Source organism: Sturnira hondurensis, unplaced genomic scaffold (genome assembly GCF_014824575.4).
Source record: "Sturnira hondurensis isolate 20B ecotype Veracruz unplaced genomic scaffold, ASM1482457v3 Scaffold0021778, whole genome shotgun sequence".
In the NCBI taxonomy this organism is placed as follows: Eukaryota; Metazoa; Chordata; class Mammalia; order Chiroptera; family Phyllostomidae; genus Sturnira; species Sturnira hondurensis.
In genome coordinates this window covers 79,572-151,660 of record NW_028094409.1, presented here as the reverse complement: position 1 = coordinate 151,660, position 72,089 = coordinate 79,572, and the positions used below count along the sequence as shown (strand labels likewise).

Here is a 72,089-nt window from a genome sequence, read left to right as displayed (position 1 = left end):
CTTTTTTCCTTTCTTTCTTTTATTCTGTTTTTTTATTCTGTTTGTTCAAATTCTTAGCAATATTTAGCAAATTCTTAGTCAAAGATCTTCCATTTTTATTTATTTATTTCTAATTATATTTTATTGATATGCTATCATGTATTATTATGATTATTCCCCTTTTGCCCCCTGCCACCCAGCATCTCCCAGTCCCTCATGCAATCCCCACACCTTGTTCATATCCATAGGTCATGCGTATGGGTTTCCTATAGTGCACTTTACATGCCCATGGCTATTCTATAACTACCTGTTTGTAACTTCTTGATCCCTTCACCTCTTCACCCATTTCCTCCCATTCCCCTTCTGTCTAGCAACCATCAAAACACTCTCTGTATCCATGATTCTGTCTCTTCTTCTTGTTTGCTTAGTTTGTATTTTAGATTCAATTGTTGATAGATTTGTATTTTTTACCATTTTACTGTTCATTGATTTGATCTTATTTTCTTAAATAAGTCCCTTTAACATTTTATATAATAATGGTTTGGTCATGATGAACTCCTTTATTTTTTTCTTGTCTGGGAAGCTCTTTATCAGCCCTTTGATTCTAAATGATATCTTTGCTGGGTAGAGCAATCTTGGCTGTAGGTCCCTGATTTTCATGACTTGAACATTTCTTGCCAATTCTATCCTGCAAAGTTTGTTTTGAGAAATCAAATGACAGACAGTCTTATGGGAATTCCCTTCCAGGCGACTTTTTTTTTCTTGCTGCTTTTAAGATTCTATTTATTTTTAACCTTTAGCATTGTAGTTCTGGTGTGTCTTGGAGTGGGACTCTTTGCATTCATGTTGTTTGGGGCTCTCTGTGCTTCCTGGACTTGATTGTCTATTTCCTTCACCAAATTGGGGAAGTTTGCTTTCATTACTTTTTCAAATAGATTTCCAATTTCTTACTCTTTCTCTTCTTCTGGTGCCCTCTGTTGAATTGCTTAACATTGTCCCACAGGCTGCATATACTATCCTCATTTTTTGGATTTTCCTTTCTTGTTGTTCTGGTTGGTTGTTTTTTGCTTCCTTATGTTCCAAATCATTGATTTGATTCCTGGCTTTACTGACTCTCCTGTTGTTTCCCCGTAAATTGTTCTTCATTTTAATTAGTGTATCCTTTGTTTCTGACTGGATCTTTTTATGCTGTTAGGGTCCTCACTAAGTTTCTTGAGCATCCTTAATAGCTAGTGTTTTGAACTCTGCATCTGATAGATTGCTTTTCTTCATTTAGTTTAGCTCTATTTTAGGAGTTTTTTCACAGTGTATTTTGATTATGCCATTACAGCTGTCCCCTTCCCCCCTTCATTCCCCTCCACCCTGCACACCCCTTCTCACCCACCTTCCTCCACTTTAGTTCATGTCCATGTCTCATAAGTTCTTTAGCTTCTACATTTTCCACACTACTCTTGCCCTCCCCCTGTCTTTTTTCTCCCCACTGTCTATGCTACTTATTCTCTGTACCTTCTCCCCCCTTCTCCTCCTCCCACTCCCCTGTTGCTAACCTTCCATGTGATCTCCATTTCTGTGGCTCCACTCCTGTTTTAGCTGTCCGCTTACTTTGCTTTTGTTTTAGGTGTGGTTGTTAATAACTGTGAGTTTGCTGTCCTTTCACTGTGCATATTTTTATCTTTTTTTTTTCTTAGGTAAGTCCCTTTAACATTTCATATAGTAAGGGCTTGGTGATGATGAACTCCTTCAACTTGACCTTATCTGAGAAGCACTTTATCTGTCCTTCCATTCTAAATGAAAGTTTTGCTGGATAGAGCAATCTTGGCTGTAGGTCTTTGGATTTCATGACTGGAATACTTCTTTCCAGCCCCTTTTTGCCTGTAAGGTCTCTTTTGAGAAATCAGCTGACACTCTGATGGGCACTCCTTTATAGGTGACTATCCCCTTATCTCTTGCTGCTTCTAGAATTCTCTCCTTCATTTTAACCTTGGGTAATGTAATTATGATGTGCCTTGGTGTGTTCCTCCTTGGGTCCAACTTCTTTGGGACGCTCTGAGCTTCCTGGACTTCCTGGAAGCCTATTTCCTTTGCCAGCTTGGAGAAGTTCTCCTTTATTATTTGTTCAAGTAACTTTTCCACTTGTTGCTCTTCCTCTTCCCCTTCTGGTATCCCTATAATTCAGATGTTGGAACGTTTAAAGATGTCCTGGAGGTTCCTAAGCCTCTCCTCATTGTTTTGAATTCTTGTTTCTTCATTTTTCTCTGTTTGGTTGTTTCTTTCTTCCTTCTGGTCCACTCCACTGTTTTGAGTCCCAGTTTTATTTTCATCACTACTGGATTCCTGTGCATTTTCCTTCATTTCACTTAGTGTAGTGTTCATTTTTTTCATCTAATTTTTAACCAAAATCAACCAGTTCTGTGAGCATCCTGATCACCAGTATTTTGAACTGTGCATCTGATAGGTTGGCTATCTCTTGATCACTTAAAAGTATTGGCTCTGGGGATTTGAGCTGTTCTTCCGCTTGAGCCATTTTTAGTCAGGTTGTGCCTGTTATGTATGAGGGGTGGAGCCTAGGTGTTCACCAGGGTGGGGCAACCTACATTGCTGGGTTATGATGCTATATGTAGGGGCGGGGTCAGAGAAGAGCAGTGGCACTTGTTCCTCTCTCTCTCAGATTTCAGTCCTCTCTGCCGCTTTCCAAAAGAAAATTGGGCCCTTCTGGTGCTGGTCCCTGGGTGTGTGTGATTGTGTACATTTTAGACCCTGTGGGTCTCCCCAATGAACTCTCCTGTGAGGCTGGGAGCCTCTTCCGGCACCTCAACCACTGCAAGTTTTTTCAATCTGTGCTTTTAGGCTTTAGTTCCCATCTCTGGGGCCCTGGATTGCTCAGTTCATCTCACTACTCATTTTTTGCCTGGTTTATCTGCACATGAATGTGTGTCCATGGTCAGCCAACTGCCCTGTGCACCTTACTGGGTTTGCTGGTTTCCTCCCTGCGCCCGGGCTGCCAATCATAGCCTTTTCCTGCCAGGACCCCTCTCTGCCAGCTACCTACTCCACCCCTCTTACTGGACTGGATGAATAGTTTCTTGTTGTCAGACTTCAATACAGTTCAGTTTTCTATCCTGGTTGTGTTTTTGTTTCTACATCTTTGCTGTCCTTAAATTTGGTTGTGTGAGGAGGCACAGTGTTTCCACCTGCGCCTCCATCTTGGCCAGCCAACTTTGTTTGTTTTTTTCTTAAGATTGCTTTGGCTACTTGGGGTTGTTTGTGGTTCCATATAAAGTTTTGGAAGATTTGTTCTAGTTCCGTGAAATACACCATTGGTATCTTGATAGGAATTATGTTGAATCTATAGATTGCTTTGGGTAGTATAGGCATTTTAATGATGGTAATTCTTCCTACCCATGAACACAATATATGCTTCAATTTGTTTGTATCTTCAATTTCTTTCTTCAGGGGCTTATGATATTCTCAGTATAGGTAGGAATGTAGCTTTTTATAGTGTATCTTTGAGTAAGTAACTTAATCTTTCAGGAATTCAGTCTCCCCATGAGTAAGACAAGAATCACAAAACATCTTTCAGGGGTCACTGTGAAAATAGTAATTAGAAATAATGTATGCAAATCATTTTACGAATGGGATACAGTAGGTACTCAATAAGTGATCTCTAATTCCATAATATTTCAACCTCAGAGTTAAGGAATACTGTACTCAGAGGCACAAGAACTTCCCTGATGAGGCGGAAGAAGCAAGGAGCCCACAGGATGACAGTTAACACAAAAAGCCTAGAAGGAGAAGTTGGAGGGATGGTAGGTCTACTGGCTTCAGGGCCTCAGAATTGCTGTCTCCATTGGAAAAATGGCAAGGCCTTCACACCAGAAAGATATGGTCAGCAGATCATTTGCAGAGATACTCCCTGGCCTACATCCACAAGGACTGTTTCAGTTCACAGTTAACTCTTTAGAGCATCTTTTTTAAAAAATATATTTTATTGATTATAGCATTACAGTTGTTCTATTCCCCCCCTTCATTCCCCTCCACCCGCACACTCCCTCCCCCACCATTCTCCCCCCCTTAGTTTATAACCACATGTCTCAAGTTCTTTAGATTCTATATTTCCCCCACTATTNAACGTTCCAACATCCGGATTATAGGGGTACCAGAAGGGGGAAAGAAACAGCCATGAGTGGAAAACTTATTTGAACAAATAATAAAGGAGAACTTCCCCAGTCTGGCAAAGGAAATAGACTTCCAGGAAATCCAGGAAGCTCAGACAGTCCCAAAGAAGTTGGACCCAAGAAGGAACACACCAAGGCACATCATAATTACATTAGCCAAGACTAAAATGAAGGAGAGAATCCTAGAAGCAGCAAAGAATAAGGGGACAGTCACCTACAAAGGAGTACCCATCAAACTGTCAGCAGATTTCTCAAAAGAGACCTTACAGGCAAGAAGGGGCTGGAAAGAAGTATTCCAAGTCATGAAATCCAAAGACCTACAACCAAGATGACTTTATCCAGCAAAACTTTCATTTAGAATGGAAGGACAGATAAAGTGCTTCTCAGATAAGGTCAAGTTCAAGGAGTTCATCATCACCAAGCCCTTATTATATGAAATGCTAAAGGGACTTATCTAAGAAAAAGAAGATGAAAAATAGTAACAGTGAAAGGACAGCAAACACACAGTTATTAACAACTACACCTAAAACAAAAGCAAACCAAGAGGACAGCTAGATCAGGAGTGGAACCATAGAAATGAGGAACACATGGAGGGTTAGAAACAGGGGGGTGGGAGGAGGGGAAGGGGGGATAAAGCACAGAAAATAGCATAGATGGTAGGCAGAAAATGGATAGGGGGGAGGGCGAGAATAGTGGGGGAAATATAGAATCTAAAGAACTTGAGACATGTGGTTATAAACTAAGGGGGGGAGAATGGTGGGGGAGGGAGTGTGCGGGTGGAGGGGAATGAAGGGGGGGAATAGAACAACTGTAATGCTATAATCAATAAAATATATTTTTTAAAAAAGATGCTCTAAAGAGTTAACTGTGAACTGAAACAGTCCTTGTGGATGTAGGCCAGGGAGTATCTCTGCAAATGATCTGCTGACCATATCTTTCTGGTGTGAAGGCCTTGCCATTTTTCCAATGGAGACAGCAATTCTGAGGCCCTGAAGCCAGTAGACCTACCATCCCTCCAACTTCTCCTTCTAGGCTTTTTGTGTTAACTGTCATCCTGTGGGCTCCTTGCTTCTTCCGCCTCATCAGGGAAGTTCTTGTGCCTCTGAGTACAGTATTCCTTAACTCTGAGGTTGAAATATTATGGAATTAGAGATCACTTATTGAGTACCTACTGTATCCCATTCGTAAAATGATTTGCATACATTATTTCTAATTACTATTTTCACAGTGACCCCTGAAAGATGTTTTGTGATTCTTGTCTTACTCATGGGGAGACTGAATTCCTGAAAGATTAAGTTACTTACTCAAAGATACACTATAAAAAGCTACATTCCTACCTATACTGAGAATATCATAAGCCCCTGAAGAAAGAAATTGAAGATACAAACAAATTGAAGCATATATTGTGTTCATGGGTAGGAAGAATTACCATCATTAAAATGCCTATACTACCCAAAGCAATCTATAGATTCAACATAATTCCTATCAAGATACCAATGGTGTATTTCACGGAACTAGAACAAATCTTCCAAAACTTTATATGGAACCACAAACAACCCCAAGTAGCCAAAGCAATCTTAAGAAAAAAACAAACAAAGTTGGCTGGCCAAGATGGAGGCGCAGGTGGAAACACTGTGCCTCCTCACACAACCAAATTTAAGGACAGCAAAGATGTAGAAACAAAAACACAACCAGGATAGAAAACTGAACTGTATTGAAGTCTGACAACAAGAAACTATTCATCCAGTCCAGTAAGAGGGGTGGAGTAGGTAGCTGGCAGAGAGGGGTCCTGGCAGGAAAAGGCTATGATTGGCAGCCCGGGCGCAGGGAGGAAACCAGCAAACCCAGTAAGGTGCACAGGGCAGTTGGCTGACCATGGACACACATTCATGTGCAGATAAACCAGGCAAAAAATGAGTAGTGAGATGAACTGAGCAATCCAGGGCCCCAGAGATGGGAACTAAAGCCTAAAAGCACAGATTGAAAAAACTTGCAGTGGTTGAGGTGCCGGAAGAGGCTCCCAGCCTCACAGGAGAGTTCATTGGGGAGACCCACAGGGTCTAAAATGTACACAATCACACACACCCAGGGACCAGCACCAGAAGGGCCCAATTTTCTTTTGGAAAGCGGCAGAGAGGACTGAAATCTGAGAGAGAGAGGAACAAGTGCCACTGCTCTTCTCTGACCCCGCCCCTACATATAGCATCATAACCCAGCAATGTAGGTTGCCCCACCCTGGTGAACACCTAGGCTCCACCCCTCATACATAACAGGCACAACCTGACTAAAAATGGCTCAAGCGGAAGAACAGCTCAAATCCCCAGAGCCAATACTTTTAAGTGATCAAGAGATAGCCAACCTATCAGATGCACAGTTCAAAATACTGGTGATCAGGATGCTCACAGAATTGGTTGATTTTGGTTAAAAATTAGATGAAAAAAATGAACACTACACTAAGTGAAATGAAGGAAAATGCACAGGAATCCAGTAGTGATGAAAATAAAACTGGGACTCAAAACAGTGGAGTGGACCAGAAGGAAGAAAGAAACAACCAAACAGAGAAAAATGAAGAAACAAGAATTCAAAACAATGAGGAGAGGCTTAGGAACCTCCAGGACATCTTTAAACGTTCCAACATCTGAATTATAGGGATACCAGAAGGGGAAGAGGAAGAGCAACAAGTGGAAAAGTTACTTGAACAAATAATAAAGGAGAACTTCTCCAAGCTGGCAAAGGAAATAGGCTTCCAGGAAGTCCAGGAAGCTCAGAGCGTCCCAAAGAAGTTGGACCCAAGGAGGAACACACCAAGGCACATCATAATTACATTACCCAAGGTTAAAATGAAGGAGAGAATTCTAGAAGCAGCAAGAGATAAGGGGATAGTCACCTATAAAGGAGTGCCCATCAGAGTGTCAGCTGATTTCTCAAAAGAGACCTTACAGGCAAAAAGGGGCTGGAAAGAAGTATTCCAGTCATGAAATCCAAAGACCTACAGCCAAGATTGCTCTATCCAGCAAAACTTTCATTTAGAATGGAAGGACAGATAAAGTGCTTCTCAGATAAGGTCAAGTTGAAGGAGTTCATCATCACCAAGCCCTTACTATATGAAATGTTAAAGGGACTTACCTAAGAAAAAAAAAAGATAAAAATATGCACAGTGAAAGGACAGCAAACTCACAGTTATTAACAACCACACCTAAAACAAAAGCAAAGTAAGCGGACAGCTAAAACAGGAGTGGAGCCACAGAAATGGAGATCACATGGAAGGTTAGCAACAGGGGAGTGGGAGGAGGAGAAGGGGGGAGAAGGTACAGAGAATAAGTAGCATAGACAGTGGGGAGAAAAAAGACAGGGGGAGGGCAAGAGTAGTGTGGAAAATGTAGAAGCTAAAGAACTTATGAGACATGGACATGAACTAAAGTGGAGGAAGGTGGGTGAGAAGGGGTGTGCAGGGTGGAGGGGAATGAAGGGGGGAAATGGGACAACTATAATGGCATAATCAATAAAATATATTAAAAAATAAATAATATTTATTTATTAGTTTACTGTCTGTAAAAAAAAATAGCAATGTTGGAGGAATCATGCTATTTCATAGTGAACTTGTACTATATCTCATACTACAAGGCCACAGTAATAAAAACAATGGTACTGGTGTACAAACGGACATACAGATCAGTGGAACAGAATAGAGAGTCCAGAAATAAACCCATGCTGTTATGATAAATTAGTAATTGACATAGGAGGCAAGAACAGTTGGTGAAGATGGTCTATTCAATAAATGGTTTTGTGAAAATTTGACAGATGTATGCAAAAAAAAAGAAACTAGACCATCTTCTCACACCATACTTGAAGAAAATTCAAAATGGATTAGAGACTCATATGTAAGTCTTGAAACCACAAAAATCCTAGAAGATAACACAGCACAATGTGTCTCAGTTGGCTGGGCATTGCGCCACAAACTAAAAGGTTGCTGGTTCAGTGTCCTGGTCAGGGCACATAGCTAGGTTGTGGGCTTGGCCCCAGTCAGACGCATATGAAAGGCAACCAATCAATGTTTCTTACATTGATGTTTCTCTCCCTCTCTTTCTCCCTCCCTGCCTCCCGTCTCCAAAATCAATAAGCATGTCCTTGGGTGAGGATTAAAAAAAAAGAAGCTAAATTCCTTCCATAATACCACATGTACTCCAAGATGATAAAAATAATAACAGCACTTCAGCAGCTAGCGCATTTTTAAAGCACCCCTCCAACCCCAAATCTCAGAGGAAAAAGCATACTATATCAAGCAACTTGGGGTTGAGCCAAAATAATAATTGCTAATATTTATTGAGCATTTAGTACAGGTTAGGAACTTGGCTAAACTCTCATTACATTACCACATGTAAAACATCCAGTAACCCAGAGTGGTATGTGTAAGAGTGTCCACTTGTCATTGCCTGGCACACTAGTAAAGGCTCAGCATGCCAGTACTACAAGATGGAGGATTGATTTTTTTTGTTTTTTTTTTTTTGTTATCTTAATGCAGGTTTGGCTGCCTGCCAAGCAAACCAAACTCAGGAGATAGGTGTTCCTTCAAAAGGAAATAGGTTTATTCAGGTGCAGGCAACTTGGGTGACTAGTGGGTTCCCTTTTCAAAGACCTTCCCTCTTCCTGCTCAAGTCAGCTGCTTTGCTCTTTCTAGCAATGGCAAGCTACTCCTCTGAAAGGATGGCCTCTCATTGATTCCACCGTGTTATTTTCTGGTTTTATGGATAGATAGGAGAAAGTTTGTCTACATGAGTCAGTTTGAGGGTACTAAGAATCCCCCATTCTGTCCCCTCTCTAATTGTTGGGAGGGAAAACTCCCTAACTAGGTTAAATGGCGTATTAACCTCAAACAGCACCGGGATGAGATTGGGAAGAAAGCGCCCAGCTGTGGACTGTACCTCTCTGCCTTCAAGGCTGAGCGGGAAAGCTCAACCCCAAAGTGCAGTGGGGGTGGGTTTCGCCAAGGGGCACACAACCTCCACGATCAGACCCCGCCAGGGGCGGGGCTGCCATCTTATACTTCTCACCACCAACTCCTTCTAGACAGATACCTGTTAGCTCCGCAGCAGCCATCTTTTATAAGAAGCATACGCTGCCATTGGGCTTAAATCAGGGCGTTTTTCAGAAACGAAAAAGCATCTCTGCGTTCCTTATCACCACAGAGGAACAGCTACCTGCTACACCAAACTCCTCCACTTTCGGGTGGGCTTGTGACAGTAAAGGAGAGGTGCAAGTCAACATATGCTACTTTCTTGCCCTCTGGTGGCAGGGCGTGGGTAGTGATCGTAGTTTACACCTGTTAGAGCAGGGTTGTCAAACTCATTTTTGTAGTTGTATTTGTATAGTCCTAAAATTATTTTGACCCTTTGAAGGCAACCGGGAGGCTGATGTGGCCCCCAGTGAAAATGAGTTTGACACCTCTGTTCTGCTTCCAAGTCTTGTTGGGCCAGCACTTAAAAGTCGTCTTGGTCTGCTGGGGAACATCTAGCTGGGGTAAGGCTAGAGTGGAATCTGAGTATGGACGCTGAGCAAAAGTGATGATGCACGGTGGGTCATGGGGATGTGTTTCTTAAAAGATAGTGTGGTCTGTTAAACCTCTTCACACAGTGAAGCATGTATTAATGGCTTACCCTCCTTGCTTACTCTGCTAAAGCCTGGCACAGATGGGATTACAAGAACTCCTCTCCCACTATTTTCTGTAAAATCTAGTAGATTGTTGCAAGCATTGAGTTTTTAGTGCCTGGTTTTTTCTCTCCAAAGAAGTCAGACCTCCCAGCCTTGTGCCTGACCTGTGGCTGATGATGAGTTGTTATGGAGCTGGTGTTCTGGTTCCACCTGCCTGTCAGGAACTTGCCTGAGGTTGGGCAGTCCCTGGAAGGCAGTTCTGGCTCTTCCTCAGGGGTCTGGCAGTTTGGCCTTTCATGGGGGGTTCCTACTTGTCACGGTCTTACTTCCTAAGGAGAAGGACTAAATAATCTTTTGTATTCACATTTTCAAGTTCCATTGCACCAATTTCTTAAAAAAGAAGTTGCAAACAAATAGTGATTTGAAGAATCCAGAAAACATTACCTGCTTTAACTGTTTCAAACCATCAGTCAGGCCACCTTCAATTCCATCAGTGTTGTTTCCTGTTTCTGGGAATTGAATGCATTCCAGATCTTCAGGAGTGCAAAAATACCTTCACATATGTTTTCAGGTCCCATACTGCTTATTAGCACCTTAGCAGTGATATGTTTAACACTTTGTGAAGGGTGCATATCAGTTTTTATTATTATCATCACAGTCTTGTGTGACAATCCAGTTTCTAAGGAAGATGCTGTTTTTGTCCTTGGGAAATATACAAGGTTTATTAAACCAGGTGTTCAAATGGGCAAATATTATCTCATTGTTATGGAAGAAATGAAGTAGAAAATGTATTTTTCTAACAGATTAAAATTCTACAACATCTTTCTTAAAATTATGAGTGACGTGTTAGACCAGAGAAACCAAAACAAACGAACATTATGCCTTTGTACTTTTATCCACATAAAACATTCAAGGTGAGACTCTCCAAAAAACCAAGAATTTATTTATAAAACATTGTATATTTATTCTTACATGTTTAAACTTCAGTCACCTTCAAAATACTCCCCATTTGATGCAATACACCCATTGAGATGTTTTAACCACTGCTCAAAACAATTTTTGAACTTGTCAATTTTGTTGCCTTTTAGTATTTCTGCCATTTTTTGTATCACCTCTTCTATGTTGGCAAAATGTTTCCCTCTTGCATATCTCGTAGTGCAGATCTGCTAGTAACAAATTCAGTTTTTTGTTTATGTGGGAAAGTCTTAATTTCTCTTTTATTTTTGTTCTATTGTTATAGTATATTACATTAATTGATTTTGGATGTTAATCAACCTCACATTTTTGGGGGAAAAGCCCACTTGACCATTGTGTAGCATTATTTTTATATGTTGCTGAATTCTGTTTGCCAGTATGTTGTTGGAAATATCCGCAAACATATTTATAACAGATATTAGTCTATAGTTTTCTTCTCTTGTTATGCCTTTCTCTGGTTTTGGTATCATGATAATACTGGACTCACAAAATGAGTTGGGAAGTGTTTCTTCCTCTTCTATTTATGGTAAGAGTTTGTGAAAAATTGGTACTAATTCTTCTTTAATGTTTGGTAGAATATACCAGTAAATCCAAATGCCCCTGGGCTTTTCACTGTGGGTACTTTTATAAATTACAAATTCAATATCTTTTTTTTAAAAGAGATTTATTTATTTGTTAGGTGGAATAGATAGTAAACCAAGGTAAGGATGAGGAGGGAAATGTGTTTCATCAAGTAACTCAGCAGTCCTGAGCCTGGTCTCATAATATTGCCAGGTGTTCCAAGAAATACATCACAAGAAATACTATGTTAGCATGGGAGGCGGGAAGCCCTTGAAATTCTATGTATCATTTCCACTACATGGGAAAGAAAGCCTTGAAACTGTGTATTCATCCCAAGGCCTGGAAGAGGAGGGGGTCCACACTGCCCAAAGAAGAAGCCCATAAAACAACTTTGGTTGATTGCCTACCTCTGGTCAGTATTCCTTATGAGAGAGTCCTTAATGCTTACAGAAAGAACCCATAAATAACTTTGGGTAACTGCTTCAACTTTAATTAACTACCTCCTCTCATGTATCTGTTTTACAACAAGATGACCAAACTTAGTCTGGAGCAAGATAAGGATTTGGGCTAACAGACCCCCACACATGCCTAAGTTTGGGTAGGCATGTCCCCCTGGAAAGCTGGCACCACCTTAGTCCATCAATCAATATGAAACTTCTTCACACCCATCCCGCCAATTATAAAAGTCCTCAGAACAAAGAGCCTGAGGCTCTTGTCACCCCTGCTCTTGCCACCTTGCCCTTACCTCTTGCCACCCTTACTTTGGCATGCCTTGAACCTGAGCCCTTCACCGCCACCTTGCTAAGACCCATTCTCTTCCATGATAACATATCACTAATAAACCCTGCTTGCACGCTAATAGACTTGCCGATCCTTAATTCTTTACTGTGTTTCTCTTTCTTCTTGAACCAGTTTCTCCTGCAACATATTTATTTTCAGAGAGAGGAGGAGGAAGAAAGAGAGGGAAGGAAACATCAATGTGAGGGAGAAACATCTATTGGTTGCCACTCACATGCCTGCCCCCCAGGACCTGGCCTGCAATGTAGGCAAGTGCCCTGACCAGAGATCGAATTATTTGTGGCATGATGTCCAACCTACTGAGCCAACACCAGCCAGGGCACTAATTCAGTATCTTCACTTATTATAGCTCTATTCAGATTGTCTATTTTGTCTACCTGGCCAGGTAGCTGAGCTGGTTAGATTATCACCCAACATGCCAAAGTTGTGGGGTCAGGGCACATACAAGACCAATTAATGTAACCAATTAATGTATAAATAAGTGAAGCAACAAATTGATGTTTCTCTCCCCACTCCTCTCTAAAATCAATAAATAAGCTAAAACAATGTTTTTTTTAAAGTTTTTTTTCTTCTTGAGTTAGTTTTGGTTGTTTGTATTTTCCTAGGGATTTGTCCACTTCATTTGGTTAGCATACAAATGGCCACAACATTCCTTCATAATCTTAATTATTTCTTTAAGATCAGTAGCAAAGCCCTGTCTTTTATTTCTACTTCTATTAGTTTGCATCTTCTATTGTTTTCCTTGTTTAGTTGAGCTCCAGATTTGTCAGTTTTGTTGTTTTTTCCCAAAGAACAAGCTTTTGGTTTAACTGATTTTCTCTATGTATTTCTATATCATTAATTTATGCTGTAATTGAAAGGTTTTCTTAGGCTCTGCCGAGGAAGAAATGTCAATCAGCCACAAAGTGGGGCATATAGAGCTTTATTGGGGTTTGCGCACCTGGGCGAGGTTCTCTGGTCCGCAGAGTGGGGCTGGGGAAGTTGCGCCCAAGCAGGGAATGTGGCGGGGTTTTATCTTGGTTGGCTCTCTTCATGGGAGCTGGGGATTGGCTCCCTTTGAACAAAGTGGCAATATATCATTGGTGGTTCTCCTCGGGCTCAGGTTGCTATGTGAATATCTATTTTGGCAAAGCCCACCATTTTGGCTCCCTGGTTTGACGTCAGCCGTCTTTTCCGGGTTGTAGTTCAGCCTCCATTTTGTCCTACCCCACCCATCCTGACAGTAATCTTTGGTATTTTCTTCCCTCTGTTTGCTCTTGGTTTAATTTTCTCTTTTAATAATGTCTTGTGTTTTTAAAAAGAGATTATTTATTTACTTTTAGAGATAGGAGAAGGGAGAGAGAGAGAGGGAGAGAGACATCGATGGGTGAGAGAAACACTGATTGGTTGCCTCTCTCATATGCCCCAAACAGGGACTGGGCCTGCAACCCAGGAATGTGCCCTGACTGGGAATCAAACCGGTGACCTTTCACTTTGTGGGACCATGCTCAACCAAGTGAGCCATACTGGTCAGGGCACTAGTGTCTTATGTTTATTGATTTGAGAACTTTCTTCTTTCTTAATACAGATATTTACAGTTATAAATTTCCATCTAAGTACTGCTATAGTTGCAGCCAATGAATACAGATGTCTTTGTTTTCATTTGTTTGAAAGTATTTTCTAATTCCTCAAGAATGTTTGCAAGTTTTTTATTTGACCACTTTGAATATGTTATCTCATTGCTCTCTCTCCTCCATTGTGTTTGTTAAGAAGTTAGTTGCTAATCTTATTCAAATTACCTTGTAAGGAATCGTTTTCTCTTAATGCTTTCAATATTTTTCTCCTTAACTTTCAGCATTTTTATATAATGTATCTGTTTGTAGACCTTTACACTTTTCCTACTTAGATTTTGTTGAATTTCCTAGATGTGTAGGTTATTGGTTTTTAATAAATTTGAGAAGTGTTCAGCTATTATTTCTTGGAGGAAAAAAAATATTTTGCTCATGTCTCTCTCCCCTCTTCTAGTGCTGTGCCCATTATACATTTGGTGATGTGTTTAATGGTGACCTACATTTCTCTGAGGCTTTTTTCATTTATTTTATTCCTCTTACCTCTCCGTTCTTTGGGCTGCACCTTTACTGATCTACCATAAGTTTACTTATTCTTTTTTTACAATTTTTATTTACTGACTTTTAGAGAGAGAGAGATGGGGAAGGAAAAAACATCAATTTGTTGTTGAACTTATGCATTCACTGATTACTTCTTGTATGTGCCCTGTTGGGAAATAAAACCCTCAACCTTGAATTATTGGGATGATGCTCTAACCAACTGAGCTACCATCTAGGGCCTGCTTATTCTTTATTCTGTCAGTTCAGATCTACATTTGAGTCCCTCTAGTGAATTTTTAATTTCAACACTTTTGATACAGTATAGTAATATTGTACTATTTAACTTCAGAATTTCCATTCAGTTCTTTTTAATAGTTTTTAACTCTTTATTGATATCTCTGTTGTGAAATTGTCATTCATTCTTTTACTTGTTATTCTTGGTTGCATTTAATTCTGTGAACATGTTAATAATGGCTATTTGTAACTTTTTTCTAATAAATCGAACATCTGGTCACTCTGGCTTATCTCCCCTGGGATTGTTTCTTGCCTGGTTACTGCTTCTTGACCCTGTCCTTCTGCATGTTCACACTGACATAATATAGCTACAGGCCAAACATAGGTTTGTGCAACCTGGACCTGTGCTGCCTTTCTGCAGGCTGTACATGGCCCAGGATGGCTATGAATGTGGCTCAACATGAAACTGTAAATTTATTTAAAACTGTTTTTTGCTCATTAGTGTATTTAACATGTGGCACAAGACAACTTTTCTTCTTCCAGTGTGTCCCAGAGTTGTCAAAAGGTTGGACACCCCTGCCTTATAATGAGCCTCAGACTGGAGGAGGTCATCTCTAATGATCTGCCACCATCCCTGCATTCCTCTGTGGTGTGAGTAAGAAGTGGCAAGTCCACGTCTGCTGGTATTCCAGGTGGGTTTTTCAGAATATCATGAACACTTAAGCAACTCCCTGTTTTTGAGCTCCTGTGTTACAGTCTCACAGGCAGTTTTGATTGGCTGCTTTGTTTTTCTTCTGGTTCAACATTCACACTTTGTTTCTTTGTATGCCTCATAATGTTAGTTGGAATCTGGACATTTTACATAATATATTGTAGGGACTCAGGGGACTTGATTCCTTCCCCCACCTTTATGGCTTATTTGTTTTTTGACTGGCTGAATTCTTTTAGGGAAGTGTATTTTCTCTCTTACAATTTTAAAGCCTTTGGTGTTGCAGGAAGGTACAGCTTTGGTTACTATGGGATGACAGTGATTTTGGCAAGGGAAAGATTTCATCTTTTTCCATGACTATAGCATAGATCACGTTGTTAAACTTTACTAATTGCAGATAATTGTTCAATTGTTTTCAACAATGCCTTGGGGCATAAATTGCTATACAAACTAACCCAATCAAATGTGGCTCCTTTGAAGGAATAGTTTGTGAAGCTATTTATTCGGCATTTGTTCCAGTTCTAGGGAGAGCTCCTCCTAGCTGTCTTATTCCCTATTCTCTCCTGAAAATCGCTAGTCTGCACTTTTGCCTTTCATCTCTACCTCTATTGTTCTTGGGAGTGCCCCTTAGGCTTGTACTTCTCCAACCTCTGATGCAAATACAATTATAGTCAGATAGCAGTTCTCTCATCTCAAATAATTTGGTTCTTGAACAGCCTTCCAGAACAATTAAGTTCGAGAACTGAGGTTCCACTGTATTTCCTTTGAAAGGAGATTATGAACTATCTGTTTTACTGCTTGCTTTTCCACCCAGCCAAAGTCTCTGAGTCAGGGCTCTGGAGCCAGAGAAAGGGACAAAGAAAACTTCTCTCTGAATGACACTGTCCCTGTAAAAGTTGAAGAGTCAATGGAGGAGGGGGACGGGAATAACCCAAATTCTTCTTGACTTGTCTGTCCTGGAATGGAATCAATATCTCATGAACTAGGGCAAGGGTGATCAGAGCCCCAGTCTTCTGAGGAAGAAGGAGGGAGGGATGGAGAGAGAGAGAGAGAGATGTTGGGAGAGTGTAAACTCAGGCAGAAGTTGTCCAGGAGAAACTGAAGTCCTGAAACTCAGGGATATATTTGCTGTATAACTGTCACTTGGTGGAAAAAATCAAATCGGTTCATTCCTTTGGTCTAGTGGATCTCCCTAGATTTGCAACTGACCACTGTGAAAACAGCTTCCCTGTATTGTATTTTAATAATTGTTGATGGGAGAGACCTGGTTCTTCTTGCTGACCCATATAAAGAATTACAGATCCGCAAATCTATTAGCATGTAAACAGTTTATTAGTGACCCATTCCCATGGAAGAGAATGGGCCTGGGTAGAGTGAGGGTGTGGGTGGTGGTGAAAGGCAAAGTTTCAGAGCCAAGCAGGGTGGCAAAAGCTAGAGCGGCCGAAGACCAGGGTGGCAAGCCCCTGGGCAGCCTGCAGCTAGGTGGCCAGAGGCCCAGTGGCCCAAGAGCCAGGAGCATCCTGAGCCCCCAAGAGAGACAGAGAGCAAATCCTTTGTTCTGAGGACTTATATAGTTGGTGGGATAGGAGAAAAAAGTTATATATTAATGGATAAATGTGGTGCCAGCTTTCCTGGGGGAATGTAACTACCCAAACTTAGGTATGTGTGGGGGTCTGTTAGTCCAAATCCTTACTTTGCTCCAGACTCCATTTGTTCATCTTGCAAAACAAATACGTGACAGGACGCAGTCAAAATTGGGGCACTTTCCAAAGTTATTTATGGGCTCTTTCTGTAAGCATCAGGGACTCCCTTGTAAAACAGATAGTGACCAGAGGTAGGCAATTAACAAAAGTTGTTTTATGGGCTCTTTCTTTGGGCACCGGGGACCCTCTCCCATATTCAGGCCTTGGGATGAAAGCATAGTTTCAAGACTTTCTTTCCCAGATAGTGGAAATGCTACATAGAATTTCAAGGACTTCCCTTCTTTCTCGCTAACATAGTGTTTCTTTCTTTCTTTTTTTTAACACCTACATTTTTTTTTAATTTTAAAGCTTTTATTTATTTATCTTTAGAAGGAAGGAAAGGAGAGAAGGAGAGAAATATCAATGTATGGTTGCCTCTCGTAAGTCCCCTGCCGGGAACTGGCCTGCAACCCAGACATGTTCCCTGACTGGGAATCGAACTGCGATCGTGTGGTTCGCAGGCCCATGCTCAAGCCACTGAGCTACACCAGTCAGGGTCTACATAGTGTTTCTTGTGGTGTTGGAACACCTGGCAACATTATCAGACCAGGCTCAGGACTGCTGAGTTAGCAAGTGAGGTTTGTCTCCTTCCTCCTCCCTGCCCAGTTTACTATTTAATCTACCCAATTGGAGAAAGGTGTTTTCTAACAAGCAGGGTGTTAGATACTGGCCAGTAACAGTATTGCAGTCTGAGTTCTTCCTGTGCTGTCTCCTGCCTCTGCTATAGATGTCACTATGTCTTTTTTTTTTTAACACTTTATTTATCTTTAGAGGGGAAGGGGAGGAGAGAGGGAGAGAAATATCAATGTATGGTTGCCTTTAGTGTATCCCCTGCTGGGAACTGGCCTGCAACCCAGACATGGGCCTTGACTGGGAATCAAACCACCCTTGTTTGGTTCCCAGGCCCCCAGACCAGCAACTCAATCCACTGAGCTACACCAGCCAGGGCTACAAGTCACTATGTCTTATAATTGGCAATGTTAACCTCCATCATTTGGTTAATGGAGTGCCTGCCAGGATACTTCAGTGTAAACTTCTTATTTTCCCCTTTTTATTGCTACATATTTTAGGGGAAACCCTTGAGACTATGCAGCTATCCTCTTTCTGCTTAAACTTTTGCCTAGGCTTTTACTTTTTTTTGTTTCAGCTACATTTTACTGTTTCAGGGGGCAGAAGGGCCATTTAATTGAAGGGGAAGAATGGTGAGAGACAGCAGACTGGCAGAGGTTAATTCCTTTAGAGTTAGATAAACGAACCCCTGGCCCTATAGCTCAGTTGGTTAGAGCAACCCTGATAGCCCAAGGTCGAAGGCTTGAGTCACTGTCAGAACATTTACAAGTATAAATCAATAAATGCATGAATAAGTGGAACAACAAACCCATGTCTCTCCTCTCTGTCACTCTCTCTTTCCCTCCCTCTCCCCCTCTCTCCCTGCTCCCACTTCTGTCAGTCTTCCTGCCCCACTTCCTATTTTTAAAAAAATCAATAAAAGTAAAATTAGATACCGTAAATGAGAGGCCTTGCAATCAGGCGCGAAGGCCCGCCCGTTGCCCTGGAGACCGGGTCCTTTCGCCAGAGTGCCGCCAAAGTGTGGCGCCAGCCTGGGTCTAATGAGCGGCTGCGCGCAGGCGGGGCTTATCTCGTCTTGTGGCTCAGCTCTTATCCGGTCATGGAGGAGTCTTTCTCGTGGCTGCTTCTGTTCCTGTTGATCGGGGCCTGGGCCCCGGCGCCAGGCATCACCTTTCCGGATGCACCGCTGTTGGTCAACGAGGACGTGAAGCGCACGGTGGATCTGAGCAGCCACCTGGCCAAGGTGACCGTTGAGGTGGTCCTGGCTCACACCGGCGGCAGCTCCACGTACCGCGCCCCCTCATTCCTCTTGGCCTTGGAGCCGGAGCTCGAGGCCCGGCTGGCACATCTTCGCGTGCAGGTGAATGGGTGGGCCTCTTTCGCTTTCAGAGCCTGCCCTTCGACCCCGCTCCCCTCTCAGCCTCCAAGGAAACGTGGAGCCCAGGGTCTCAGCCCTCGGCTTGGACACGTCACCGTAAGCCTGCTCCCGGCGCGGGCCGTACCTCTCCTTTGAGCTAGCTACTCCTGGGCTGCTATTGGGACCGGCTCTGGTGATCTTGGGCGGAGCGAACCTATTCGCCCCAGAAAAACTAAGATAATAGCCCCAGCGAAGGGCATACTAGGCTGCTAATGTGCTCTAAATTTTCGTTTCTCATGACAATGTAGTAGCCCGACTGGAGGACTAATAAGTGAGTTAAAATTTAGTATCTTTAACGTCTGACCCTTTGTAGGTGTCATAGTGGTAGATTCCGTGTTTAAGTTTGCAATAATTTGAAACAGTTGTTAATATAACCCGTTTCTTAAGGTTGCTAATGAACGCTTTTTAAAAATTTTATCCTTTAAGTTATTTTTAAAAATCATGCAAGTCATACTAGCCTGATTAAGCTGTACAGAAAGGTAAAGTCCAGATCTCTGCCTTCCTCTTTCTGGTTCTCATTCACGTTTCAGCTAACAAGTTTGCTTGTGTGCTTCTGGGTATTTTACTGAACACTTTTATAATTCAGGGAAAGAAAATGTTGTTGTCTTTGGGAATAGAGCGAATATACAGAGCTTTGCTTTTTTTCATAATTATTTGAAACCGTTAGTATAACACACTTAAGGTGTGTTGCCGTTTTCATTATACAACATCCATTAAGTGATTACCCAATTATTAAGAGAATACTCATTACAGTATCATTTCTTCTAAGCACACTTCGCTTTCTGACTGAATCTGGAGCTATAAAGCAGAGTTTATAGAGATTATACTTTCGAAATGACTTCTATTCACATGTTGTCCATCATGAGCATTTGCTCAGTTACACTGAATGGTTTTTGGAAAGATGGATTAACGCTTCATTTAAATTTGTGCTGCTGCCAACTTTGAATGTTTTGAATATTAAATCCCATTCTTTTATAAAGGCTAGTCCTGATATGAGGTTGTCACAGTATAACAGCACCAAATTAGGAGGTAACTAATCCTGCCATCATGCTGGAGAATGCTTACAAGCTGGGTTACTATAGTGATTTTTTTCCCCCTTTCCCTTCCCCCTGTACTGATTTTTTTTTTTAATTGAGAATCTGCTGGTCAGGTATTGTGATAGGTGTTTTAAGTCCATCCTCATTTAATCCTCATAACCTTTTGAGGTGTAGGTTTTTACTACAGGTGAGGAGTCTAGTCTGGGACACTAAATTGTTTAATGCCCTGTGTGAGACTTTAGAGTGAGTGGTCAGTGATTCAAGGCTTAAGCTAAGTTAAGTTCAAACATTTTATGTGTTCTTAAGTACCCACATCACCTCCTCTGGCCTAGATGGCTGTGAGATAGGGTTGTGTTAGAGTATAAGAGCTGTATTTGCATCACCAGATATATTCAAAATTATTTGTTAATTTTGTAGTCTGAGAGACAGAACAGTTAATGAATGTGTGTGCTTCTTTGTATCCCTATCCCAATGGGAAACATAACTGGATGATACACTTAACATGGAGGGTGTGTTTTCCCACAGTTGACTTGGAGGTTTTGCTGAGGTCACTAGAAGTTTTTTCATAGCTACACTACTGGAGAAAAAAAGGAACCTATTCTGGTTGCAGACTCTTCTGAATTTGGATTTTAACCCCAACTGAAACAGAGTTCAGAGGTACCTCAAGAGTTTTTAAAGACAAGTTCAGCATCCTTTGTTTAGTTCTCATTCCCCAAAAGAAGTTTTTTCAGTGGATTACCTTCAACCCTACATGTAGAATTTTAGGAACTGGTAAAAGGGGCTCTGGTGATTATTGACAGGGAGCCAGTGGTTTCTCAGAATCATCTTTTATTTTAGGTTTATAAATAACAAGTTTATTTATTTTTTTCATTTTTTTGTGAAAGATGAAATGTGAAATGAAGAGTAGAGATGTAAATTAGGTGTAGTACCATAACTACCATGAGAGATGATGTAGATTAAGGTGTTAACACTGTGGCTAGAGAAGGAAAAATATGAGATATAATAGACTGAAAGCAATAGAATCTATAGTATTTGATGACATTGAATGTAAGTAGTGGTGTGTAAGTCTCCAGTTCTTTTGGCTGGGTAATATCATGTTAAAAGGATTATGAGCCTCCAAGCTGGTAAAGTACGATATGCTGATTATTTTTATATGCACACACACATAAATACACAGACACACACATAAAAATACACTAGAAGGAAATATTACAAATATTAACAGTGGTACTCAATAGAGCTAATAGATGTAATTATAGATTGTATTATTTGTTTCATTGGCATGTATAGTATTTTCCAAATTAAAAAAAAAGTGAATAACTTTTAGAACAGGAAAAAATACAAGAAATGTTCTTTTAATGATTGCAAGTGGGATAAAAAAGTTTCTATGAAGTGTTTTTGAGGCTCTGATAGTCTTATCAACTGGAAAAGCAGAACTCTATGAATGTGCTGAAATACGGATTCCATTTTGTTTTATTTATTTTTAAATATATTTTATTGATTATACTATTACAGTTGTCCCATTTTCCCCCTCAATGCCCTCCACCCTGCACACCCCCTCCCTCCCATATTCCTCCCCCAACCCTTTAGTTCGTGTCTGTCTGTCTCATACATCCAAATTCTTTGGCTTCTACTTTTCCCGTATTGTTCTTAACCCTCCCCCTGTCTATTTTCTACCTACCATTTGTGCTACTGATTCTCTGTACCTTTTCCCCCTCTTTCCCTCTCCCACTCCCCTATTGATAACCCTCCATGTGATCTCCATTTCTGTGGTTCTGTTCCTGTTCTATTGTTTGCTTAGTTTGTTTTTGTTTTTAGTGTGGTTGTTAATAATTGTGAACTTGCTGTCATTTTACTGTACATATTTTTTATCTTTTTCCTAGATAAATCCCTTTAACATTTCATAAAATAAGGGCTTGGTGATGATGAACTCCTTTAACTTGACCTTGTCTGGGTAAAGCACTTTACCTGCCCTTTCATTCTAAATGAAAGCTTTGCTCGATAGAGCAATCTTGGGTGTATGTACTTCCTTTAGTGATTTTGGATACTTCTTTCTAGCCCCTTCTTGCCTGTAAGGTCTCTTTTGAGAAATCAGCTAACAGTCTGATGGGAACTCCTTTGTAGGTAACTGCCTCCTTATCTCTTGCTGCTTCTAGAATTCTCTCCTTCATTTTAATCTTGGGTAATATACTTATGATGTGCCTTGGTGTGTTCCTTCTTGGGTCCAACTTCTTTGGAACTCTCTGAGCTTCCTGGACTTCCTGGAAGTCTATTTCCTTTGCCAGCTTGGGGAAGTTCTCCTTTATTATTTGTTCAGATAAGTTTTCCTCTTGTTGCTCTTCCTCTTCCCCTTCTGGTACCCCTATAATTGGGATGTTGGAATGTTTAAAGATGTCCTGGAGGTTCCTAAGCCTTTCCTCATTTTTTTGAATTCTTGTTTCTTCATTCTTTTCTGATTGGATGTTTCTTTTTTTCTGGTCCGTACCACTTCCTTCACTTCCTTCCCTTCCTTCCCTTCCTTCCCTTCCTTCCCTTCCTTCCCTTCCTTCCCATCACTATTGGTTCCATGTACATTTTCTTTTATTTCACTTAGCATAGCCTTCATTTTTTCCCTTTAATTTGCGACCAAATTCAACCAATTCTGTGAGCATCCTGATTACCAGTGTTTTGAACTGTACATCTGATAGGTTGGCTACCTCTTCTTTGCTTAGTTGTATTTTTTCTGGAGCTTTGATCTGTTCTTTTATTTGGGCCATTTTTTTTTTGTCTTGATGTGCCTGTTATGCAGTGAGGGGCAGAGCCTTAGGTGTTCACCAGGGCGGGGCAACCCAGTCACTGGGCTGTGACCCTGTATGTGGGGCAGGGGTCTGAGAGGGAACAATTATGCTTGCTTCACTCTTTGCTGGATTTCAGTCACCTCCCCTGCTTCCTGCAAGCAAACTGCACCCTTCTGGTGCTGATTACCATGTGGGTGGGTTTGTGTATGTTTTAGGACCCTGTGGGTCTCTCCAATGAACTCTTCTGTGAAGATGGGAGTCTCCTGGCACCTCAGCTCCCACAGGTGTTTTCAGTTGGTGTTTTGAGGCTTTATTTTCCCATGCTGGGACCCTACGTTGTGTGGTCTGTCTCACTCCCCAGTTTTGCCTGATTTATCTGCACGTGAATGTGGGACCCTCAGCCTGCCAGCCACCTTGTGTGCTGCGCCCCTCCACAATCTGCTGCCCTGCTGGGTCCCTCTGCTGCCTTGTGCACCCGGGGTCCACCTGCCCCGCTGCAGCAAGCCCTCTGCATCTCAGCTTCCTGACTATGCCCCTCCTACTGGTCTGGATGAATGTATCTACTTCAACTCCTTGTTTGTTGTACTTCCATGAGGTTCGATTTTAAATTGTTGTCCTTATTTTGGTTGTGTGAGGAGGCACAGTGTGTCTACATATGCCTCCATCTTGTCCAGAAGTCTAGTAATAATAATCTTATCTACTAACCAGCGAATTCAATTTTCCCAAAAATATCTTTTATGGGTTTTTTTTGGTTTCTCATTACCAAGGACCCATCTTATATTCTCTTTTGTGGATGCTATATTTAAAATATTTTGTCTCTCTACCTTTTTTTCCTTAAAAAAAAAAAAACCTCACCCCAAGGATATTTTTATTGAGTTTAGTGAGAGAGGAAGAGGAATAAAGAGAGAAACATTGATGTGAGAGAGAATCATTGATTGGTTGCCTCTACTGGTATCTAACTGCAACCTGACCAGAGATCAATCCTTCAACCTTTTGGTGCATGGGATTACATTCCAACCAACTGAGCCACCTGGCCAGGGCTGTGATATTTTATTAAGTAATAAATATTTCTTATTAAGACAGTGATATTCATGAGTATACTAGAATGTTCCCATTGTGATAGATTTGAACATAATGAAATTTGTTACTTTTATTAGCCTGCACAACATAATGGAGGATAAGTATATGATTACTTTTAGGCTTTTTGAAATTTAAAAATAACTTCTGGCCCTGGCTGGTGTAGCTCAGTGGATTGAGCACGGGCCTGTGAAGCAAAGGGTCACTGGTTCAATTCCCAGTCAGGGCATATGCCTGGGTTGCAGGCCAGGTTCCCGGTAGGGGACACATGAGAGGCAACCACACAATGATGTTTCTCTCCCACTCTTTCTCCTTCCCTTCTTCTCTCTCTAAAAATAAATAAATAAAAATATTTAAAAAATAGCTTCCTCATTATTGCTTAGTATATACCCTATTAGGAATCAGTGCTTCAGTGCTAAAAGGTTGTGTTAATTTTTTTTTTCTTTTGGTGGAGGTTGAGTTGGCAAAGAGATTAGTGGTGTGTATCTAAGTTTTCCCTTTGTAGTCTGTTATATAGTCTCATGGTTTGAGATGCCTGCTCTTTCCCAGAAAGACCCTCCAGCCTGCTGGAGTTAACATCCTTTTTCTGGTTGTACATCCTGCTGGAGTGAAGGATAAGAATTAGGAAGTGGCCATTGCCAAGCAGTGGCCATTGGCTCCTTCTCCTTGAGGACTTGGCCACTGTTTAACTTCTTTTGTGTAAGTAAAAACGGGTTTGGTCATGTACAAGACTTCTCCTACAGTAAATAATCATATTTATTGCTTATGTATATGTGGATATAAATGAAGAAGAAAACATCCAGAAAGAAGCCTTTAAGCCTGTGTATTGGAAGTGTGAGGTGTATTTGGAAGTATAATTATTTGTAGGTGTGTATTTGATTGATTTGATCATTCAGGAAAATATTTATTTATAGAGCTTATTATAAAGCTTTTCAGTGCAGAAGTAAGTCTTTGACAGTGTCCTTGTATTTCAGATGAAAAAAATTGTTACTGATCCCAGAATTCAATCTTTAAAATGTTCTGGTAGTTTGGCCCCAGCTGGTGTGGCTCATCGGATTGAGTGCCGGCTTATAAACCAAAAGGTCACTGGTTTGATTCCCATTTGGGGCACATGCCTGGGTTGTGGGCCAAGTCCCCAGCTGGGGGCATGTGAGAGACAACTGATTGATGTATCTCTCGCACATCAATGTTTCTCTCCTTCTCTTTCTCCCTCCCTTCCCTTCTCTCTAAAAATAAATAAATAAGAACAATTTTTATAAAAAGTTCTGGTAGCTTGAATACTTTCATGTGGATAGTCTGTGGTTGTTGGTTAATTGTTGACTCAAAATTTAGAGGCCAACAGACATGAAAAAGAATAACCTTTTTGACTTTTTTAGGTGAAGGGAGAAGATGAGGAAGAGAATAATCTGGAGGTACGAGAAACCAAAATTAAGGGTAAAAGGTAAGCTAATGAATAGTCAGAATATCTATATGTATATGTGCCTCTTGTATAGATTGTCTATCTGGGTTAGAATCATAAGGTGGGAGAATTACTTAGGAAGTGCTTGGTATATTAGAAGCTGTTTCAATTGATATACGAAGGGGGACCTCCCAAAAACGGAATTTACTTATAAAAAACTGTGTATTCTTAACATGTATAAACTTCAGTTGCCTTCAAAGTATTCTTCATTTGATGCAATATATCTATTGAGACATTTTTTTCACAGCTCACAACAGTTTAGAACTCTCCAAATTTGATGCCTTTTAGTGCTTTTGCTGTTTTTTGTTTCACTTAAAACATTTCCCTTTGAGAACTTTTTTCATCTGTGGAAACAGAAAAAAGTTGCTGGGGCAAGATTGGGTCACAGGGGTCATACCATTTTTGTTCAAAAACTGCTGCTCACTCAGCGCGAACCGGGCAGGTGTGCTCCTAAATAACCCCTCATGAAATGGGAAAACGTGTTCAGTCTTCCAAAAATTCACTGAAGTTGAATGCAGCCTCTTACAACAACACTAATACAGATGAGTTCCTAGAATACTCACCTAGTGGAGAAAGCTTGTTCTTAAGAGGTCCACCCTCCAGAAGATAATTTCAGGTTTTTGGGGGTCCCTCCTTGTAATGTGTTGTAGCAAGCAACAGGCTGTAGTATATTCTGGACCACATATGATGTCTTTTCTGTTTTAAAAAAGTATATTGTATTGATTATACTATTACAATTTTTCCATTTTTTTCTCCCATTTATTCTCCTTCACCCTATACTACCCTATAACCATATTTCCCCCTTAGTTCATGTCCTTGGTTATATATATAAGTTCTTTGGCTTCTCCATTTCCTATACTATTCTTAACCTCCCTCTGTCTATTTTTTACCTATCATTTATGCTTCTTATTCCCTGTACCTTTTCCCCCATTCTCCCTGCTCTTCCTCTCAGCCGATAATACTCCATGTGATCCCCATTTCTATGATTCTATTTCTGTACTAGTTATTGGCTTACTTTGTTCTTTTTTTTTTGTTCAGTTGTTGATCATTGTTAGTTTTTGTCATTTCACTGTTCGTATTTTTGATCATCTTTTTCTTTGATAAGCCCCTTTAACATTTCATATAATAAGGGCTTGGTGATGATGAACTCCTTCAATTTGACCTTATCGGAGAAGCACTGTATCTGCCCTTCCATTCTAAATGAAAGCTTTGCTGAATAGAGCAATCTTGGATGTAGGTCCTTGCCTTTCATGACTTGAAATACTTCTTTCCAGCCCCTTCTTGCCTGTAAGGTCTCTTGAGAAATCAGCTGACAGTCTGATGGGAACTCCTTTGTAGGTGACTATCTCCTTATCTCTTGCTGCTTCTAGAATTCTCTCCTTCATTTTAATCTTTGGTAATGCAATTATGATGTGCCTTGTTGTGTTCCTCCTTGGGTCCAACTTCTTTGGGACTCTCTGAGCTTCCTGGACTTCCTGGAAGTCTATATCCTTTGCCAGATTGAGGAAGATCTTCTTTATAATTTTTTCAAATAAGTTTTCCATTTCTTGCTTTTCCTCTTCCCCTTCTGACACCCCTATGTTTCAGATATTGGAATGTTTAAAGTTGTCCCTGAGGTTCCTAAGCCCCTCTTCATTTTTTTTTGAATTCTTGTTTCTTCATTCTGTTCTGGTTGAATCTTTTTTTTGTTTTCAAATAATTGATTTGAGTCTCAGTTTCATTCCCTTCACTGTTGGTTCCCTGTATATTTTTATTTTACTTTGTATGACCTTCACTTTTTCCTCAATTTTGTGACCACACGCAACCATTTCTGTGAGCATCCTGATGACCAGTGTTTTGAACTCTGCATCTGATAGGTTGGTTATCTTTTCATTGTTTAGTTCTGTTTTTGGAGGTTTTTTGATCTTCTCTTTCATTTGGGCCATATTTTTTTGTCTCAGTTTAGCTGTAAGGGGGAGAGCCTTAGGTATTCACCAGGGCTGGGCCACCCATGTCTTGTGTTGTGGTACTGTATAGGAGAGAGGGGTCCTAGAGGGAACAGTGCCACTTGCTGAGCTTTCTGCCGGCTTTTAGTCACTTGCCCTGCTACGCACAAGCAAATTGAGCTCTCCTGGTGCAGAGTCCCCTGGTAGGTGGGTTTGTGTTTGTTCTAGTACCCTATGGGTCTCTCCAAGGAACTGTCCTGTGAGGCTGGGAGTTTCTCTCCCTGCTGTGACTCCACAGGTTTTCACAGCCAGAGGTTTTTGAGGCTTTATTTCCCTGTGCTAGAATCCTGGGTTGCGTGATCTGTCTTGTTCCCCCATAGGTCCTTCAGGTTTATCTGCACACTCATGTTGGACCACCTTGTGCTTCACTACCTTGCCATGTGTGCTCTCTGCCCCAGCTGCCTGTCTCTGCACCTCCTACCAGTCTAGATGAATGTTTCTTCTTTAACTCCTTCGTTATTGGGCTTCCATACTGTCGATTTTCTGGCAGTTCTGGTTGGTTTTTTGTTTTTAAATTTGCTGTTTTTGGTTGTGCAAGGAAACAGATGCCTCTGTCTTGGCTGGTAGTCCCCCTATGATTTTTTTCCTGATAACTATTGCTGATATTGGAACCCCCTAACAGTGGGCAGTTAGTTTTATAACAAGAAAGTAGTTACTTTCTTTTTCCTTTTATTTATTTGTTTGTTTGTTTATTTGTTTATTTAATTGATTTTAGGGGGAGAGAGGAAAAAACATTGATTTGTTGTTCTACTTATTTGTGCATTAGTTGGCTGATTCGTGTATATGCCCTGACCAGGGATTGAACCTGCAATTCTGGTGTGTTGGCATGATGCTCTAACCAACTGAGCTACCTGTCCAGGGTTGAAAGTAGTTACTTTTCATCCCAGGTCTCTCTAATCTGTGGGGGAATAGGGATTCCTAACCAATAGATGGAGAACCAGTGAGAACTCCAAGCTGTTTGCCTCAGCAGATATTCTCTCATCAGTGGCTGGCTACTATCCTGTCTCCAAGAGGCAGATAGCTGCCCCTCCACTTTCAACTCTTCAGGGCATGGAAAATGATGCTTCTGTGCAGGATGTAGACTGAGCTCTATGAACCCTGGGGTTGGACTTGCCTTGTTCTCTGCTTTTAACTCAACACAGCCTGGATGGGGCCTGGCATTTGGCATTTTTAGGACCATAAGATGCACCTAGGTTTTAGAGGAAGAAAATAGGAAAAAAATTTTTGAAGGAAAAAATGTGGTAAAATATTTAATAATATAAATAACATAATATTTCACCCGCGTAAATGTCAACAGAACTCAACGGCATCATTAACAACCATTGTTCCTCCCAAATTTGGAGGGGGGGAACGCATCTTATAGTCTGAAAAATATGGTATTTACATTAAAGCACTTTATTAAGGGTATTTTTCAAATATAGATAAAATCGGGATGGGTTATATAATGAACTGCTACTTATCCCTTCACTCAGTTTTAGTTATCAGTATTTTGGATGGTATTTTTTTAGGCACTGAAATACTTGTTTAATGAATGTTGTGGAGAGAAGAGAATTTTTAGCTCAGGGATTCTTACTGAGGTAAACATCCTACAATGCTCAGGACAGATACTCTTTCCCAACAAAGAATTATCCATCCCAAAATGTAATAGTGCTAAGGTTAAAAAACCCTGCTTTAGCTGGGTTTTTTGTTGTATAGTTATATATGTTGTATAGTTTAGGGGTGTCAAACTTATTTTAACCAAGGGCCACATCAGCCTTGCATAGTTGCCTTCAAAGGGCCGAATGTAATTTTAGGACTGTATAAATGTAACTACTCCTTAACTAGGGGCAAGGAGCTTGGTGCTGCCGCTGGGTAAATCCACATGGTGCCCAGGCTGGATAAATCAAGGTGGAGGGGCCCCACGGGCTTTGTGTTTGCCACCTGTGCTATAGTTTATTTTAGGAACAAATGTAAAAAATGGTTCTTGTGCTCTCCCTCTGGGGAGCATGTCTGTGCCTTTCCCCTTCACCCTCCTCTTCCCTCTAGGCAAGTCACCTTTGCCTTTCTCTCTGCTAAGCTCTGAGGGCCCTTCTTTTGCTTCTCTAACTTGTTTCCTGAGGCTAGGCAGCCCATTGGCTCACTTGTACCTCTAACTTTCTCTGTGTGTGTGTGTGTTTAAGATTTTATGTATTTTTAGACGTTGGGGAAGGGAGGGAGAAGGAGAGGGAGAGAAATATCAGTATGTGGTTGCCTCACTTGTGCCACCCATCAGGGACCTGCCTCACAATGCAGGCCTGTGCCCTGACTAGGAATTCAACCCACAACCCTTTGGTTCCCAGGGCAGTGCTCAATAGTTACTGCTCAATAGTAGGATGAGTGGCTCATCCTACTGAGCCACACGAGCCAGGGCAACAACCCCTGTAACTTTCATAATATACTTTTTAATAATTTGAAAAAAATTGGTTCTTGACCAGCAAATACTTGTGCCTTACAACTATTAGTCTTCATGTGGTTCAACAAATATTACATTGGGTCTCGCTGCTTAGCAGTTTTAAAAAAATTTTCTCATTTATTTTAAGTTTTTAAGAAAATAATGAGACTGCCCTAACCAGTGGAGCTTTGTTGGGCATTGTTCTGCAAAGTGAAAAGACCACTGGTTTGATTCCCTGTCAAGGCACATGCGTGAGTGCAGGTTTGATTCCAGGTTAGGGTGTGTATGAGAGGCAACTAATTGGTGTTTCTCTCTCACTTCAATGTTTTTTTTTTCTTTCTTTTTTTCTCCTTTCCCTCTCTCTAAAAATAAATAAATAAAATCTTAAAAAAATAACAATCTAACAATAACTCTGTTCTTAATGCTTATGTCCAGCTATGATTTTATATATGGGTATAAATGGGATCATATTTAAATGTATTATTTTATTATTTTTTTAAAAGATTTCATTTATTTATCTTTAGAGAGGAAGGGAAGGAGAGAAGGAGAGAAATATCAGTGTATGGTTGCCTCTCATGAGTCCCCTGCTGGAAAGTGGCCTGCAACCCAGGCATGTGCCCTGACTGGGAATCGAACCGTGATCATGTGGTTTGCAGGCCTGCGCTCAATCCACTGAGCTACATCAGCCAGGGCTAAATGTATTCTAAATGTATTGTTTTATATAAAACTTAGCAGCAACATTAACAAGTTCCAAAATCCTAGCATGACAAATTATATATTTTTGTTCTGGACTATGTGCAGTTGCAGATATATTTTACATAGTTTCAATTACTGTGTGATCCTACTTTTTAAATCCTTTTTAATTCCACATAGAACATTTCCTGTTTTCTATGTGGTCCTCATGGTTTCCTTTTGTTAACCTAATCCTCTTTGAGTTGCTTTGATTTCATATACAGAAACATGTTCTGAGGAGCCAAATTATAATACATGGTGATTACTTTGATTTTTTTATTGTCTCAAAATGTGTGAAATGGGCATCTTTATCAGCCCTGCAGATGCCAGATCTGAATTAGCCTTAAATAAGTTGCTACTAAATTCTCTCCTTGTTAATATTTCAGAGACTCCTCTCCCCCTGTGGCTGTTTACTGACCTGCAGCATATCTCTGAGAGGGAGAATGGCATAGTTGTTATATAGTCGTCTTATGTAGCCTTATTCCAAGGGTTCAAATCTTATCTTTGTTGCTACTTGTGGCTCTGTGTCCTTGGAAAACTCAAGAATACTTTTCAGCACTGTAATAATGTCTACCTAAGGTAATTATGGTTAAGAATAACTAAATTAATACATAAATATCCTTGGAACAGAATCTGGTATGTAGTAAATGTTCAGTAAATTTTGATTTAACAAGAGAGCTAACCAATGAGAAGGAGCATTCCAGGCAGAGACATCTGTAAATATACAGAGGTATGACATTTCATGGTATGTTTAGTCACCCGGGCCTTCAGAGTGGCTGGAGCCCAGAGAAAGGTGTAAAGAGGGCTGAGGTCAGTTTAAGGAGTGCTTTGTATACTGTTTTTAGGGCAGTGGGCTTTACCCTTTAGTCAGTTGGGAACATTTAAAAATAGCATACTGTTTCATTTATTCCTAATTGTGAGTGCATGCGTTACACAGATTTGTCTTTATTACTACTTCCTGCCACAGAAACTGTCAGAGTTCTCAGTAAATTTGTTTCAGTAAATGAGTAATTCCTTTATTTTACCCAACAAAACCAGGTCCTTCACAGAATGTTCTTACATTAGATCCAGCAGGAGAAGAGCTATTAGAAAAAAAATGTCTACTTGTTGGATCCCAGTATAGTCAACTCTGTATAGTCAGCTCTGTTGTATTTCTAGCCTTTATCCTTTTTTTAAGTAACTTTCACATTTCAATAAGATTTGATGTTTATAATGAAGACCCTGGAGAACTGAATGGTTCTGAAATATCTTCTGAATCATCAAAGCAAGATTCGGTTGTGTTGGTAATATTTAACATAAAAATTAACATGAGAGTGATATCAGATTATGTTGATGGGCTGGAGAGAGATAGAGATTAAGAGATTAATTAGGAAAAAATGTAATAATCTAGGCAAGACATAATGGTTTGAATTGAGGAGGAGGCAATAGAAAGCTAGGATTTAAGAGACATTCTAGCCCTGGCTGGTGTGGTTTAGTAGGTTGAGGGCGGGTCTGTGAACCAGAGGGTTGCTGTTTCGATTCCTAGTCCTAGGGCATATGCTTGGGTTGCTGACCAGGTCCCCAGTAGGGGGTGCATGAGAGGCAGCCACACATTGATGTTTCTCTCCCTGTCTTTTTCACTCCCTTCTCCTTTCTAAAAATAAGTAAATGAAATATTTTTTAAAAAGTGACATTCTAAGGCAGGATAAATCCAGTACTGGGGATAGGGTAGTGTGAGCCATCAGAAACATGCCTGAGATTTCTGTCTAGCTCAGAGTTGGTTGGATGATAGCAGTATTATTAGAGGTAGGGAATTAGGATCATGAATGATATTAGATATTGGATATGTTGAATTGCCTGCGGGTTGGTCAGTGGAATAGTTTAGTGAACATTTGAAGATTTGAGTTTCTGGCTTAGGAGAGAGAATGAGATGTGAAGCAGATTTGGGACTTGAAGCCAAGAACTGGTTAAGACTGTTCTGGAGCAGGTATAGGACTTACTATATTTTGAGTATACACTTCAAAGTAGTGTTATGAAGTATAAAGGTGTGACTGATGAAGACTTTTAAGAACTCTGAATACTATGGAAACATGTTAAAATGCCTTCAGTTTTCCACTAGTGGTTTCTAGGTCTATGAAGAATTGGACTCCTGGCATAATAAACTTAGATTCATTTTTTTTTTTGAGTTAGTATGTTAAGAATTTTAGTAGTTTCTAGGCCATGTTTTTTTCTTTCAGATGGTAGTGGCTTTATTTCTTTCTGGTTTTGGGAATGATACAAGCTCATTATAAAACAAATTGGAAAAACACAAGAAAATGAAGTTTATCCTTCTACCCTGAGATTGTTACCATTAAACATTGTATAGAACATTCATTGAAACTTTTTCTTAACATATGTTTGTATATGCGTATGTTTTTTAAAGGAATCATACAGTGTCTTTTATAAAGTGATTTGGTATTTACATTGTACATACAAATGTTTAATATAGATAGATCTATGTGTCTTTTTCAGTGGCTGTCAATATTCCATTGTGTGGCTCTCTACTGGAAATTTTTTGTTATCCAGTTGTTGGACAGTTAGGTTGTTTTGCACTCTTCTACTGTTATAAACAACCTTGAGGTGACATTCAGATATTTGTCTTAAAAGGTTTTAATTAATAAGTTAAAGGTGACCTCTTAATGGTAACTGTTTTCATTTTGGGTACAAATTTTGATTTGTTTTTAATTTCCTTAATTATGTTGCCTCATTCTTCCTGCAGTGGGAGATTCTTCACAGTCAAGCTCCCAGTTGCTCTCGATCCTGGGACCAAGATTTCAGTCATTTTGGAAACAGTCTATACACATGTGCTTCAGCCATATCCAACCCAGATCACTCAATCAGAGAAACAGTTTGTGGTATTTGAGGGGAACCATTATTTCTACTCTCCCTATCCAACAAAGACACAAACTATGCGTGTGAAGCTTGCCTCTCGAAATGTGGAAAGCTACACCAAGTTGGGGAACCCCACACGATCTGAGGACCTCCTGGATTATGGACCTTTCAGAGATGTCCCTGCCTATAGTCAGGTAGGCTCATATGGAGTCTCGTCTATCCCTGTCTACTTCAGAGATTGTCTAGTGACTACTAGTTGATAGGGTTGGGTGGTGTGGGTGGGTGGAAATCCTAGGTCACCCCTCACTTTTTAACCTGCTGTGGAATGTCTCCATGGAGTCAGTATTCTCATTTTGGGAGTACAGGTAGAGGCTGTGAGTTTAGGAAGGTAAAAGAAGTAACATTTGGAGAGTTGGGGTGGGAGTTTGAGGGAGAGGGGAACAAGGCATTTTAGGCAGAGGCAGTAAGGGCCTGTGGATGTTGTCTAGAATGGCTGGTGTAGCTGCTATGGGTAGTAAAGCTGGCTGCATTGCTGAGCTTAGGAGTTGGTCCTTAATGGTAGAGGAAATAATTAAGGCTTAAAAAAGATTTTGTTAATGAAAAATTTCAAACACATGTAATAGTATAGAGAATAGGATAACAAACTCCCATATACCTGTAACTTAGGTTCAGTGGTTATCAAGATATTAGCACACTTGCTTTAGCTATCCCTTTTTTCTTTGCTGTAATAATTTACAGCAAATCTTAGGAATTAAATCATTTCACCCTTTCATCTCTAAAAAAAAATAGATATCTGAGACATTTATGACTTCTTTGCACCATTTTGTGTCCAGAACATACGTTACTAAGAATGTACAAAATAGTTTGTTCTAATGTTGCTTAAATTAATTTTTTTTTATTTTTTTAAATATTTTATTTATTTATGATTAGAGGGGAAGGGAAGGAGAGAAGGAGAGAAATATCAATGTATGGTTGCCTCTCGTGAGTACCCTGCTGGGAACTGGCCTGCAACCCAGGCATGTGCCCTGACTCGGAATCGAACTGCATTCATGTGGTTCGCAGGCCCGCGCTCAATCCATTGAGCTACACCAGCCAGGGCTAATGTTGCTTAAATTAATTGTTGCTCTTTTTCCTCTCTCAACTGTCAATTGGACATATAGTTATGGCTGTTCATTTTGTGTTGTTTTTAACTTTTAAGAATTTTTATAGGTTTAATTTTTTTAATATAAAGAAATGAATATTTCATAGTCAAAATTAATAAGGTATATTCAGAGAATTCTTACTTCTACAGCTCCCTTCCATCTGTTCTCCTTGGTGACCATTTATATTAGTTTTACCTTTCTAATGATCCTTTGTATAAGTACATGCAGAATTGTAGTAAATGTATTCATATTCCCCCATTTCTCAAAAAGTAGCACCCTGTATATACTGTGGCACCATGACTTTAGTGGGCAGCAAAAGAGGTCCCCTCTGTCTTCTGGTATAGTTACCTGCGGCCATGTCCTCTGGGGAGCTGATGGGCTGATCTCTGATGTAGCCTCTAATTGCATATTTTTTCTTTTTCTTACTTTAAACTGAGTTCATATTGGGATAATGATTTGGTTATTTCCTGCATAGGCTTTTATAGTTTGAATGTTTGAAATCTTGGACTTTCCTGCTTTATTTTAAATTAATGAAATGCTTGTGACAGACTGTTTGCCAAATACAGAGAAAAACTTGACATCAGATCAAGTTTTTTATTTTTGATATTTTTGATATTTTAGTACTCTAGTCATTTCTTTTTATTTTTGTTCTGCAAGAAGTGGTTTATTTTTATATTTATTGGGGTGACATTGGTTAATAAAATTATGGAGGTTTCATGTGTACAAATCTGTAATACAGCATTTGTACATTAAATTGTGTGTTCATACCAAGTCAATTCTTCTATCACCATTATACTCTTCTACTTCCCCCTATGTCTCTTTCCTTTTGGTAATCACCATACTGTTGTTTATGTCTGTAAGTTGTTTTGTTTTGTTTTTCTTAATCTTAGAGTTATTTCTGTTTAAGCATAGGGGCTGTTTAGTATAGAGATTTTATTATGCATAAAGTAATACTTTTTGCCACTCAGAATATTCTCTAAACATTTTATATTATTGATGTCAACTATTTTTTTTAAAGATTTTATTCATTTATCTTTAGAAGGGAAGGGAAGGAGAGAGGGAGAGAACTATCAAGGTATGGCTGCCTCTCATGCATCCCCCACCAGGAACTGGCCCGCAACCCAGGCATACTCCCCGACTGGGAATTGAATCATGATCCCCTAGTTCACAGGCCTGCGCTCAATCCACTGAGCCACACTAGCCAGGGCTGATGTCAACTATTTTAATAGTCATTTAAAGTCCCATCATTTGATGTCCTATAGTTTATTTGCCAAGTTTCCTGTAGTTGGAAAGTTAGCCTTTTTTTCTATTTAACAGGATAATGTTCATCTCTTTGTATATAATTTTTTATATATTCTCAGAATAGATTTTCTAAAGTGAAAGTTTTTAAATCAAAGCATATAAACATTTAAAAAATCTTTTGCTATGTATTACCAGATGGTTTTCAAAAAGATTTAGCCAATTTATTAACAGTATCAGAAGTATGAAAGTGCTAGTTTCCCTATACTCTGCCAGTATTGGCTTTAAATGCAATCACATTGATTATGAGAGAAGATAAACCTTAAAAAAATCTGGCCACAGAGTGAGTGAATAGAGTAGGAAGAGCTAAAAGAATAATCAGGATATACCTTTTCTTGTTTTTTTCATTGACTTTTTGGGAAGAAGGTTGCTTTGTTAGATCTTGTCCTTTTAGATTTGATTTCTGTAGGGTACTTGTGTGTATTCATAGAAGGGCACTTGAGTTACTTAATGATCAGCAAGATTTTTTAATATTAACTTCAGTGGTCAAAATTGGCAGAGAAGTTGGGGAATTGCCAAAGGTATCCTTTTAAATTTTATTGGACCTCATTTGGAGGCAGTACTTACTGTGTAGAAGTGCAGAGCCAGAACTTTTGAAGACCTACTATTGCCACTTAGATTTATGACCTTGAACATGTTAATGAAAACTGCTGGCTAGGCCTCAGGTTTTTTAATTTGTAAAATGGGAATAAGTAGCACTTAATTCATTATGTTGTTTGGAGGATTAAATGAGATAATGCACTTATTTAGAGCTCATATAAGAGTGTCTGACACATAAATATTTAGGTCCATAAATGTTAGCTTAAAAAGTCTCTCTTTTTAGATCTTTTAAAAAATATATATTTTATTGATTATACCATTACAGGTGTCCCATTCCCCCCTTCACTCCCCTCTACCCTACAAACCCCTCCCACACCATTCCCCACTCTTTCGTTCATGTCCATGTGACACAAGTTCTTTAGATTCTGTATTTCCCATAGTATTCCTGCCCTCCCCCATATTTTCTACCTACTGTCTATGCTACTTATTCTCTCCGCCCTTTTTCGCCCTTTTCCTCCTCCCACTCCCCTGTTGCTAACCCTCCATGTGATCTCCATTTCTATGTTTTCGCTTCCGATCTATCTCTTCTTGGTTTGCTTTTGTTTTAGGTGTGGTTGTTAATAAGTGTGTGTTTGCTGTCCTTTCAGTGTTCATATTTTTTATCTTCTTTTTCTTATATTTTATCTTCTTTTAACATTTCATGTAATGAGGGCTTGGTGATGATGAACTCCTTGAATTTGACCTTATCTGAGAAGCACTTGATCTGTCCTTCCATTCTAAATGAAAGCTTTGCTGGATAGAGCAATCTTGGATGTAGGTCTTTGGATTTCATGACTTGGAATATTTCTGTCCAGCCCTTTCTTGCCTGTAAGGTCTCTTTTGAGAAATCAGCTGACAGTCTGATGGGAACTCCTTTGTAGGTGACTGTCCCCTTATCTCTTGCTGCTTCTGGAATTCTCTCCTTCATTTTCATCTTGGCTAATGTAATTATGATGTGCCTTGGTGTGTTCCTTCTTGGGTCCAACTTCTTTGGGACTCTCTGAGCTTCCTAGATTTCCTGGAAGTCTATTTCCTTTGCCAGACTGGGGAAGTTTTCCTTTATTATTTGTTCAAATAAGTTTTCCACTCGTTGCTGTTCCTTTTCCCCTTCTGGTACTTCTATAATTCGGATGTTGGAATGTTTAAAGATGTCCTGGAGGTTCCTAAGCCTCTCCTCGTTTTTTTGAGCCTCCCCTCCTCTTGTTACTTCAAATTTTTCTGTTTGGTCATTTCTTCCTTCCTTCTGGTCCACCCCCTTGATTTGAGACCCAGTTTCCTTTCCATCACTATAGGTTTCCTGCGCATTTCCCTTCATTTCAATTAGTTTAGTCTCCATATGTTCCTCTAATTTGTGCCTAAAATCAACCAATTCTTTGAGCATCCCGATCACTAGTGTTTTGAACTGTGCATCTGAAAGTCTGGCTATCTCTTGGTCGCTTAGAATTATAGGCTCTGGGGCTTTGAGCTGTTCTTGAGTCATAATGCTTGGTCTGTTCACACCTGTTATGTTTGAGGGGTGGAGCCTTAGGTGTTCACCAGGGCTGGGCGACCCAGTTGCTGGATTGTGATGCTGTATGTGGGGGCGAAGTCAGAGAGGGGAAAAAATGGCGCTTTGCTTGGCTCTGCTCTCTCTCAGATTTCTGTCCCCTCTGTGGCTTCTCACAAGCAAATTGGGCCCCTCTGGTGCTGGTTCCCAGGTGTGTGGGCCTGTACTCTCCAGGACCCTGTGGGTCTCTCCATCGAACTCTCTGTGAGCCTGGGAGCCTCTCCCGGCCCCTCAATCCCGAGAAAGTCTTTCCAGTTGGTGCTTTCAGGTTCTAATTCCCATCACTGGGGCTGTAGCCTGAGCAGTCTGTCTCACTGTTTGCTCCTTCACTTGGTTTATCTGCATGTGAATGTGGGACCACAGTCAGCCAGCCACCCTGAGCCCTCACTGGGTCTGCTTGTTGCCACCCCACACCTGGGATCCACCAACCGCCTCCACCTCCGCTCCTGTGTCGGTGGGACCGAATGGTCTTTCCAGCCCGACCCCGCTCTGCCGCTGCCCCTGCCCCTCTTACTGGTCTGGCAGAGTGGTTTGTTGTTGTCAGACTTCCGCACAGTTCAATTTTCACTGTTTTGGCTGCGTTTCTGTTTCTAAAACTTTGCTGTCTTTAAATTTAGTTGTGGGAGGGGGCACAATGTTTCCACCTACGCCTCCATCTTGACCGGGAGTCCCTATACTTCTTACTAAGCAACCCATAGCCTGACACTAGGGGCGGCTGGCCTCGGTTTGCAGCATTGTTTTTCCCAGGCACCTCCAAGCTCAGGACAGGCAGCTACCAACTGCAGATCACTTTGGAGCTCCTACTAAGTGGTCCTGGACCAGGCACAGGCAGTGAACAACTTGAGCTTGTGCTAGAACCCTTCCCAAGAAATAATATACCCATTGGCTGGCTTCAAACTACACCAGAGTGCCACCCAATTAACTCCACAAACCACACAACCAAAAGGTGGACCCAGCAGGCACCAGTGCCCTGACACAGAAAAATCCACTCCATGGCGTCAGCACCTCACAAACCATGTCTTTTGAGGTCATGGTCAGTCTTTATAGCCAGTCAGGTTGAGGGTCAATCTCATTCACTGATATATGCCAACAGCAATCAAGGCTCAACTATAGCAGGAGGGCATACACCACCTACAGTGGATGCAGCTGGAACATGCCATTCAGGTAACCATAGAGACTGTGCCACTGGGTTCCAGAGGACTCTGACTACATAAGTTCATCCTGCTAAGACTGGGAGATGTAATGGATGTACTTAATACATAGAAACAGACACAGGGAGGAGGCCAAAATGAGTAGACAAAGAAATATACCCAAAATGAAAGAATAGGACAAAACTCTAGAAGAACGCAATGAAATGGAAACAAGGAATCTACCAGATACAGAGTTGAAATCATGATTATAAGGATGGTCAATGAACATAAAGGAAGAATAGGTGTACTCAGTGGAAACAGGAGATAGAAACCATAAAAAAGAACCAGTCAGAAATGAAGAATATGTTACATAGAATCAAAAGCAAAAAAGACAGAGCAGAGGATTGAGTCTGATTTGGGAGACAAGGTAGTGGAAAACACCATTTAGAAGAAAAATAAATTTTATTTTTATTTTTTAAAATATTTTTTATTTATTTTTTAGAGAGAGGGAAAGGGAAAGAGAAAGAGAGGGAGAGAAACATCAATGTGTGGTTGCCTCTCATGTGTCCCCTACTGGGGACCTGGCCTGCAACCCAGGCATGTGCCCTGACTGGGAATTGAACCGGTGACCCTTTGCTTCACAGGCCTGTGCTCAATCCACTGAGCTACACCAGCCAGGGCAAGAAAAATAAATTTTAAAAATGAGGATAATTTGGGGAACTCTGGGATAACATCAGCATTACCTTTGCATAATAGACATGCTGGAAGGAAAATGGAGCAAGGGGTTGAAAACCTCTTTGAAGAAATGATAATGGAAAGTTTACTGACCTGGCAAAGGAAATAGACAAGTCCAGTAAGTGCTGTTGGTCCCAACCAAGATGAATCAACCCAAAGAAGCCCACACCAGGACACATCATAAATCAAACATTAAAATGGCAAAGACAAGGAATCTTATTTTTTAAAAAATTTAAAAATGTGTGATTTATTTTTTATTTTACTTTATTGTATTTTTTTTCCATAAGGAGAGAATCTCCTTATGGAAAGTAGCAAAGCAATTCAGTTACACAGAAGGGAGCTCCCGTAATACTGTTAGCTGATATTTATCAATAGAAACTTTGTAGGCCAGAAGGGATTAGTATGAAACAGTTCCGTGATGAAAAGCAAGGACCTGCAACCTAGATTACCCAGCAGAGTCATCATTTGAATCAAGGTGAGATAAAGAGCCTCTCAGACAAGAAAAAACTAAGGAGTTCATTACCCCTAAGCCAGTATTACAAGAAATGATAAAAGGGATTTCTTGAAGAGAGAGGGGCAGGAGGGATTAAAAAATTTGAATAATAACATGGCAAGAGCTACATACCTGTCATTAATTACTTTAAATGTAAGTGGATTAAATGTTTCAATCAGGAGATTGGTGGCTTAATGGATAAGAAAACAAGACTCATGCTGCCTACAACAGATGCACTTCAGGTGGAAAGATACTCACAGACTTATAGTAAAGAGATGGAAAATATTTTATGAAAATGAAAAAGGGGAGAAATAATCTTTATAACACACAAAATAGACTTTAAAACAAAGAGTAAGAAGAGACAAAGGACATTTAATAATGGTAAAGGGATCAGTTCCACAAGAGAATATAAATCATGCACCCAATGTAAGAGTACCTAATTATATCAAGCAAATATTGGTGGACATAAGGGAAGAGATGACAGAAATACAGTTGTAGTAGGGAACTTTAACATCCCATTGACATAAATGGATAGGTCTTCCACACAGAAAACAAGCAAGTGGTGACCTTAAGTGACATATTAGATCAAATGGATTTAATTGATATTTTGGGAACAGTTTACTCCAAAGCAGCAGAATGTACTCTTTTTCAAGCACATAATTTTTTGAAGTGTACATTTTCCAGGGTAGACCACATGTTGGCATAAACACAAGCCTCAATGAATTGAAGAACACTGAAATGATGCCACACATCTTCTTGATCACAATGGCATGAAACTGGAAATTTATTAACCACAATGCACCCCCCCAAAAAAACCCACATAAATACATGAAAGTTACACAAACATGCTACTAAACAATGAATGGGTTAACAAGGAGATGCTTGAAATCAGAAGATATCTTGAAACAAAGGATAATGAAAACACGACGAGGCCCTTGCCGTGTAGCTCAGCTGGTTAGAATATCATCCCAGTATGCCAAGGTTGCAGTTTGATCCCAGTAAGGGCACATGCAAGAATCAACCAGTGAATGCATAGATAAGTGGAACACTAAATAAATGGTTTTTTTCCCTTCACTTTTCTCTAAAATCAAGAAGAAAAAAAAAACTATGACAAACCTTAACTTAAGGAGCACAGCCAAAGCAGTTCTATAAGGCAAATTCATAGTATTAGAGGCCTACCCCAAGAAACAGAAAAAAATCTCGAACAGCCTAACTACAACTACAGGAACTTGAAAAAGAGGCACAAATTAAGTCCAAAGTGAGTTGAGGGATGGAAATAATAAATACCAGAGTGGAAACAAATAAAGGAGGCTGTAAAAAATACAAATTGCAGTGAAACAAAGAGTTGTCTCTTTGGAAAGATTAAAACAAAGAAGCTAAAGAAGCTAAATCTTCAACCAGATTTATCAAGAAGAAAAGACGACTCAGATAAATAGAATAAGAAATGAAAGAGGAGAAGTGCTTGTTCTTTAAATAGATGAAACTAATAAAACTATAATCAGATTCATCATCATCCCCACCCCCCAAACTTAGAGGACCCAAGTAAATGAGAAATGAAAGAGCAGTAACAGTTAACACACAGAAATGCAAAGGATTATAAGAAAGTATTATGAACAATTGTATGCCAACAAATTGGACAACCTGGAAGGAATGGATATATTTCTATAACCTTCCAAGAATGAATCAGGAAGAAACAAAAATCTGAACAGATTAACAAAATTGATTCAGTAATTAAAAAGCTCCCAACAAACAAAAACCTCTGGACTGGATGGCTTCACAGGTGGATTTTACCAAATGTTTAAAGAAGTCTCATGTATCCTTCTCAGACTATTTCCACAAATTCAAGAGAAGGGAAGGCTTCCACACTTATTTTATGAGGCCAGTATTGCCTTGATTCCATATCTTGACAGAGACATTACAGATAAAAGAAAATTATACACCAATATCCCTGGTGAGCAGAGATGCAAAAACTTCAACAAGATTGGCAAACCCAATTCAGCAGTACATTAAAAAGATCATATCCATGATCAAATAGGATTTATTTCTGGAATACAAAATTGGTTTAATATCCACAAACCAATTTACATACACCACATAAACAGAATGGATGTTGGAAATCATACCAATAGATGCAGGAAAGCATTTTACAAAATCTGGCATCCATTTATGATAAAAAACTTTAAGCAAAGTGTGAATAGAGGGAACATACTTTAACATAATAAAGGCTATTTATGAAAAACCTATATCTTACATCATACTTTAAAGCTAGAAGCTAAAAGCATTTTCCTTAAGACAAGGAAAAAGACAAGGATGTCCACTTTCCCCACCTCTATGCAACATAGTACAGTGGTACCTGAGTACTCGTCATTAATGCTTCAGAACTCATGATGAGTGCCAGAACTGATGAGTTTGATGAGTGATGAAGCATTTTCTCTTGTGGGGCAGTGTCATGACTCACACAAGTTCTAGCAAGTGCAATGAGTCTCAAGTAGATGCCGAGTGTTGAAACAGTTTTTTTCTTGTCAAAATGTGCCAAGTACAGGGTTTGACGAATTCTGAAGCTGACGAGTACTGAGGTATGACTGTATTGAAAGTCCTCTACTTGGAAAATAACACTGAATAAAGAAATTAAAGAAGATACAAATGAAGCGTACATGTGGTTGAAATGTTTTAATTTGATTAAAATGTACATACTAATTAAAGCAATGCATAGATTCAGTGCAAATCCCTATCAAAATACCAATGCCATTTTTTCACAGAACTAGAAAAGAGAATCCTAAAATTTACTGTATTTAGCAGTGTATAATGTGCTCCAGTGAATAGTGCAACCATGTTTTTGGCTTTCTAGAAAACCAAATTTTCTAGAAAAAAATCTTTTTAAGAATTTTAAAATTTAGTTATTTATTTATTTATACCTTGAAACAAAACTGATTTTCGTATTCCAGGGTATTATTTTGCATACCCATATTGTAATTGCTTTCTAGAGTTACACTTTTAACACATAAGTGTAAATAAAAAAATAAATATTTACGTTGATAGGGAATTAATACTACCCATTTATAATGCACATCCTTATTTTTCCCTCAAAAATTTGGGCAAAAAGTGCACATTATACATGGCAGAATACAGTATATGGAACCACAGAAGACCCTTAATAGCCAAAACAATCTTGTTGAAGAACAGAGTTAGAGGTATCATGCATGCTATCTGATATTAAACTGTACTACAAGACCATATTAATCAACAGCACTGTAGTGACGTAAAACCTAGATCAATGGAACATAATAGAAAGCCCAGAAAGAAACCCAAGCATATATATAGTCAGTTAACCTATGACAGAGAAGGCAAGTGTGTACAATGCAATAGAGTCTCTTTAATAAATGGTGTTGGGAAAATTGGACAGATTATGCAAAAAATCAAAACTAGACCACTTTCTTATACCATATACAAGAATAAACTCAAAATGTGTTAAAGGCTTAAAGGTAAAACTCAAAATCATAGAACTCCTAGAAGAAAACATAGGCAGTTAACTCTGACATTGCTTAGTACTGTCATTTGGATTTGTCTCCTTGGATAACGGAAACAAAATAAGCAAATGGGACTACATCAAACTAAAAAGTTTTTGCACAACAAAGGAACCTGTCAACAAAACGAAATGAGCCCTGGCTGGTGTGGCTCAGTAGATTAACACTAGCCTGTGAACCAAAGAGTCACCGGTTGGGTTCCCAGTCAGGGCACATGCCTGGGTTGTGGGGCAGGACCCTGGTGTCGGGGCATGTGAGAGGCAGCTGCACATTAATGTTTCTCTTCCTCTCTTTCTCCTTGCATTCCCCTCTCTCTAAAAATAAGTAAAGTCTTAAAAAAAAAAAAAAAAAAAACCCAGAGCCTGAAAGAGAACCTACTGAATTGGAGAAGGTATTTGCCAATGATACATGTAGTAAGGGTTAATATCCAAAATATATAAGAACTTCATACAACTTAACTCAAAAACAAACAATCTGAAACAAATAGACCTTTGTTTAGAAAAGGCATATAGTTGGCCAATAGACATACGAAAAGATGCTCAACATCACTAATCATAAGAGAAGTGCAAATTAAAACCACAATGAGGTATCAACTCATACCTGTCAGAATGGCTATCTTCAATAATTCAAACAGTAAGTATTGGTTAAGAAGTGGAGAAAACGAAACCCTCATGCTTTTTGGCCTAATTGCAAATTGATTCAGCCAGTATTAAAAACAGTATGATGTTCCTCAAAAAGGTAAAAACTCACAACCAAAGCAGGCAGAAAATTGAACTGTACCAAAGTCAGACAACAACAAACCATTCATCCAGCTCGGTAAAGGGTGAAGTCAGTGGACGGTGTACAGGGGTCGCGGCAGGAAAAGGTGCTGGCTGGCAGACCTGGGCATGGGGAGGCAATGAGCAGACCCAGTGAGATGCACAAGGTGGCTGGCTGACCGTGCACACAACATTCGTGTGCAGATAAACCAGGCAGATTTAAAAACAGACCACGCAACCCAGGGCTCCAGCGATGGGAAATAAAGCCTAAGAGCACTGATTGGAAAAACTTTCAGGGGTTGAGGTGCTGGGAGAGATGCCCAGCCTCACAGGAGAGTTTGTTGGGGAGACCTACTGGATCCTAGAACATAAGTGCACTCCACCTGGGAACCAGCACCAGAAAGGCCCAATTTGCTTGTGGGAAGTGGGAGAGGGGACTGAAATCCAAGAGAGAGCCCAACAAATGCTATTGCTCCCTCTCTGAACCCGTCCCCAGTCACAACCCAGTGACTGGGTAGACCCGCCCTGGTGAACACCTAAGCCTCTGCCCCACATACATCACAGGTGTGAACAGACCAAAACATTATGGCTGAAGCAGAAGAACAGCTCAAAGCTCCAGAGCCAACACTTTTAAGCAACCAAAAGATAGCCAAACTCAGATGCACACAGTTCAAAACACTGGTGGTCAGGATGTTCACTGAACTGGTTGATTTTACTTGCAAATTAGAAGAAAAAAATGAAGGCTACATTAAGTGAAATGAAGCAAAATGCACAGGAAACCAATAGTGATGGAAAGGAAGCTGGGACTCAAATCAATGGAGTGGACCAGAAAGAAGGAAGAAACAACCAAATAGAAAAGAATGAAGACACGAGAACTAAAAAAAAATGAGAGGCTCAGGAACCTCCAGGACATCTTTAAACATTCCAACATCCAAATTATATGGATACCAGAAGGGGAAAAGAAAGAGCAACAAGTGGAAAAGTTATTTGAACAAATAAAAAAGGAGAAGTTCCCCCAAGCTGGCAAAGGAAATAAGCTTCCAGAAAGTCCAGGAAGCTCAGAGAGTCCCAAAGAAGTTGGACCCAAGGAGGAACACACCAAGGCACATCGTAATTACATTAGCCAAGATTAAAATGAAGGACAATTTTAGAAGCAGCAAGAGATTAGGGGACAGTCACCTACAAAGGAGTTCCCATCAGACTGTCAGCTGATTTCTCAAAAGAGACATTACAGGCAAGAAGGGGCTGGAAAAAAGTATTCCAAGTCATGAAAGTCAAGTACCTACATCCAAGAGTGCTCTATCCAGCAAAGCTTTCATTTAGAATGGAAGGGCAGATAAAGTGCTTCTCAGATAAGGTCAGGTTCAAAGAGTTCATCATCACCAAGCCCTTATTATATCAAATGTTGAAGGGACTCACCTAAGAAAAAGAAGGTAAAAAATATGAACAGTGAAAGGACAGCAAACTCATAATTATTAACGACCATACCTAAAACAAAAGTAAACCAAGCAGACAAGTAGAACAGGAACAGAACCACAGAAATGGAGATCACCTGGAGGGTTAGCAACAGGGGAGTGGGAGAAGAAGGGGGAAAAGGTACAGAGAATAAGTAGCATAGACGTTAGGTAGAAAATAGACCGGGGGGAGAGCAAGAATAGTATGGGAAATGTAGAAGCTAAAGAACTTGTGACACATGGACATGAATGGAAGAGGAGGAATGTGGAGGGGGAAGGGGTGTGTAGGGTAGAGGGGAGTGAAGGAGGGGAAATGAGACAACTGTAATGGCATAATCAATATATTTTTTAAAAAGGTAAAAACTCAGTGGGCAGGGGGAGAATGGGGGGAGGTACAAGGAATAAGAAGCACAAATGGTAGGTATAGAATAGGGGAAGGCTAAGAGTAATATAGGAAATAGAGAAGCTAAAGAACTTATATGTACAACCTATGGACATGAACTGGTAGGGCAATGTTGAAAGGTGGTGGGGTGCAGGGTGGAGGAGGAGTAAAGGGGAGAAAAACAATTGGGAGAACTGTAATAGCATAGTCAATAAAATATACTTAAAAAGTGGCAAAAAAAAGTGAAAACAGCCCTGGCTGATGTGGTTCAGTCGATTGAGTGCTGGCCTGTGAACCAAAGATCACCGGTTTGATTCGCAGTCAAGGCACATACCTGTATTTTGGGCCAGGTCCCCAGTAGGGAGCATGTGAGAGGCAACCACACATTGACATTTCCCCCCTCCCCCTTTTCTCCTTCCCTTGCCCTGTCTCTAAAAATAAAAAAATAAAATAAAATAAATATTTATTTATTTATCCTTAGAGGGGAAGGGAAGGAGAGAGGAAGAGAAACATCAATGTATGGTTGCTTCTCGTGCATCCCCTCCTGGGAACTGGCTCCTGCTGGGAACTGGCCTGCGACCCAGGAATGTGCCCTGACTGGGAATTGAACCTCGATTGTCTGGTTTGCAGGCCTGTGCTCAATCCACTGAGCTACACCAGCCAGGGCAAAAAAATTTTTTTAAGAAATGTGTTACATACCTGCAGTGGAATATTATTTGGCCATAAGAATGAATGAAATCTTACCATCTGCAACAAGATGGCATGGATAGATCTAGATGGTATTGTGCTGAGTGAAATAAGTCAGAGAAACACAGATATCATATAATTTTATTTATATGTAAAATCTAAAATGCAAAATAATGAATAAGCAAAACAAACTCAGATGCAGAGAGCAAACTCAGTTGCCAGGTAGGAGGTGGTTTGGAGGGCTGGGTAAAAGGCAGAAAAGAGTAAGTATAAATTGGCAGTTACAAAATAGTGACTGGGATATAAAGAACAGCATAGGGAATATAGTCAATAATGTTGGCCTAACTGTTTATTCTGCTAGATGGGTAGTAGGTTTATCATTAGGAGTACTTCATATGTTGTTTAAGTGTTTTACCACTATGCTGTACACTTGAAACTAATATGAGTGTCAAGTGTAATTGAAAAATGAAAAAAATTAAAAGTATAAGTAGAAGTAATCAGAAGTAATTTTGTTTTCTATCCATTGAGATTCTTTTGCATTGCATTTCAGAATCTTCTCTCACATAGTTTCTGTAAGGTAAGTAGAGTGTAGATGTTTTTGTTTTTAAAACAAACAACATGTTGGAACCTAAAAGAATTTTATATATCCTATTTTTCTAATAAATAACATCATGAATATTTATTTCCATATAGTATTAAAAATTCATAGTAAATATCATTTTAAAATGTTGCATACATTAGATACATTATAATTGAGACATTCTACTGCTGATGTATAATCTCCAACTTGATTTGAACTTTGAACTATTTGTTTCCTTCCTCTGCAGGATACTTTTAAAGTACATTATGAGAACAACAGCCCTTTCCTTACTATCACCAGCATGACCCGAGTCATCGAGGTCTCTCACTGGGGTAATATTGCTGTGGAAGAAAATGTGGACTTGAAGCATACAGGGGCTGTACTTAAGGGGCCCTTTTCACGTTATGATTACCAGAGACAGCCAGATAGTGGTATATCCTCCATCCGTTCTTTTAAGGTATGGAGTGTTCAACTTGGACATTGGGAGAAACTATGACCTTATCACATCTTCCCTTTTGTTTGCTTTTTGAAAGTAGCTAAATATGGACAGTTTAAAATTGATTCTGTCCAAGTGGTTGATTGGCAGAGTTAGAACCAAGAGAAAGAGTCTGGAAAAAAATGCTCCAATTCATATAAGTAGGCCATGTTTTGTAAAGAAAATATAAATAATAGGGAAAGGAAAAACAGGATATCACTCCTAATATACTAGTATTGCTGATAATTTAATACTTTTTATACTGTTGATTATATTTTATATACAGTTTATATTTGTGTGTTATAAGTGAAATCTTCTAAGTGTTTTCATGTACTTAACATATTATAGAAGGGCTTACAGTATAAAAAAGATATTACATTTTCTCCCCTTGGTTATTAAAATATGCTTACAAGTTTAGAAGATACAATATTAGGTGGAGAAAACTATAACTCTCACTGTTACCTGGTTATATGATATAATTTATCTTTAGTTTTCCCCCTGTAAAATAACTTTCAGATTGTTTTTACCTTTGTTATGTCTTTGGTATTCACAGAGGTATTTATGATTCTCTTTATTATTTACTTGTAGAAGAATTTGGGTATTTCTTAACCTTTTTAAGAAGTAGATATAACTAGTGAATCTAGCTAGACATTTTGAAGCCTTGGGAGAAAAGTTAGACGTTTTCGGTTGTTTACACTTTTGGGACTATTCTAATTGAGTAGTACTATGATGAAGATCCTGGTGCAGAAAATCTTTTCTGTATTTAACATTATTTCCTTTGAAAAAGGTTTGTGTTCCCTCTTTTACAGACCATCCTCCCTGCTGCTGCCCAAGATGTTTATTACCGGGATGAGATTGGCAATGTTTCTACCAGCCACCTCCTTGTTTTGGATGACTCTGTAGAGATGGAAATCCGGCCTCGTTTTCCTCTTTTTGGAGGGTGGAAGACCCATTACATTGTTGGCTACAACCTCCCAAGCTATGAGTACCTGTATAATTTGGGTAAGTCTTTTTTTTTTAATTTTTAAAAATATATTTATTAATTTTAGAGAGAGAGGAAGTCGGGGAGAGAGAGAGGGAGAGAGAGACATCAATTGGTTGCCTCCCATATCTCTACCAGGGATTGAACCTGCAACTTAGGTATGTGCTGTGACCAGGAATTGAACCCTCAGCTTTTTGATGTATGAGATGACACTCCAACCAACTGAGCCATGCCAGGCAGGGCGGTCTTTTGTTTTTTTTAAATTGGTTTATTGGGGTGTACACTAGTTAATAAAATTATATAGGTTTTGGGTACAATTTGGGCCATTCTTATTAGTAAGGATGTGGAAAAGGGAGATACCATTTTTTAATTTGTTTATTTATTTATTTTGACAATTCCCAGTCCTATATGGGGAGTGAGAATATTCTCTTATCATTCTTAAAAAGGCTAGGATATCAGGAACAGCTTTCTGTGGGTGGGTACAAATTACTATTATAAAAGTAATACATGCATAGGGTAGTCAATTCAAACCAAAGTTCCTTATCTCCAGTTCAATTATAACTGGAGAGAATTGCTTAAATTCTCTTATCTTGACATATTTTAAAAATAAAACTTTAGCCCTGGCTGGGGCGGCTCAGTGGATTGAGTGCAGGTCTATGAACTGAAAGGTCATTGGTTTGATTCCCAGTCTGGGTACCTGCTTAGGTTGCAGGCCAGGTGCCCACTAGGGCATGTGCGAGAGGCACCCAGCAACCAATCAATGTGTCTCTCACACACTGGTGTTTCTCTCCTCTTTTTCCCTCCCTTCCCCTCTCTAAAAGTAAATAAATAGAATTTTTAATAAAATAAAACAAAAATAGAGAATAGAAAACACTTTTATACAGGCACCCAGAACTGATGATTATAATATATCAATATTTTCTTTGTCTTTCTTTTAAAAATCTTTCTAATGCAAAATAAAATATAGAAAAATCACATAAAACAAATGTATTAGCTCAGTAAATTATTGTAAGAGGAGTGCTATAACACTCTCTGTTCAACAAATTGAAATTTGCCAGCCCCTCAAAAGGTCCTCCATGTACCTCTTCTTTCCTCACAGTAGTAATTATCTTCTGGACTTTTAGTAACCACTTTCTTGAACTTTTTCATAGTTTTATCACCCAAATGTACATCCCGAGATACTCTAGTTTCACTCTTTTCAAAAAATTTGATTTGTCTTATCAGTCTCTACTAATCCCGTTTCCTGTTCCACCTGTTTTTCTTAAAATTTATCTGTTGAAGAACTTGAGCTCACTTGTAGTGTACCTGTGATCTGGATTTTGCTGACTGCTTACTCAGTGCAATTCAGCATATATATTTTTTTATTAAATTTTTTTTTATTGATTGGGGAGGGTGGGGAGAGAGAGACAGACAGACAGGCAGGCAGACATGTAGAAACATTCTCTTATCTGTTCATTCATTGGTTACTTCTTATATGTGCCCTGAAGGAGCAATTGAACCTGCAACCGTGGCATCTCAGAATGATTGGGTAGGTCTAACCAGCTGAACCACGCAATTCATATTTCTGTCTTCTGTATATTTTACAAATTAACAGGTGTCTCTGGAGGCTTGATCAAACTAGATTTGATCCTTTTAGCAAGACTTGGGTGATGATGTGTTCTTTTCATTGAAAGGCATGCAGTAGTAGTATCCAGTATATCCTATGATGCTCAGTGTCTAGATCCTGCTACTTTACAGGGGACTGCAAAATGTCATTTTATTTCTAGCATTTCTTTTCCATTTATTAGGTAGAATTTATAAGGAACCACCTTCCCTTATCTACTCTTAGGTTTTCTAGTGTTGTTGCAGTTCATATAGGAAAGGATAAATACTTGATTCTTTCCCTTTTATGTACTATGACCAATTAAGTTTAAAAAAAAACATTATATACTTACAGATTTAAACATTTTATGGCTTTCGTTCCTTTGCAGTGATTATCCTCATTGGTACTCAGATTCTCCCATCTCTAGTCACTAAACACCTTTTCAATTGAGTTCCCGAATTGTTTTAAATGACACTAGTAAGTCTGTTAGCTTCCTTGCTGTCTTATGAAAAGGCATTCCTTGCTTAACTTGTATATTTTCTGTCCAGACTTGAAACCAGCCATTTCTCTTCAATGCTCTAGTGAAAAAAAGGTCTCTGAAGACCATATTTTGAGAATTGGGAATACTTATTGCTCTTAGGTTGTTTAATTTCTAGGTCTTTTCAGTTAATAGAGCTAGGTATGTATTATCTCTCTATATTAAAAATTTATGAATTCATGCAGTTACTTATAGTATGACTGTATGGTATATGGGAACATGGACCCCTTTCCAAGATCCAGCTCCCCCTCCAACGTGTGAGAATGTAGTGAAGGCCATTTGTAAGTGGATTGTAAGACCTTGGGAATCTGGCTAGTTCCTCGGTTAAGGGGAAACTGCTTCTGAATGTGAGCCCATATTGTAAACAACTGCAGAGAAACAGCCCGCATTTTGATTTCACATGGTCACTCTGCCTACCCTCTTTGTTTTGTTTTCTTTGTATAACCGTGTACTGGGAAAGTTTGGGTTGTGGTAATTTCAGTTTGGGTTGTGGCTAGCCACTCCCAATGTGGTCTCTCTGTGAGCCAGGTCAGACTTGATGGAAAACTTCACTGGCCAGCTACCACTGGTGCACACGTAAGTCTTAATAAACAAACGCATGTCTTTCACAGCCAGTCCTCTGAGTTATTTCTTTGGATTCAGTAAGCAATACACTGCAGTGTTCTCTGTCTTCAGCTCTTTGCATAACAATGACCTATAGAGTTTTTGCTTTTATATATTATTTATATCTAATTCCATATTGAGAATCCTGATTGTGAAGGATACCGGTTGATAGAATATTTTATAGTCATTTGTTTTAGCCCCACACTTAATGCACAGCAGTCAATAAAAGTAGTCGTACTATCTCTTCCAATATGATTACTGAAAACAGTTAATTTTTTTTGCATATCCTTTTCTTTCTCCATAGTACCCTATTTTTTTGTGTGCTGTGTATATATACTATATATACAGCAGAAAAAAATAGCCATTATGTAGTATACTTTCTTCTTTTTTAACTTGAGTCTTGGTTCTACAGATAACTACATTTAATACTCATCACCAGTTTTTATGTTGACTGATACCTTTAGTCATTTTGATCTGGAGCTCATCCTCTAGTGGATACCAGAGGAGGGTCTTGATGAGTTCTTATAGGTTGATAACAGGTTGTGCCTTTTGTGCTTTTCTTCAATATAGAATCCTTGGCTTTCATTTCTTTCCTTGAATATCTCAAATATGTTACTTCATTTTGGGGGGGGCATAAAGTATTTCTATAAAGGTCTGGTGAAAATTTGATTTTTTTCCCTCTTACAAGTCACATGTTCTTTTTATCTAGTTGCTGAAAATTTTTTTCTTCTTTAAAGTATACTTTTGCACTGGCTGGCGTAGCTCAGTGGATTGAGCGTGGGCTGCGAACCAAAGTGTCGCTGGTTCGATTCCCAGTCAGGGCACATGCCTGGGTTGCAGGCCAAGTCCCCACTTGGGGGCACACAAGAGGCAACTACATATTGATGTTTCTCTGTGGGGGCGACTTTGCCCTCAAGTCCCCCCATCTGCCACAGATGAAAGTAAACACTACCAAGACATGATCTGCTTGGGGAGGAGAGGTGGCCAGTTTCTCAAAGGAAAAAGGCCTTGAGCTCCTTCCTCCAGGAGCTTTTATTGGGTTGTAATACACAGGAATACAGGGTGGCAAGGATCAAACAGTAGATAACATTTCAAAGAAATCTGAGGGTTTAGTCTGAGTCAGAGTCTGTCAAAAGAAGGGAATTTGCAGAACTTTTAGGGTTTCCTGCTTGGACCCTTAACATATGGATGAAAGCACTCTTACTAGAGCAGGTTTAACAGGATTTCTAGGAATTCTTTGTCATGCCAGATTTTTTCACCCCAAGATCCACTCTAGCAAGGCAAGGAGCTGCACCCCTCCCCATCAGGTTTTCAGGCTTAAGTGCATTGGAGCCAGGAAGTGCTTCTCCCAGAGGACAGGGGAACTCGGGCTATGTCACATAGACAGGGGGCAAGGGTCCATTGCTCGCTCTTTGTTGCAGTCCCCCGAGTTCTTCCATGATGGCCTCCCAAGTGATCAAGTCTGGCTTAGGTTGCCCCTCTCTCTGTGAGGAGTCTTACCCGTCATTGACTTCTGACCATGCCTTGGGGGCAGGGAGAGGAAACCAAGGCAGTGTTTGCTACCAGAGACAAGCTTTGTCTCCTGTGGCTCACATTCCGGAGGTCACTCACTCATCCTTAGCCATGGGGGGTAGTTACAATTCCTGAAACCAGGCAGAGCGGTCCCCAACATTTCTCTTCTTCCCTCCCTCTCCCTCTAAATAAAAATAAAAATAAAATCTTTAAGAAAAAGAGTTTTAAAGTATAATACTTTTACTAGAACATTGCAGTGGTTACTATTTATTACAGTCTTTCAACTTAGAATATTAAACTTTTTTGAAAGTTTTCTGCAGTTGGGGACTCCTAATATATCAATGTTGAACCTTTGTCTTCAGTATTTGGCACTTTCTCTTGAATCTTTATTTTATGTTTTTCTGTTTTTCAACTTTTTATCATAAGAAATTATCTGTTTATTCATTCACATTCCTTCTAGTTTAGCCATCATTTCTTAGCAGAGTGAAATAATCGCTGATCTTTTTCATATGAATGCTATTAAGAAACACAGTGTAGCCTGGCTGGTGTAGCTTAGTGGATTGAGCGCAGACCTGCGAACCAAAGGATCGTGGTTTGATTCCCGGTCAGGACACATGCCTGGGTTGCAGGCCAGTTGCCAGTGGGGGACACATGAGAGACAACCACACATTGATGTTCCTCTCCCTCTCTCCTTCCTTTCCCCTCCAAAGATAAATAAATAAAATCTTAAAAAAAAAGAAACACAGTGTAAACTTCAAGTAATTAAAATGTTACTTAAGATGCTTTATTAAAAAAAGACTATATTTTATTCCTAAATTTTTTCTTATGTTCTGTCACTTTTCTGAATTTCTGTAAATCTGGCTTATATTGCTCTTCATGACTCATGGCATTTTCATAATGCCTTTAGCTTGTTTTGAAATAGTAACAGTTTTGGTTGGTTTTGTGGGCATGTCTTCTGGCATGCTTTTATTTTCTCTGGGGATGTTATTTTTTTGTAACTTAAAATTATTTTTAATTGTAGTTGTCATTGTAGTTTTTTAAAAAATATATTTTATTGCCCTGGCTGGTGTAGCTCAGTGGATTGAGCATGGGCCTGTGAAGCAAAGGGTTGCTGGTTCGATTCCCAGTCAGGGCATATGCCTGGGTCGCAGGCCAGGTCTCCTGTAGGGGACACATGAGAGGCAACTGGACACTGATGTTTCTCTCCCACTCTTTCTCCTTCCCTTCCCCTCTCTCTAAAATAAATAAATAAAATATTTTTTAAAAAAAATCTATTTTATTGATTAAGCCATTACAGTTGTTGCATTTCTTCCCCCTTCATTCCCCTCCACCCTGCACACTCCCTCCCCCACCATCCCCCCCTTTAGTTCATGTCCATGTGTCGCAAGTTCTTTAGATTCTATATTTCCCATATTAATCTTGCCCTCCTCCCATTTTTTTCTACCTACCGTCTATGCTACTTATTCTCTGTAACTTCTCCCCACTTCTCCTCTTCCCACTCCCCTGTTGCTAACCCTCCATGTGATCTCCATTTCTGTGGTTCTGCTCCTGATCTAGCTGTCCTCTTGGTTTGCTTTTGTTTTAGGTGTGGTTATTAATAACTGTGAGTTTGCTGTCCTTTCAATGTTCATATTTTTTATCTTCTTTTCTTAGATAAGTTCCTTTAACATGTCATATAATAAGGGCTTAGTGATGATGAACTCCTTGAACTTGACCTTATCTGAGAAGCACTTTATCTGTCCTTCCATTCTAAATGAAAACTTTGCTGGATAGAGCGATTTTGGATGTAGGTCCTTGTCTTTCATGACTTGGAATACTTCTTTCCAGCCCCTTCTTGCCTGTAAGGTCTCTTTTGAGAAATCTGCTGACAGTCTGATGGGCATTCCTTTGTAGGTCCCCTTATCTCTTGCTGCTTCTAGGATTCTCTCCTTCATTTTCATCTTGGCTAATGTAATTATGATGTGCCTTGGTGTGTTCCTTCTTGGGTCCAACTTCTTTGGGACTCTCTGACCTTCCTAGATTTCCTGGAAGTCTATTTCCTTTGCCAGACTGAGGAAGTTCTCCTTTATTATTTATTCAGGTAAGTTTTCCACTTGTTTCACTTCCTCTTCCCCTTCTGGTACCCCTATAATTCAGATGTTGGAACGTTTAAAGATGTCCTGGAGGTTCCTAAGCCTCTCCTCATTTTTTTGAATTCTTATTTCTTCATTCTTTTCTGTTTGGTCTTTTTTTCCTTCTGGTCCACTCCCTTGATTTGAGTCCCAGTTTCCTTTCTATCACTATTGGTTTCCTGTGCATTTCCCTTCATTTCAATTAGTTTAGCCTTCATATGTTCCTCTAATTTGTGACTAAAATCAACCAGTTCTATGAGCATCCTGATCACCAGTGTTTTGAACAGTACATCTGATAGGTTGGCTATCTCTTGGTCGCTTAGAAGTATTGGTTGTGGGGCTTTGAGCTGTTCTTCTTGAGCCATAATGTTTTGGTCTGTTTGTGCCTGTTATGTATGAGGGGTGGAGTTTTAGGTGTTCACCAGTGCGGGGCAACCCTGGTCGCTGGGTTGTGATGCTGTATGTGGGGGCGGGGTCAGAAAGGGGCAATGGTGCTTGTTCCATGCTCTCTCTCCAATTTCAGTCCCCCCTGCTGCTTCCCACAAGCAAATTGGGCTCTTCTGGTGCTGGTTCTCAAATGTGTCGGCTTGTGCACCCTCCAGGACCCTGTGGGTCTCTCCAACAAACTCTCTGTGAGCCTGGAAACTTCTTCCTGCACCTCAACCCTGAAAGATTTTCCAGTTGGTGTTTTTAGGCTTTAATTCCTGTCACTGGGGCCCTAGCCTGCATGGTCTGTCTCACTGCTTGCTCCTTTGCCTGGTTTATCTGCACACAAATGTGTGACCATGGTTAGCCAGCTACCTTGTGCCCCCACTGGGTCTGCCTGTTGCAACCCCATGCCTGCCAACTGCTGCCTGCACACCTGGGTTGGTCTGGCAGCCACTGCTTTTTCCTACGTGACCTTGCCCTGCCAGCCGCTGACTTTGCCCCTCCTACCGGTCTGGATGAATGGTTCGTTGAATGTCTTGTTGTCAGACTTCTGTACAGTTCAATTTTCTGTGTTTTTGTTGTGTTTTTGTTACTAAAACTTGGTTGTCTTTAAACTTGGTTGTGTGAGGAGGCACAGTGTTTCCACCTACGCCTCCATCTTGGCCAGAAGTCCATTGTAGGTTTTTAAATATAACTTAATCTAAAAAGGGGAGTCTTACACTTTTCTGTCCGTCATTTTTCTTTTTTTTTAAGATTTTATTTATTTATTTTTAGAGAAAGGGGAAGGGGAGGAAGAGAGGAAGAGAAACATCAGTGTGTGGTTGCCTCTTGAGCACTCCCCACCAGATACTTGGCCTGCAACCTAGGCAGGTGCCCTGACTAGAAATTGAACTAGCGACCCTTTGGTTCACAGTCTGGCTGGCGTTCAGTCAACTCAGCCACACCAGCTAGGGCCTGTTGCTCATTTTTGATGTGAACTTTTAGGAGGAATAATTTTAACTGCACAACTTTCTGTTGTTTTAGTGTAGTAATAAAAATATGTTGGAGCCCTGGCTGGCATAGCTCAGTGGATTGAGCGCGGGCCTGCGAACCAGACGATCGCGGTTCGATTCCCAGTCAGGGCACATGCCTGGGTTGCAGGCCGGTTCCTTGCAGGCCAACTACCAGCAGGGGACGCACAAAAGGCAACCATACATTGATGTTTCTCTCCCTCTCTCCTTCTCCTCTAAAGATAAATAAATAAATAAAATCTTTAAAAAAAATAAAAAAAATAAAAATATGTTGGCTTACTTTCTGAGCTTTCTCTGGCTTCGTTTTCCCATATCTCTGTTGTCCCTATTATGCTTGATTTTGGTTCTACTCCAGCAGTTGTTTTCTTAGTATATGATATCGTCCTGGAAGGGGAGTTCGGATAGGCTTTTAAAAGTTCTCTGAACTAGACTGCTCTAAACTTACTGATCTTCTGTGGGCACATTTTACTCACTCACCGTGTAGGAGTGTAGGGTATAGGAGTCCTGGGTTTTAGTGAACACTATTGTCTGTCAGGGGCTCTTCTGTTCTCAGGTCTGTGGTTGCCCTGTTTTCTCCCTTTGCTTTCTTATTCACAGATTCTAATAATGTGTAGATCTTGTGGCTCTTGGTATTTTGTGGACCACATCCTCATATTTTGAGGTTCGTGGAGCTTCCTTGTTACCTAGTTTTGTTGTGAGCATGGTCTATGGGTTTCTTATTTTGTTATCTAGTTGCTCCAACTTTATGTGGAAATCGGGGAAGACCCAGAATCTATGCCGCCATCACCACCTCTGTCTTCCATAGCCTCCTAACCTATTAACATTAGGTAGCATCTTTACTCCTCTCTGTATAAGATAAGAGTATTCATATCCAGTACTTCCCTCTAGCTCCTGTCTCATTTTCTCCATTTTTCACATCATTACATGTGTTTCCTTACTCCTCCAGGTGACCAATATGCACTGAAGATGAGGTTCGTGGACCACGTGTTTGATGAGCAAGTGATAGATTCTTTGACTGTAAAGATCATCTTGCCTGAAGGAGCCAGGTGAGTGTCACTGTTCTTTCCTCTGCTCCCCAATGCTCTGATCGTGCCCTCGGTACCTCAAGGGAAATCTGTGTTCAAAGGGCACAGAGTAAGTGCTCAGTCCATAGCTGTGACTGTGAAGCTTGTGGGGACCTTCTGACAGGAGTTTAAATAGAAAAGTTAGATTCAAATGAGTGAACAAGATTTATTTATGAAATATTTCTCAAACACAGTGCCTTTGTGTGACAAGAGGCATACAAAGGCATACAGTATACAAAGTCACCTTAGCAGGCCAGAGTGATGATGGCCTGAATCTGATGGGATGATTTGCAATGGGGAATAATTCAGAGTCAGTACAGTCAGGTAGCCCTTATGTTATGTTAATAGAATGGAGAAGAGTAATGGAGCAGTGGCTTCATTTTATCCTGGGTTCCTTAGACTAGATTCAGAAAGGTGGGAGGAGGGGGAAATCTCAGATGGTGTATTCAAGTTCTGTGGTTACAAGCAGTAGGAGCTGTCTTTGGCCAATTTAAGCAGAGAGGAATGAGTTTGGAAGGGTAAAGGATCATTAAGTGACAGCATAGATTGAGGAACTAGGCTTTGGAAAGCTAGAGCCAGACCATCTTCAGGACCCCAGTTAGCTAAAAGTGATGGATGTGTACAGGGGTCCCTGACCTTGGCGTGAGTGACAAGCACTTTTTTTTTTGTAGACTTTGTGTTGTTTTGCTCCTGATTCACATTAAAGGGAAACATTTACTTGGCCTCTGTTAGGTTACTTGTTTACCCTGATTATCAGAAGGAGAGTTACTTTGATTCTTCTATAGAGGACATTCACTGGGGAATGGGTAGCTCCTCCAAGTAAAACTAGAGTGTGGTTGACTAGGAGAAGATAGACTGAGTCTGTGCAGACAAAAGCAGGATATGTCCACTATACCCTATAACAAGTTTTCAGTCATCTGAGAAGACAGCATTTGGAGTTACTTTTCAGGGATCTCTTCAAGTCTCCGAGAGGCTCTTGTTGGGTAAAATGCACACAAAGTTCTGTGAGTTGTGTGACTCCAGGGGGTAGGCTGGTATTGATGAGCCCTTGTGCTTTCAAGGTACAGGGAGACTGATAGTCATTGCCTCCCTCAGCTGAAGAATGGTCTCATACTATGTGTTTTCCAACAGTGGGTCAGCTGTCTCAAGTGGTTGGGGGTTCCCTGGTGCTAGAAGGAGAGCAGAGTGGACTATGAACTTAGTGATCCTGAAAGGCCCCTTGAGACTTGGAATTTTCCAACCCCAAATAAACCTTGGTCATTGCAGTTTGTCTGAGGCTGTATTTTATTCCCAAATGACTCTAGGAACATCCAAGTTGACAGTCCATATGAAATCAGCCGTGCCGCAGATGAGCTGCACTACACCTACCTGGACACATTTGGCCGCCCTGTGATTGTTGCCTACAAAATAAATCTGGTAGAACAGCACATTCAGGACATTGTGGTATGTGGATCCACTGTTCTGCCTCCTACACCTCCCTTCCCAGACAATGGGTGCTGAAGACCAGGACTTACCCATCTTTTCCTCCTTGGGCTGGGGTGATTTGAACATAGCATCCTCTAGGGTTAGGGCTGGATAGGTGGGGTGGGACAGCCCAGATAATTGTCGGCTCGGTAAAACTCTTTTGGCCCCCAGGTTTCAGAGAATCTGTAGGCCTGTCAAAGTCCAACTTCTTGGTTCTCCCCCCAGGTGCACTACACGTTCAACAAAGTGCTCATGCTGCAGGAACCGCTGCTTGTAGTGGCTGCTTTCTATATCTTATTCTTCACAGTCATCATCTATGTCAGGCTGGACTTTTCTATCACAAAGGTATGCTTGTGGCTTCCTTTTCTTGTCACAGTCATTTTGCACCCTCAGTAATGTGTTTCACAAGCCTTATTGAGTGTTGGTCATCCCAAGCCTAAGGCAGAATGCTGTGGCCCAGAAGACTCTGTCTTGAGGCTTCTGCTAATTCTTTATGTAAAAATACCTTGTTGCTGTGGTCACGGAGCACACACAGGTTGCTAATTGGTGGTGAGTACTGTGGGAACAGGGCAGCAGGCATAGTGTGTACTGTTGGTGGTGGCGCCTGTGGGCCTGAAAAAGCTACCCTGAGGAGTAATAGGCAGAAAAGGTGGGGAAGGGCAGTCAGCAAGAGGGGCACAGTTTGTGGGATAGCAGGGAGGGCTTCATGGGGACCTGTGGTTAGTAGTAGTATGCATGTGAACAAAGATGTTGATCTAGCTGGCTCCATAGACCAGCGAAGCTGCCCAAGGGTCAAGGTGGTACAGCTGGGATAGCTGCTGGCAAACCTTGTCATGCAGAAGGGGTTGAATCTGCGTTTTATTATGAAATAGCCCTACTTTTTAAGGTATAAAAATCGCTTTTGTTTTACTGATTTAAAAAATGCCGTATTTATAGAAACTTTGAAGAAAGATAAAGATAACTCTTGTATACTTGTCACCTAGATGTATTAGTTAACATTCAGCCTGTCCCTATGCATCATTTTTCCTGAACCATTTGAGAAGTCTGCAGATATTTGTGCTCCTTTGTCCTTGAATACTTAAGCATATATGCAGCCTGTGACTAAGAATATTCTCTTACGTAACCATGAGCAGTGATCAAATTCAGGAAATGTAATGTTGTTACATTTCTGTTTGTCCCAGTAATAACTTTTATAGCAATTACTTTTCATATTTCAGAATCCAATTGAGAATCATGCAGTTTATTTAGTTATCATAGTTCCTTAGCCTTTGTCTTTAATGACTTTCATGTATGCTAAATGCTATGTAAACTATGTAAACTATGCTATTTTATATATGCTATTGTAAACTTTGAAGTTTACAGTCTACAAAACCTGTCCTTTAATTTACGTTTATCTTATTCTCCCTGATTAAATTCAGATTATGCATTTTTGGTAAGATCACTATAAAGCGATGCTCTATTTGCCTGCTGTCTGCCTGGTTTCTTCACTGTAAAGTTCTTTTTCTTTTTCTTTTTTTTTAGATTTTATTTATTTATGTTTAGAGGGGAAGGGAAGGAGAGAGGGAGAGAAACAGCAAAGTGTGGTTGCCTCTCATGTGTCCCCCGCTGGGAACTGGCCTGCAACCCAGGCATGTGCCCTGACTGGGAATCGAACCGTGATCCTCTGGTTCGCAGGCCTGCGCTCAATCCACTGAGCTACACCAGCCAGGGCTTATTTTTTTCTTTATAATTAATAATTTGTTTGAGGCTAGATAAACATTCATATTACATTCACCCATTTGTTGTAGCATTTATTATTGATTCTTTTCTGAATGTTTTTTAGAATAGTGGTCAAAAAACTGTGATACCTTTTACATTATTAGTTGGTATTCTGTAGAGAAAGGCTTTTCTTATTGGTTGATTTGTTGGTTGATTATTTTTTTTTGGATTCAGGGGTTTTTAAGATGTTCCATAGATTATTGTACACTGGTGCTATTTATCCTCACACGAGGACATATTATTTTTTCACTACTTTCAGATAGAGAGGAAGGGGGAGAGAGAAACTTTGATATGAGAGAGAAGCATCGGTTGGTTGCCTCCTGTATGCACCTGGACCGGGAATCATATGTGCCCGGACTGGGGATCAAAACCGCAGCCTAGGTATGGGCCCTGACCAGGAATTGAACCCGCAACTTTTCAGTTACGGGATGATGCTCCAACCAATTGAGCCACATTGGCCAGGGCCGCTGGTACTATTTATTCGATATTTTAATTGTCCTAGAGTTGACAGTCTTTTTTTAACATCTCCATTTTTTTTTTTAGCACTTTCTTATTGTTGGCACAGTAACACATTTCAGGCCTATCTTGTACTTTCTCCAAGGAACCCTGCTTCCTTTTACTACAGAATGGTACCTTGAGACCATGATCTGTGAGCTAGGTGTGATCTTTGCTTTTGGACTATAACTGCTTTTAAGCCTTTTCAAAAGACAAAGCTAGGAGATGAATATATATGCTATTTAAAATACGAATACTGATGTCTTTAATAGACATCAGTGGATGTCTGTTTGTAGAGATGATTGGGGAAAGTCTGTAGGGCTTCACTTAATGGGCTTTGATTGGTAAAGTAAGGAATTTGGGTTTCTCCTTTAGGCCCTGGAAACCCTTGAAGTTTTTAAGGAGAGAGACAGTGAACATCCAGAAGCCTTCTCTGACCTGAGCTGAGATTTCTCTTTCCTGAGTACTCTGTGCCTTGCATGGTGCAGTCTGGCATTAGTACCCTTTTCTGCATCTGTCTGCCTACCCTGCTGGACTTTGAAGTGAACATTTGTTTCATTCTCATGTCCTGGTCTTGCCTGTTGCTGAACTGGTCCAGAGTCAATGTTAATATGAGTTTGATTCTCTGATTTTCCAAGAAGGTAGATTTTTTAAAAATTAATTTAGAGAGAGGGGAAGGGAAGGAGAAGGAAGAGAAACATCAATGTGAGAAATGGCTATGAGATGTCTCTCTTATGCGCTCTGACTGGAAATGTGCAACCTAGGCATGTGCCCTGACTGGGAATTGGTGACCTGGTGACCTTTCCCTTGGGGGGATGAGGTCCAGCCATGTGAGCCACACTGGTCAGGCCAGAAGATGGCTTTTTTTTTTTGTTTGTAACAATTGGTGATGGGTGATTTTTGGCAGGTGAAAATTGGAGTGGGCTCAGGCCTGGTTTCATCACACACAGTATCTCTTCTCCAGGATCCGGCTGCAGAAGCCAGGATGAAGGTTGCCTGCATCACAGAGCAGGTCTTGACCCTGGTCAATAAGAGAATAGGTCTCTACCGTCACTTTGACGAGACTGTTAATAGGTATAAGCAGTCCCGGGATGTACCCACCTTCAACAGTGGCAAGAAGAGCCTGGAGACGGAACACAAGGCCTTGACCAGTGAGATAGCACTGCTGCAGTCCAGGCTGAAGGCAGAGGGCTCTGACCTGTGTGACAAAGTAAGTGTCTGCCGGCATGCCAACACTGAGTCACTTGGCTTGTTGCCTGCTATACCCTAATTTAGGGGGTTGTACCCAACTGTCTAGAGCATCATATAGCTACTGTGCCTGGATCAGAAACCAGGCAGCTGCTCACTGCTGGCTTATGGGGTGACATCTCACACAGTTGTGGACTTGTTGCATGGTGTCAACCTTTGTGATGAAACAGTTTTGGTGTCTCAGATGTGAACTGGGTTTGGAGAAAGCTCTGCTACCATCTATAACACTGTCCACATGGTCAGTATTGAGAGCAGCTGCTTCCTCTCCTGGAAGCCAAACGGAACAAGGTAAGAAGAACCTAGACTTAGAAGAATGGGTTTGAATTCAGGCTGTGATTGAGACTTTGTAATCCTAGGCAATTTATTTCACTTTTCTAAATCAGTTGCCTCACAGGTAAACTGGAGATGCTATTAGTACTTATCTCATAGTGGTTGTGAGTGTGAAATGAGTTCAGTGCATATAAAGTGCTGAGAATCCTGCCTGAGATACGCTGTGAGTTCTTTTGACCTGTACATGAGGATGGGGACTTCCCCTCCCCTTAGAAGTGTCCCTCAGAGTTCTGAACCTCCCTCTTTATGTGCCACACCCCAGCACTCCCTCTCTTTACCCTGCACTCTTTTCTTCATAGCATTTATCATGTTCTGAAACTATTTATTCATGTGCTTAAGTATATATAATGTGTCAGCTTCTTGAGGGGCAGATACCTTATCTGTCTTTAGTGTGTTTTCCAAAAGCTAGAAAGCTATCCCTAGCACTGTGGCCCACTAAATATTTGTTGAGTGTTGAGTGAATGTGACTATAAAAATCTTCAGTCTGACAGTGAGTCATTGATAATATGGAAGTCATTCAGTCCTGTGGGCACACCCCTGCCATTGGTATTTTGTCTGTATGAACTTCTGCACCCAGTTTGGCAAGATGAAGGTTCCTTGAGTACCTACTGTGTGCCTGGCACCATGTTAGGTGATTTCGTGTATTTTCACATTTAGTCTTCAACAATACTCTTCTACAGCTAAGGCCCAGGGATGGTGAAGGGACTTGTTTACAAGGGTCAGAGCTTGAAGGAACAGGGTTTGTAGGGGATAAAGCTGGAATTTGAAGCCCAGCTTATATTCCTTTACAGCCAGCCCCTCTGCCCTGGGAGTTCTGGAATCTGTAGGCATGAAAGTTGGTGGGCCCTGCTGAGTAAGGGTGAGAGGACAGCTCTTAAACCCTGCCCTGCTCTTTCCTTGGACAGGTGAGCGAAATGCAGAAACTGGATGCACAGGTCAAGGAGCTGGTGCTGAAGTCCGCAGTGGAAGCTGAGCGGCTGGTGGCTGGCAAACTCAAGAAAGACACGTACATTGAGAATGAGAAGCTTATCTTAGGAAAACGACAGGAGCTGGTCACCAAAATCGACCACATCCTGGATGCTCTGTAGCCCCTGCCAGTTGTTTCCATGATGGGTCCAGGGTGCTGCACTTACAGATGGCAGGTGTGCGTATGGGTGTGTATTGGGGGGACTGTAAACTTTGAGGCCAATGAATGCTGGCGTCTGTATTTTTCAAGGAAGAGAAGCCAGGCCCTGCCTCAGACAACACAAAAAGCTTAGTTTTTGTCCCTAAAATGTTCCTTTAACAAAGAAAACCTTAAATTCATTAAAAATAAAATATCTTTGCGTTTTCAACAAAGAAATTTTCAATATTTGATTGGTTTTCTTTTATTCTGAAGCCTAGCTCTTTGTTTTATGCCCTTCTACTTCCCAATGTTTGGGTATTTTTGTAAGTGTGTGCATGTTTTTTTTCTTTCTGATATGCTTAGAGATTTTAGAGATAGGGAGAGAGAGAGAGACATCGATTGGTTGTCTTCTATACATTCCCCAACCCAAAATCAAACCTGCAACTTAGATATGTGCCCTGACCAGGTATCAAACCCCCAGCCTTTTACTGTATGGGACGATGCTCCAACCAACTGGGTTACATCAGCCAGGGCAATATAAGCATCATTTTTAAAGCATGTGTGACCAAAAGAAAATAAAGCAGGGACTGGGAAACATCTGTTTTATTCTGTGAAAATCTCTCATTACTTATTTCTTTGTTTTTAAAGATTTTATTTATTTATCTTTAGAGAGGAAGAGAGGGAGAGAAACATCAATGTATGGTTGCCTCTCATGCGTCCCCTGCTGGGAACTGGCCTGCAACCCAGGCATGTGCCCTGACTGGGAATCGAACCACAATCCTTTGGTTCACAGGCCCGCGCTCAATCCACTGAGCTATGCCAGCCAAGGCTCATAGCTTATTTCTTAACTTTGAGTATAGTCCTTTTATCAGGTGCTTTTTATCTACTAAATAATGGACTTGCTCCTTAGAGTAAGTGTGATGCAAGTATTGGTTCTATATTAGAACAGAGGCCACAAAGGTAAAGTGGACTTCATAAAGTTACAGAACAGAGTGATAGAGTAAGTTCTCTGTTCTTGCATTTTTTGATTACCCATTTTTCATCACATGCTGTACTAGATACTGAGGAAACTGATGAGCAAACCAGAGATGATTCTTTTGGAGGACAGATGGTCAAATGATCAAACACATTTATAATCACAAACCGTGACAAAACCTTGTGAGGAAAAGGGACACAGGGTCCTCTGATGGTATATATTAGAAAATACTAGACTTAATCAACAAGGGAGCTGGGGAATGGTTCATTGAAGGAAGTGACTTTTGAGCTCTGTAAGAGTTAACATACAGATGGCAGGGGTGGTGGGGCAGAGAGTATTCCTATAGTATTTGCAGAGGCTGTGAGATAGGTTGGGGATTGACTTGAAGGGGATCCAGAGAGTAAGGTGGACAGTGTATGACATCATACTGCAGATGAAAAGTCCAGGATAAGATAGAGCTTTATAAGTCTGTCAAGGCTTTTAGCTTTATCCTAAAATGAAGGGAAGACAAGTGTGAGACATGTTTAGATTTGTATTTTGTTTGAGAACTGCTGAAGGCTGTAAGGGTGTGGGAGAGAACCTTGTAATCCAGGCAAAAGATGAGGGCTCGGGCAAGGGTGATGATGTACCAGCATAGTTAGAGTTGACAGATTTAGGTTAGGAAATTTCACAGTGCTAAATGAGAGCCATGCTTTCTCCTGTTCTTTCTTTTCTGGGGTATACACCTTGTCTTTACCTAGTTCATTCCTGCTCATCCTTCAGGTAACAGTTTAAGGTTTCTGTCTCAGGGAAGCCTTCCAGGACCTCTCATACTCAATCAAATGCTGTTGTGCTCTATTGTTCAAGCTGTTCAGGATGTGTAACTCTCCACATCCTGCTGCACAGTTAGAATGTTTGTGATTACTAGTGTGGGCTTTTTTTTTGTTGTTGTTATGCTTACTCTCACATTATCAGCTAGATGTTCAGATCAATGTATTGTACATAGTAGGTGGTTTACTGAATGAATGAGCAGCTTAATTATTGGTGGGGTAGGTTGAGAGATGATTGTGCCATTCATTTAATATGGGAAGATGTGTAAGACCAGGTTTGAGGAAGATAATGATACATTTTGTTTCAAACATGGACATCTAAGTGGGAATGTCTATGGTCAGTTGGATATTCAGGCCTACAACTCAGGAGAGTCCTGGCATGGAAATGATAAATGTAGGGGTTGATCAGTATGAAGATGTGTGTATAAATGGTGAGATGGAGGATGTGGTGGGTAAAGGTACTTAGGAAGGGTGTTGAGTAAGAAGAGAATCAGAACTGAACATTAGGACTGTAAAAGGGGCCACTTGGAGCATGCCGCTGCACAGCAGTAGTGACCATGTGGTGTCATGGAAGCCAAGTGGAAAGATGTTTCAAAACTGGAGAAATCAGCGAGTGCCACTGAGAGTTGTCAAGGAAAAGGAATAATGAGAGATGCCTGTTGGTTTTAGGAGCAGGTAATTTTTTGAAGTCATTTTTTAGTGACTTAAACTGTTAGTGGAGGGTGGGAAGGAGGATTGGACTGAGGTGATGCTTCTTTTGAATAGCGACTGCATTTCACAGACAGGCTGTGAAAGGGATGAGTGTGGGGTAGCTATAGGAGGATGTACAGCTGAAAGTTTTAAAATGGAAGACATTCAAGTGTGTCAAATGCTATTGGGAGGGATCCCTTGGCTGAATATAGAGAAGAGAAAATGATTGTAGACAATGTGAAGTATTTGATGCAGTGGTAAGATATGGGGTCCAAAGCACAGTGGAAGGACTGGGACTGGGGTATGGAGGGAGGACACTTGTCTTCAGCAGTGGGATTCGGCAGTCAGAGGGCCTCCATGGAAATCTGAATCCTGCCACCCACTGTGACGTTAGGCAAAGCTTTTGGGTATCAGTTCCCTCGTTTGTAAAATAAAGCAGTGCTATGTTAGCTGCTTGGTAGGATGGCTTTAAGGATGACATGATGTAAGAAGGGGAAGTGGCATATTGCAACTGCTTGTTAAGTATTAGTGATTGTTCTATTTTGTTTCATTTATCTTTTTCCATTCGTCCAATCATAGTGTTGTTTCTGGCCATAGTGTTGAGTCTGGATCCTTGTGGTGTCCTATCTTCAAGGGTTAGAAACTGGAGGCTACACTGGACTGGTATTCACATGGTGTTCTCATGGGCCTGTCCCCACTCACATCTGGTCTCTGGTACTCCTAGGTGGGACCAAGCAGGCCTTCCCCTGCTCCCCTAAAATTGCCCAGCTGATTTGTCCAGCATCCTTGCAACACTGCCTCTGCTTCTCTAAGGAAGCCCAGGTACAGCTATGTGCTTTAGGGCTGGGGCCCTGGTTGCCCTAGGCAGGTACCACCTTGGCCTATTTGGCCAGTTACTTCACCAGCCTGGAAAATAAAAGCTGGCAAGGGTTCATGCTGGTGGGCCTCTCACAGGCCTGGGCAGGGAGCTGTGCTTGTGACCTTATGTCTCTGAAACTTGTGGACACATCCTGGAATGCCAGAAAGTAAGGCTGAGTGCAGCTCATGAGGAAGGCTGCATCCATGTTAAAGGGCGGGCAGCTTGGTCATTTCCCAAAGCCAATGCTTTGGCTATGGCACCACTTAGGAGCATAGGTCTGGGAACTGCTGCTCCCATCTGGACTAGAAGTGGGCCTGAGGTCAGCATGGGATTAGGCTGCAGTACAGATGTTGGGTGATGGGGACTTAGGTTTCCAAATTCCCTGTGTTGGGCCAGATAGAGCCTGTGGCTCACCCTGTGTCCTGGGCTGGGGGCTATGGGTGAGGCATCCTGCTCCCAGCGTATCCTCATCCTTAGCTCTGGGCATAGCATCTTGGACATGGGCAGCCTGAGCTTCCCTGGTCCTCTATTTGTCTGTGGCAAACATGGCCTCACTTTCTCCCTTGTAAATCATAGGGTGAGGGTTGAAATGAGGCCCTGTGTATAAAGACTTTACCAAGGCCTGGACCCCCTAGGCAAGATGAGGTGCCCCAGACACCTGGTACCTCTCATTTGGTCTCAAACCCAGTCTACTCCATCTGTGGCCCTCATGGTGGGTATGTGGAGAAGAGTGTTCTCCCCAGGCTTCCAGGGCAATGTTTAGACCCCCACCAGTCTCGTCTCTCCAGCATTGGCCAAGATGCCCAACTGCAGTGGCCTGACCCCAACATCCATCATGGCCTCAGCTTTCAGCTGCCTGCCCCTACAGCTGCAGGTGGTCGTGTAGCAGGCCCTTGGCCCTCAGCAGCTTCCCGCAACCTGACTCCTGGTTTAGAAGGGGGAAAACACAGCTGAAGAAGGAAGGCTGGGTGTCACTTTTCCTCCTCCATTTGTCTTGGAGGCTGACACGGGAGAAAACCCCAAAGGGCTGAATGCACCCTCACAGTTTCACCACAAGTATCCTGACTGGGCATCTGGTACTGAGCTGATAGTGCAGGCCCTGGCCGCAGCCCCGCCGGAAACCGCGCTGCCAGCGGTTGGGGGTCGTAGGCCCAGACAGGAAATGCCTCCGGACGTACCCCAGGGCCCATGGCCTTGGCACAGGCCTGCTGCCTTGGACCAGGCCTGGCGCCATTTTGAAGCTTGGCTGGACTCTGGGCCTCTGGGTCTCTGGCTTGATATCTGAAGATTGGTCTGTCATCTGCCTGCACAGACTTGGGAAATGACAGGAGGGGTAGACAGAACCTTCAGACTAGGCTACTCAGAAACCAGAGTGGAGTATAGCCTTTCCCCTATCATGGCCAAGCCCTCCATGGTGACCCTGACCAAGCCCTTTAAATTCTTAGCAGTTGCCTCCATATTTACCATAACAGGCCCAGAACTAAATGTAGGGAACACAGAAGTGAACAAAAGGGTCTTGGGCATCAGGAAAAGCAAACAGAGTAGGGGCATAGTTAGAAATAACCACACCCATGGTGTGGTCTTGCCTGTGGGTGATGATGGACAAAGAGGAACCCGGATTCTGGCCACCTTTTTTGCCTTTCGTCTAGGAGATGGAATACAGACATTCATTTTAGGATGAGAAAGACGAGCTCATTCAAGTGTTGGGAGCAAGTAAGGAGATCATAGGGAGGGAGAGGTTGCAGATCCAGATCCATAGTGAGAAGGGGTCAATTGAGAGGGAGTCCAGGGATGTGATTGAAGGCTGGAGGGAGAGACTTCAAGGGAGGTCTCTGAGCAATTAATTGGCCCTGCCTCCCACTAGTACCACAAGTAAACTGGTAGAGAACTGTACAAGCTTTGTCTCCTGGGTGGTCTTCCCTGTTCCTTTGGGAGGGCCCTACCTTACACTCTTTGGCACTGCTCTCTGAAGTTCAGTGGACTGCTTACCTCACTGGACTGGGAATTCACTCTCAGTAGAGTTAAGGAGGCAGCACAACAATGCCCGTGATTCATTTAACAAATATCTTTACTTTGTATCAGGTATTATGCCTAAAGGCATCAGGGGTATAGTAAGTGGGCAGAAGTCTTGTGTGACTTAAAAAAATAAAATTAGAAAACAAATATTTCAGGTAGTGAGGAATGCCATGAAGGAAATAGGGAGTTGTGATCAATCGATTTAGTTTGAAGGGTTGAGGACACATCTCTGGGAGAAGACAGCTGGAAGGTAGGAAGGGCAGCATAGTAGAGTCTTGGCTGAAGGTAAGTGAATGCTGCTCTTTCCCTTCTGCTGTCTTCCCTGCCATGCTCCATCCAGACTCTGGTGGCTGCAAGTCAGGTTTCATGATACATCTCTCCAGGGTGGCCCCAGCTTCCCTTTCTCCAGCCCTGGGCCCTGGCACTTGCTGTCTTTTCCCAGTCCCTCTTTTTGTTGTGCTGCTCCGTGCCCCACTAGCTTCCCTCACTGCCCCTCCCCCGGCCCCATAGATCAAGGCTTGGTCACACCGAGGCCAAGCTTCTGATGAGTATGTAACTCACTCAAGACTCAGGGCTTGTTTGTGTACCTTGAACCTCACAGTGCTTGCCTGGAGACTGGGGACATACAATATGAGGCCTGAAGGAATTCGGAAACTAGATATAAGCCAAGTCTTCCAACAGTGCTAGCTCAAGAAATGGAGTCTTTTTCCTTAACAGATACCAGAATGATCAGCATAACCCTTGTGTTAAAAGAGCATAGCTGTTTACAAACTGCCTTTGTAAGTGTCTGTTACATTTCAGTTGGCAGATGGCAGTCTCAGTACACTGGGTTCAGGTCCACCTCTGCAGCCAGCTCCTGGGCAATCTTAGGCAAGTCCCTTCCTTCTCCAGGCCTGAAGTCTTCCTGCACAATGACAGATGTCTGAGGTTTTTTCTGTTTGTTTTGCCAAATTCTGGCTTTTCCCTAATGCTAGGCTGGGCTCTCAATAGGGAAAGCTGAGCCTGGTCTCTGCAAGGTAGAACTCATCTTGGTTTCTTGTTGCCCTGATAGCGAGTACTGGGGGCACTACCTTCAAGTAGAGCAGCGAAGGCATACAGCCACAGGTAGGCAGCCATTCCAGTGTTTTGGGTGTATCTGCCCTACCCACCCACACCCATGGTTCTCACACATGCATGGTGGTCACATGGGTGTGCACACCTACCATTGTGCTGACACACATATGACTGATGTTTGCTGAGTGCCCACCATGTTCTGGGTGCTGCCCTTGGCATTGTGAGACAAGGGATTGGGCCAAGTTCCCACCCTCATGGATCGTGGAAGTCCACCGACACACTGTCATAATGACAGCCTATACTCAGAGCACTTAATGCAGTACATGTCACCACCTGGTCACCTTATGCATCTGACTCTGTTAATGGTTAGAGCCACTCTGTCGGTAGATACTATCATCCCACTTTTCAGTGGAGGAAGCTTGCACAGCAGGTAGGCCTGGCATTTTGCGGCACCTTTACTCACCTACAAAGACTCTCCTCTGAGCATGCAGAGTATGCAGGGCATGCAGGCTGCTCCAGGGGAATCCTCACTGCAGAAACACTTCTGTGCATGCTCAGACCCTCCACATGGTACTGTCACATGCACCATCTCATTACACAGCTTTCCCACCCCCTGCTCCTGTGTTCTGCCTAGCTCATGAGGGCTTCTCTTCTGAATAGCACTTGTTTTATCAGCGTCAGCTTTATTGCTCCCTATTAATGCCTGGCACTTCCCTCCATCAGGCTGGGAGCCTGGGGACAGAGCCTCGGTTTTCTGCCCAGTACAGGGCCTGGAGTGGAGAAGGTGGGTCAGTGCATGTAGTGAGGGAGTATTGGATGAAAACTAGATGAAGGCACAGCCTCACCTGCTGGAACCCGGAAATCTCCCAGAAAACAGGTTTTTCTGCATTGTGAGGCCTGGTCACTGGGGTGGAGTATTGCTTGGAGCCAGTAGGGAGCCCAGGGAGGAGACCAGATGCAAGATGGCCTCTGTGGTGAGTGGACCCAGGCAAGGGACTCCAGCAGCATGGTGGTATGGTGAGGGAATTCTCAGAGGTGAATACAGCCTGAGGAGGAGACCCTTTTGAACTTGACAGGGCTGGAGAGGGTCAATTTGGGCTGGGGTATCTATGTACACCTAGGGCACAGAAGAGGCAAAGACAAGTCCAGGATGGTGTTACATGGGGCTGTGATGTGTGTATGTACACGTGTGTGCATGCGTCTGTGTGTTTGTATGTGTGATGGTAGGAGGCAGCTTGAGGCAGTTAGACCAGGGTGGCATCAGACCTACCTGAATTGAATTTTGGTTCTGTGAGCCACCTGCATTCTTTTCACCTGTTTCCCAACTCAAGCAATGGTCTGTGGGGGTGACTTTGCCCTCAAGTCCCCCCATCTGCCACAGATGAAAGTAAACACTACCAAGATGTGATCTGCTTGGGGAGGAGAGGTGGCCAGTTTCTCAAAGGAAA

At 41.1% G+C, this 72,089-nt stretch overlaps 1 protein-coding gene across 1 annotated transcript; it reads left to right on the top strand.

Annotated features, from left to right (window-relative positions):
- Positions 1 to 18,528: 18,528 nt before the first annotated feature.
- On the top strand, positions 18,529 to 64,450 carry RPN1 (ribophorin I). Its single transcript, XM_037033735.1, has 10 exons — positions 18,529 to 18,839; positions 25,164 to 25,228; positions 33,111 to 33,417; positions 47,780 to 47,989; positions 48,817 to 49,009; positions 57,721 to 57,820; positions 59,143 to 59,281; positions 59,528 to 59,647; positions 62,520 to 62,765; positions 64,039 to 64,450. The coding sequence occupies exons 1-10, from the start codon at positions 18,579 to 18,581 to the stop codon at positions 64,219 to 64,221; spliced, it is 1,824 nt and encodes a 607-aa protein (XP_036889630.1). The 5' UTR covers positions 18,529 to 18,578; the 3' UTR covers positions 64,222 to 64,450.
- Positions 64,451 to 72,089: the final 7,639 nt, after the last annotated feature.

What these genes read in the sequence shown, in the direction of transcription:
- RPN1 (XM_037033735.1), top strand. Translation starts at nt 18,579, where the DNA reads ATGGAGGAGTCTTTCTCGTGGCTGCTTCTGTTCCTGTTGATCGGGGCC. An exon ending in TGGCACATCTTCGCGTGCAG is followed by an intron (nt 18,840 to 25,163) that starts GTGAATGGGTGG and finishes TGACTTTTTTAG; the next exon opens with GTGAAGGGAGAAGATGAGGA. An exon ending in TGAGTACCTGTATAATTTGG is followed by an intron (nt 49,010 to 57,720) that starts GTAAGTCTTTTT and finishes TTACTCCTCCAG; the next exon opens with GTGACCAATATGCACTGAAG.